Source organism: Mesoplodon bidens (assembly GCF_964165515.1).
Source record: "Mesoplodon bidens genome assembly, contig: HAP1_SCAFFOLD_34, whole genome shotgun sequence".
NCBI lineage: Eukaryota > Metazoa > Chordata > Mammalia > Artiodactyla > Ziphiidae > Mesoplodon > Mesoplodon bidens.
The window spans coordinates 101184-173272 of record NW_027672207.1 but is presented as its reverse complement, the minus strand read 5'-3'; positions in this window follow the sequence as shown (position 1 = coordinate 173272).

Sequence of the window (72089 nt, the reverse complement as noted above, 5' to 3'; positions counted from 1 at the left end):
CACAGTTAGCCAATTTGGCAGAGGATGGTAGGGAAGAGGGAGAACCAATGAGAGAGTAATTGTTAGGCTTCTGGATGGGCACATGTCACTCTACTTTCCTAGCCGGAAGAAGAATTAACCAAAGTCTCAGGCACCCACAGGGAACCCGTATAGGTCCTGAAACAAAATTCTGGACTTGCGTTCAGCTCACAAATAACGAGTTGAAAAATGGAGCTCAGGGACACAGCAATTCACAAACTGTCAGAGTAAAAATGGACAACAATCGTCCAAAAATCTGTTCAGGGAAGGCAACGAGGCAGATTTGAAAGCGAGGCTGAATACCAGGAAACAGATTTCAAGAGGTAATTTGGAATCGCCTTTAAAGCACAGGAAGAAGGGCAGAATTTCGACAATGATTCACTTGGCTAGAAAGGACGTATGTGTTTTCTCCTTAAAATATTCAGGAGAAAATGAATACGCCTTTTTGGCCAAGCAAACAAGCACGCAACGAAATCTTCACTACAAAGAAGTATCACTTCCCACCGGTCAAAAGGGACATCCAAAAATGTGTAAAAACCAGAAAGGTAAGAAAGGCCCTGGAGAACCGGGAGCCTTCTTATGCAGATGGGCGTGATGTAAATAGCCAACTGCCTCACTGGAGGATTGCATTGTGTTCCCTAAAACAAGTAAACAACAGAGCTACAGCGTCAAAGGCATTTCCAGTCTAGGGAATATATCTTGGGAAAATTGAAAATCAATAAGACAGAGACACCCCCAATGTCAGGGCTGCACTGCTTACAAGAACCTCAACTTGGGTACACGTTATATATCCCTGGAAATATAAAAATGGTTCAAAAAATTGTGGTACTTACGTACGATGGAATATCCCTCAGCCATGAAATCAATGTCATAAGACCAGTAGCAGAAAAATGAGTGGATTCAGGTACGATGATTCTAAGTGAAATAAGTCACACAGAAAATGAAACTTATCATAATATATCACTTGTGAAGATCCTGTAAACAAGGCTACATATGAACTTAGTTAGAAAGACAACAGAGTCTCACATTTAGAAAACACTCTTATATTTGCTTAAGGGGGAAGAGAGGTGAGGTGATGCATAAAAGCAGAGTTTGATATAAGCATAGTTACCTTTCGAAAAACCAAATATGGAATAGACAAGACCTACACCTTCCTCAGTGAAAGGAAATCAAAACTCCATATTTCCCACAGTGGAATATATCTGACTAGGAAGAATCTTAAAACCTATGTATTATATGTCTGCGTAAGGGAATCAAGTGTGTCTAGACTGGCATAAACATGGCCGCGAGAATCAGCTCAAGCCCACTCTAAACAGGAATTTCACAAACAAAACAAAAAAAACAGGGAAATTCTTTACAATTCCTTTAGGTTCTCTGATGGAACCTGGAATGACCCTATCTACAATGACAGCTGGATGTGGCATAAGGCTGGACAGTTGGGACTGAGAGGATTGGTGAGATTGGGTGAGCAAATGCAGTCGCTTTAAAGCAATAATGCATGGCCCACATTCCATGGTTCCCAACTCTCCAGGTTGAAGGGAATATTACTACAGCTATAACATGTATGGGAAACCTAGAGAATGAACACACTGTGAATACGAAAGGTTTCTAAAACTCAACGAATAGTCCCACTTGTGGTGCTCCGGTTTGACATTCCAACAGCTTTAGTATCAATCTCCCAACTTGGAGAGACAGTCCCTGGTTCACAAAGGTTGCCAATTTGGCAGAGGATGGAAGGGAAGAGGGAGAACCAATGAGAGAGTAACTGTTAGGCATTTGGACGGGCACATGTCACTCTAATTTCCCGGCAGGAAGAAGAATTAACCAAAGACCCAGCAACCCACCGGGAACCAGTATAGGTCCTGAACCAAATATTTGGACTTGCGTTCAGCTCACAAAAAACGAGTTGAAAAATGGAGCTCAGGGGCAGAGCAATTAACACCCTGGCAGAGTAATACAGGACAACTATCATCCAAAAATCTGTTGAGGGAAGGCAACGAGGCCGAATTGAAAGCGAGGCAGAATAGCAGGAAACACATTTCAAGAGGTGCGTTGGATTCGCCTGTAAAGCACAGGAAGAGGGGCACAACTTCGACAATGATGCACTTGGCCAAAAAGTGTGTATGCATTTTCTACTGAATATATTCAGGGGAAAATGCATACACCCTTATTAGCCAAGCAAGCAAGCGGGCAATGCATATCTGCACTACAAAAAGGTATCACTTCCCACCGGTCAAAAAGGACATCCACAAAATGTGTAAATACCAGAAATGCAAGACAGGCCCTGGAGAACAGGGAGCATTGTTATGCTGATGGGCGGGATGTAAATTGCCAACTCCCTCACTGGAGGTGTGCATTGTGTTCCGAAAAACAAGTAAACATCACAGCTACAGAGCCAAGGGCACTTCCAGTCTAGGGAATATACCTTGGGGAAACTGAAAATCAATAAGACAGAGCCACCCACAAATTTAGGGCTGCACTGCTTATAAGGATCTCAACTTTGGTACAACTTAAATATCCCAGGAAATATAAAAATGGTTCAAAATTGTGGTACTTACGTACGATGGAATATCCCTCAGCCATGATATCAAAGTCAAAAGACCAGTAGCAGCAAAGTTAGTGGATTCAGGTACGATGATTCTAAGTGAAATAAGTCACACAGAAAAAGAAACGTATCATAAGATATCATGTATGAAGATGCTGTAAACATGGCTACACATGAACTGAGTTAGGAAAGAGAACAGAGTCTCACATTTAGAAAACAATCTTATGCCTGCTTAAGGGGCAAGGAGAGGTGGGGTGATGCATAAAACCACAGTTTGAAATAAGCACTGGTACCGTTCCAAAAACCAACTATGGAATAGACAAGACCTACACCTTCCACAGTGAAAGGGACTCAAAACCCCATATTTCCCGCAGAGGAATATATCTGACAAGTAAGAATCTTAAAACCTATGTATTGATATGTCTCCATAAGGGAATCAAGTGTGTCTAGACTGGCATAAACATGGCAGCAAGAATCAGCCTAAACTCACTATAAAAAGGAATTTCAAAAACAAACCAAAAAAACATGGAAATTGTTTACAATTCCTTCAGGGTCCCTGATGAAACCTGGAATGACCCTAACTACAATGACAGCTGGATGTGGCATAAGGCTGGACACTTGGGACTGAGAGGATTGGTGAGATTGGGTGAGCAAATGCAGACCCTTTAAAGCAATAATGCATGGCACGCATTCCATGGGTCCCAACTCTTCAGGTTGAAGGGAATATTACTAGAGCTATATCATGTACGGGAAACCTAGAGAATGGACACACTGTGAATACGAAAGGTTTCTAAATCTCAACGAATAGTCCCTCTCCTGGTGCTCTGGTTTGACTTTCCAACTGCTTTATTATCAATATCCCAACTTGGAGAGACAGCCCCTTTAACCTCCTGGTTCGCACAGGTTGCCAATTTGGCAGAGGATGGAAGGGAAGAGGGAGAACCAATGAGAGAGTAGATGTTAGGCATTTGGAAGGGCACATCTGACTCTAATTTACCGGCAGGAAGAAGAATTAACCAAAGTCTCAGCCACCCACCAGGAACCAGTATAGGTCCTGAACCAACATTTTGGACTTGCGTTCCGCTCAGAAAAACGAGTTGAAAAATGAAGCTCAGGGGCACTGCAATACACAATCTGGCAGAGTAATAAAGACAACTATCGTCCAAAAATCTGTTGAGGGAATGCTTCGAGGCAGATTTGAAAGTGAGGCAGAATAGCAGGAAACAGATTTCAGGAGGTACGCAGGAGTTGCCTGTAAAGCACAGGAAGAGGGGCACAACATCGACAACAATGCACTTGGCCAAAAAGGGCGTATGCATTTCCTCCTGAATATATTCAGGAGCAAACGCATACGCCCTTTTTTTCCAAGCAAGAAAGCGGGCAATGTAAATCTCTACTACAAAGAAGTATCTCTTCCCACAGGTCAAGAGGGACATCCACAAAATGTGTAAAAACCAGAAAGGCAAGATAGGCCCTGGAGAACAGGGAGCCTTGTTATGCTGATGGGCAGGATGTAAATTGCCAACTGCCTCACTGGAGTAGTGCATTGCGTTCCCTAAAACAAGTAAACAACAGAGCTACAGAGCCAAGGGCACTTCCAGTCTAGGAAATATACCTTGGGAAAAGTGAAAATCATTAAGACAGAGCCACCCGAAAATTTACGGTTGAACTGCTTACAAGAAACTCATCTTGGGTACACCTTAAATATCCCAGGAAATATAAAAATGGTTCAAAAAATTGTGGCTCTTACGTATGATGGAATATCCCTCAGCCATGAAATCAATGTCATAAGAGCAGTAGCAGCAATGTGAGTGGATTCAAGTACGATGATTCTAAGTGAAATAAGTCACACAGAAAAAGAAACTTATCATAAAATATCACTTATGAAGATCCTGTAAACATGACTACACATGAACTGAGTTAGGAAAGAGAACAGTCTCACATTTAGAAAACACTCTTATGCCTGCTTAAGGGGGAAGGAGAGGTGGGGTGATGCATAAAACCAGAGTTTGATATAAGCACAGGTACCGTTCCAAAAACCAACTATAGGATAGACAAGACCAACATCTTCCTCAGTGAAAGGGACTCAAAACCCCATATTTCCCGCAGAGGAATATATCTGACAAGAAAGAATCTTAAAACCTATGTATTGATATGTCTCTGTAAAGGAAAAAAGTGTGTCTAGACTGGAATAAACATGGCAGCGAGAATCAGCCCAAACCCACTATAAAAAGGAATTTCAAAAACAAAACAAAAAACAGGGAAATTCTTTAAAATTATTTCAGGGTCCCTGACGAAACCTGGAATGACCTTATCTAAAATGACAGATGGATGTGGCATAAGGCTGGACACTTGGGACTGAGAGGATTGGTGAGATTGGGTGAGCAAATGCAGACCCTTTAAAGCAATAATGCATGACACGCATTTCATGGGTCCCAACTCTCCAGGTTGAAGGGAATATTACTACAGCTATAACATGTATGGGAAACCTAGTGAATGGACACACTGTGAATACAAAAGGTTTCTAAAACTCAACGAATAGTCCCTCTCGTGGTGCTCCAGTTTGACATTCCAACTGTTTTACTATCAATCTCCCACCTTGGACAGACACCCCTTTAACCTCCTGGTTCGCAAATGTTACCAATTTGGCAGCGTATGGAAGGGATGAAGGAGAACCAATGAGAGAGTAGCTGTTAGGCATACGGAAGGGCACATGTCACTCTAATTTTCCGGCAGGAAGAAGAATTAACCAAAGTCTCAGCCACCCTCCCGGATACAGTATAGGTCCTGAACCAAAATTTTGGTCTTGGGTTCAGCTCACTAAAAAGGAGTTGAACTATGGAGCTCAGGGGCACAGCAATTCACAAACTGACAGAGTAATAAAGGACAACTATCGTCAAAAAATCTGTTGACGAAAGGCAGCGAGGAGGACTTCAAAGCCAGGCAGAAAAGCAGGAAACAGATTTCAAGAGGTACGTTGGAATCACCTGTAAAGCACAGGAAGAGGGGCACAACTTCCACAATGATGCACTTGGCCAAAAAGGGCGTATGTGTATTCTCCAGAATATATTCAGGGAAAAACACATACGCCATTTTTGGCCAAGCAAGCAAGCGGGCAATGCAAATCTGCACTATAAAGAAGTATCACTTCTCACCAGTCAAAAGGGACATCCATAAAATGTGTAAAAACCAGAAATGCAAGACAGGCCCTGGAGAACAGGGAGCCTTGTTATGCAGATGGGCGAGATGTAAATTGCCAACTGCCTCACTGGAGGTGTGCATTGTGTTCGCTAAAACAAGTAAACATCAGAGCTACAGAGCCAAGGGCACTTCCAGTCTAGGGAATATACCCTGGGGTAAGTAAAAATCAATAAGACAGAGCCACCCCCAAATATAGGGCTGCACTGCTTACAAGAACCTCAACTTGGGTACACCTTAAATATCCCAGGAAATATATAATATGGTTCAAAAATTGTGGTATTACGTACGATGGAATATCCCTCAGCCACGAAATGAATGACATAAGACCAGTAGCAGCAAAGTGAGTGGATTCAGGTACGATGATTCTAAGTGAAATAAGTCACACAGAAAAAGAAACGTATCATAAGATATCATGTATGAAGATGCTGTAAACATGGCTACACATGAACTGAGTTAGGAAAGAGAACAGAGTCTCACATTTAGAAAACACACTTATGCCTGCTTAAGGGGGAAGGAGAGGTGGGGTGATGCATAAAACCAGAGTTTGATATAAGCACAGGTACCGTTCCAAAAACCAACTATGGAAGAGACAAGACCTACACCTTCCTCAGTGAAAGGGACTCAAACCCCATATTTCCCACAGAGGAATATATCTGACTAGTAAGAATCTTAAAAACTATGTATTGGTATATTTCCATAAGGGAATCAAGTGTGTCTAGACTGGCATAAACATGGCAGGGAGAAACACCTCAAACACACTATAAACAGGAATTTCAAAAACAAAACAAAAAAAACATGGAAATTCTTTACAATTCCTTCAGGGTCTCTGATGGAACCTGGAATGACCCTATCTACAATGACAGCTGGCTGTGGCATAAGGCTGGACACTCGGGACTGAGAGGATTGGTGACATTGGGTGAGCAAATGCAGTCGCTTTAAAGCAATAATGCATGGCCCCCATTCCATGAGTCTCAGCTTTCCAGATGGAGGGGAATATTACTACAGCAATAACATGTATGGGAAACCTAGAGAATGGACACACTGTGCATACGAAAGGTTTCTAATACTCAACGAATAGTCCCTATTGTGGTGCTCCAGTTTGACGTTCCAACTGCTTTACCATCAATCTCCCAACTTGGAGAGACAGCCCCTTTAACCTCCTCGTTCGCACAGGTTGCCAATTTGGCAGAGGATGGAAGGGAAGAGGGAGAACCAATGAGAGAGTAGCTGTTAGGCATTTGGAAGGGCACATGTCTCTCTAATTTCCAGGCAGGAAGAAGAATTAACCAAAGTCTCAGCCACCCACCGGGAAACAATACAGGTTCTGAACCAAATTTTTGGACTTGCGTTCAGCTCACAGAAAAACGAGTTGAAACATGGAGCTCAGGGGCACAGCAATTCACAAACTGCCAGAGTAATAAAGGACAACTATCGTCCAAAAATCTGTTGAGGGAAGTCAACGAGGCCGACTTGAAAGAGAGGCAGAATAGCAGGAAACACATTTCAAGAGCTGCGTTGGATTCGCTTGTAAAGCACAGGAAGAGGGGCACAACTTCCACAAAGATGCACTTGGCCAAAAAGGGTGTATGTGTTTTCTCCTGAATATATTCAGGAAAAAAACGCATATGCCGTTTTTGGCCAAGCAAGCAAGCGGGCAACGCAAATATGCACTACAATGTAGTATCACTTCCCACTGGTCAAAAGGGACATCCACAAAATGTGTAAAAACCAGAAATGAAAGACAGGCCCTGGAGAACAGGGAGCCTTGTTATGCTGATGGGCGAGATGTAAATTGCCAACTGCCTCACTGAAGGTGTGCATTGTGTTCCCTAAAACAAGTAAATATCAGAGCTACAGAGCCAAGGCCACTTCCAGTCTAGGGAATATACTTGGGGTAACTAAAAATCAATAAGACAGAGCCACCAACAAATATAGGGCTGCACTGCTTACAAGAACCTCAACTTGGGTACACCTTAAATATCCCAGGAAATATATAATATGGTTCAAAAATTGTGGTACTTACGTACGATGGAATATCCCTCAGCCACGAAATGAATGTCATAAGACCAGTAGCAGCAAAGTGAGTGGATTCAGGTACGATGATTCTAAGTGAAATAAGTCACACAGAAAAAGAAACTTATCATAAGATATCACTTATGAAGATCCTGTAAACATGGCTACACATGAACTGAGTTAGGAAAGAGAACAGAGTCTCACATTTAGAAAACTCTCTTATGCCTGCTTAACGGGGAAGCAGAGGTGCTGTGATGCATAAAACCAGAGTATGATATAAGCACAGGTACCGTTCCAAAAACAAACTATGGAATAGACAAGATCTACACCTTCCTCACTGAAAGAGACTCAAAAGCCCATATTTCCCGCAGAGGAATATATCTGACTAGTAACAATCTTGAAACCTATGTAATGATATATCTCCGTAAGGGAATCAAGTGTGTCTAGACTGGCAAAAACATGGCAGCGAGAATCAGCTCAAACCCACTATAAAGAGGAATTTAAAAAACAAAACAAAAAAACAGGGAAATTCTTTACAATTCCTTCTGGGTCTCTGATGGAACCTGGAATGACCCTATCTACAATGACAGCTGGAGGTGGCATAAGGCTGGACACTTTGGACTGAGAGGATTGGTGAGATAGGGTGAGCAAATACAGTCGCTGTAAAGCAATAATGCATGACCCCCATTCAATGGGTCCCAAGTCTACAGGTTGAAGGGAATATTACTAAAGCTATAACATGTACGGGAAACCTAGAGAATGGACACACTGTGAATACGAAAGGTTTCTAAAAATCAACGAATAGTCCCTCTCGTGGTGCTCCAGTTTGACATTCCAACTGCTTTACTATCAATCTCCCAACTAGGAGAGACAGCCCCTTTATCCTCCTGGTTCGCACAGGTTGCCAAATTGGCAGAGGATGGAAGGGAAGAGGGAGAACCAGTGAGAGAGTAGCTGTTAGCCATTTGGACGGGCACATGTCTCTCTAATTTCCCAGCAGGAAGAAGAATTAAAAAAAGTCCCCACCTCACACCGGCAACCAGTATAGGTCCTGAACCAAATTTTTTGACTTGCGTTCAGCTCACAAAAAACGAGTTGAAACATGGATCTCAGGGGCACAGCAATTCACAAACTGGCAAAGTAATACAGGACAACTATAGTCCAAAAATCTGTTGAGGGAAGTCAACGAGGCTGACTTGAAAGTGAGGCAGAATAGCAGGAAACACATTTCAACTGGTGTGTTGGATTCGCCTGTAAAGCACAGGAAGAGGGGCACAACTTCGACAATGATGCACTTGGCCAAAAAGGGCGTATGCGTTTGCTCCTGAATATATTCAGGAGCAAACGCATACGCCCTTTTTGGCCAAGCAAGCAAGCGGGCAATGCAAATTTGCACTACAAAGTAGTATCACTTCCCACCGGTCAAAAGGGACATCCACAAAATGTGTAAAAACCAATAAGGCAAAACAGGCCCTGGAGAACAGGGAGCCTTGATATATTGAGGGGCGGGATGTAAATTGCTAACTGCCTCACTGGAGGAGTGCATTGTGTTCCCTAAAAAAAGTAAACAACAGAGTTACAGAGCCAAGGGCACTTCCAGTCTAGGGAATATACCTTGGGAAAACTGAAAATCAATAAGACAGAGCCACCCCCAAATTTAGGGCTGCACTGCTTACCAGAACCTCAACTTTGGTACACGTTAAATATCCCAGGAAATATATAATATGGTTCAAAAATTGTGGTACTTCTGTACGATGGAATATCCCTCAGCCATGAAATCAATGTCATAAGACCAGTAGCAGCAAAGTGAGTGGATTCAGGTACGATAATGCTAAGTGAAATAAGTCACACAGAAAAAGAAACGTATCATAAGATATCACTTATGAAGATCCTGTAAACATGGCTACACATGAACTGAGTTAGGAAAGAGAACAGAGTCTCACATTTAGAAAACTCTCTTATGCCTGCTTAAGGGGTAAGGAGAGGTGGGTGATGCATAAAACCAGAGTTTGATATAAGCACAGGTACCGTTTCAAAATCAAACTATGGAATAGACAAGACCTACACCTCCCTCAGTGAAAGGGAGTGAAAACCCCATATTTCCCGCAGAGGAATATATCTGACTAGTAAGAATCTTAAAACCTATGTAATGATATATCTCCGTAAGGGAAACAAGTGTGTCTAGACTGGCATAAACATGGCAGCGAGAATCAGCTCAAACCCACTATAAACAGGAAATTCAAAAACAAAACAAAAAAACAGGGAAATTCTTTACAATTACTTCAGGGTCTCTGATGGAACCTGGAATGTCCCTATCTAAAATGACAGCTGGATGTGGCATAAGGCTGGACACTTGGGACTCAGAGGATTGGTGAGATAGTTGGAGAAAATAGAGTCGCATTAAAGCAATAATGCATGGCCCCCATACCATGGCTCCCAAGTCTCAGGTTCAAGGGAATATTACTACAGCTATAACATATACGGGAAACCTAGAGAATGGACACACCGTGAATACGAAAGGTTTCTAAAACTCAACGAATAGTCCCTCACAAGGTGCTCCAGTTTGACATTCCAACTGCTTTACTATCAATCTCCCAACTTGGAGAGACAGCCCCTTTAACCTCCTGGTTCGAACAGGTTGCCAACTTGGCAGAGGATGGAAGGGAAGGGGGAGAACCAGTGAGAGAGTATCTGTTAGCCATTTGGACGGGCACATGTCTCTATAATTTCCCAGCAGGAAGAAGAATTAACCAAAGTCTCATCCACGCACCGGGAACCAGTATAGGTCCTGAACCAAATTTTAGACTTGCGTTCAGCTCACAAAAAACGAGTTGAAAAATGGAGCTCAGGGACACAGCAATTCACAAACTGGCAGAGTAATACAGGACAACTATTGTCCAAAAATCTGTTGAGGAAAGGGATCGAGGCCGACTTGAAAGCGAGGCAGAATAGCAGGAAACACATTTCAAGAGGTGCTTTGGATTCGCCTGTAAAGCACAGGAAGAGGGGCACAACTTGGACAATGATTCACTTGGCCAAAAAGGGCGTATGCGTTTTCTCCTGAATATATTCTGGTGAAAACGCATACGCCCTTTTTGGCCAAGCAAGCAAGCAGGCAATGCAAATCTGCACTATAAAGAAGTATCACTTCCCACAGGTCAAAAGGGACATCAACAAAATGTGTAAAAACCAGAAAGGCAAGACAGGCCCTGTAGAACAGGGAGCCTTGTTATGCTGATGGTCGGGATGTAAATTGCCAACTGCCTCACTGGACGAGTGCATTGTGTTCCCTAAAACAAGTAAACAACAGAGCTACAGAGCCAAGGGCACTTCCAGTCTAGGGAATATACCTTGGGAAAACTGAAAATCAATAAGACAGAGCCACCCCCAAATTTAGGGCTGCACTGCTTACAAGAACCTCAACTTGGGTACACCTTAAATATCACAGGAAATATAAAAATGGTTCAAAAATTGTGGTACTTACGTACGATGGAATATCCTTTAGCCAGGAAATGAATGTCATAAGAACAGTAGCAGCAAAGTGAGTGGATTCAGGTACGATGATTCTAAGTGAAATAAGCCAGAAAAAAGAAACTTATCATAAGATATCAATTACGAAGATCCTGTAAACATGGCTATACATGAACTGAGTTAGGAAAGAGAAAAGTGTCTCACATTTACAAAACTCTCTTATGCCTGCTTAATGCGGAAGGAGAGGTGGGGTGATGCATAAAACCAGAGTTTGATATAAGAACAGGTACCGTTCCAAAAACCAACTATGCAATAGACAAGACCTACACCTCCCTCAGTGAAAGGGACTGAAAACCCCATATTTCCCGCAGAGGAATATACCTGACTAGTAAGAATCTTAAAACCTATGTATTGATATATCTCCATAAGGGAATCAAGTGTGTCTAGACTGACATAAACATGGCAGCGAGAATCAGCTCAAACCCACTATAAACAGGAATTTCAAAAACAAAACAAAAAAAACAGGGAAATTCTTTACAATTCCTTCAGGTTCTCTGATGGAACCTGGAATGACCCTATCTACAATGACAGCTGGATGTGGCATAAGGCTGGACACTTGGGACTCAGAGGATTGGTGAGATAGGTGTTGCAATTAGAGTCGCTTTAAATCAATAATGCATGGCCCCCATTCCATGGTTCCCAAGTCTCCAGGTTGAAGGGAATATTACTACAGCTATAACATGTACGGGAAACCTAGAGAATGGACACACTGTGAATACGAAAGGTTTCTAAAACTCAACGAATAGTCCCTCTCAAGGTGCTCCAGTTTGACATTCCAACTGCTTTACTATCAATCTCCCAACTAGGAGAGACAGCCCCTTTAACCTCCTGGTTCGCACAGGTTGCCAAATTGGCAGAGGATGGAAGGGAAGAGGGAGATCCAGTGAGAGAGTAGCTGTTAGCCATTTGGACGGGCACATGTCTCTATAATTTCCCAGCAGGAAGAAGAATTAACCGAAGTCTCAGCCACCCACTGGGAACCAGTATAGGTCCTCAACAAAAATTTTGGACTTCCGTTCTGCTCACTAAAAATGAGTTGAAATATGGAGCTCAGGGGCACAGCAATTCAGAAAATGACAGAGTAAAAAAGGACAACTATCGTCCAAAAATCTGTAGACGGAAGGCAACGAGGAGGACTGGAAAGCGAGGCAGAATAGCAGGAAACAGATTTCAAGATGTATGTTGGAATCCCCTGTAAATCACAGGAAGAGGGGCACAACTTCAACAATGATGCACTTGGCCGAAAAGGGCGTATGCATTTTCTCCGGAATATATTCAGGAGAAAACGCATAGGCCCTTTTTGGCCAAGCAAGCAAGCGGGCAATGCAAATCTGCACTACAAAGAAGTATCACTTCCAACCGGTCAAAAGGGACATCAGCAATATGTGTAAATACCAGAAATGCAAGACAGGCCCTGGAGAACAGGGAGCCTTTTTATGTTGATGGGCGGGATATAAATTGCCATCTGCCTCACTGGAGGTGTGCATTGTGTTCCGTAAAACAAGTAAACATCAGAGCTACAGAGCCAAGGGCACTTCCAGTCTAGGGAAAATACCTTGGGGAAACTGAAAATCAATAAGACAAAGCCACCCTAAATTTAGGGAAGCACTGCTTATAAGAACCTCAAATTTGGTACACCTTAAATATCCCAGGAAATATAAAAATGGTTCAAAAATTGTGGGACTTACATACGATGGAATATCCCTCAGCCATGAAATCAAAGTCATAAGACCAGTAGCAGCAAAGTGAGTGGATTCAGGTACGATGATTCTAAGTGAAATAAGTCACACAGAAAAAGAAACGTATCATAAGATATCACTTATGAAGATGCTGTAAACATGGCTACACATGAACTGAGTTAGGAAAGAGAACAGAGTCTCACATTTAGAAAACACTCTTATGCCTGCTTAAGGGGAAAGGAGAGGTGGGGTGATGCATAAAACCAGAGTTTGATATAAGCACAGTTACCGTTCCAAAAACCAACTATGTAATAGACAAGACCTACACCTTACTCAGTGAAAGGGACTCAAAACCCCATATTTCCCACAGAGGAATATATCAGACTAGTAAGAATCTTAAAACCTATGTATTGATATATCTCCGTAAGGGAATCAAGTGTGTCTAGACTGGCATAAACATGGCAGCGAGAATCAGCTCAAACCCACTATAAACAGGAATTTCAAAAACAAAACAAAAAAACATGGAAATTCTTTACAATTCCTTTAGGGTCTCTGATGGAACCTGGAATGACCCTATCTACAATGACAGCTGGATGTGGCATAAGGCTGAACACTTGGGACTGAGAGGATTGGTGAGATTGGGTGAGCAAATGCAGTCGCTTTAAAGCAATAATGCATGGCCCCCATTTCATGTCTTCCAACTCTCCAGGTTGAAGGGAATATTACTACAGCTATAACATGTACAGGAAACCTAGAGAATGGACACACTGTGAATACGAAAGGTTTCTAAAAATCAACGAATAGTCCCTCTCGTGGTGCTCAAGTTTGACATTCCAACTGCTTTACTATCAATCTCCCAAATTGGAGAGACAGCCCCTTTAACCTCCTGGTTCGCACTTGTTGCCAATTTGGCAGAGGATGGAAGGGAAGAGGGAGAACCAAAGAGAGAGTAGCTGTAAGGCATTTGGACGGGCACATGTCTCTCTAATTTCCCGGCAGGAAGAAGAATTAACCAAAGTCTCAGCCACCCACCAGGGACCAGTAGAGGTCCTTAACCAAAATTTTGGACTTGCGTTCAGCTCACAAAAAAAGAGTTGAAAAATGGAGCTCAAGGGCACAGCAATTCACAAACAGACAGAGTAATAAAGGAAAACTATCGTCCAAAAATCTGTTGAGAGAATGCATCAAGTTGGACTTGAAAGTAGAGGCAGAAGAGAAGGACACAGATTTCAAGAGATACGCAGGAGTTGCCTGTAAAGCACAGGAAGAGGGGCACAACTTCGACAATGATGCACTTGGCCAAAAAGGGCGTAGGCGTTTTCTCCTGAATATATTCAGGAGAAAACGCCTACGCCCTTTTTGGCCCAGCAAGCAAGTGGGCAATGCAAATCTGAACTATAAAGAAGTTTAACTTCCCACTGGTCAAAAGGGACATCCACAAAATGTGTAAAAACCAGAAATGCAAGACAGGACCTGGAGAACAGGGAGCATTGTTATGCTGATGGGCTTGATTTAAATTGCCAACTGCCTCACTGGAGGAGTGCATTGTGTTCCCTAAAACGAGTAAACATCAGATCTACAGAGCCAAGGTCACTTCCTGTCTAGGGAATATACCTTGGGAAAACTGAAAATCAATAAGACAGAGCCACCCCCAAATTTAGGGCTGCAATGCTTACAAGAACCTCAACTTGGATACACCTTAAATATCCCAGGAAATATAAAAATGGTTCAATAATTGTGGTACTTACGTACTATGGAATATCCCTCAGCCATGAAATCAATGTCATAAGACCAGTAGCAGGAAAATGGGTGGATTCAGGTATGATGATTCTAAGTGAAATAAGTCACACAGAAAAAGAAACTTATCATAAGATATCACTTATGAAGATCCTGTAAACATGGCTACACATGAACTGAGTTAGGAAAGAGAACAGAGTCTCACATTTAGAAAACACTCTTATGCCTGCTTAAGGGGGAAGGAGAGGTGATGTGTTGCATAAAACCAGAGTTTGATATAAGCACATGTACCGCTCCAAAAACCAACTATGGAATAGACAAGACCTACACGTTCCTCAGTGAAAGGGACTCAAAACCCCATATTTCCCGCAGAGGAATATATCTGACTAGTAAGGGTCTTAAAACATATGTACTGATATGTCTGGGTAAGGGACTTAAGTGTGTCTAGACTGGGATAACCATGGCAGCAAGAATCAGCCCAAACCCAGTCTAGAAAGGAATTTCAAAAACAAAACAAGAAACAGGGAAATTATTTACAATTCCTTTAGGGTCTCTGAAGAAACCTGGAATGACCATATCTAAAATGACAGTTGGATATGGCATAAGGTTGGACACTTGGGACTGAGAGGATTGGTGAGATTGGGTGAGCAAATGCAGACCCTTTAAAGCAATAATGCATGCCACCCATTCCAAGGGTCCCAACTCTCCAGGTTAGAGGGAATACTACTACAGCTATAACATGTACAGGAAACCTACAGAATGGACACACTGTGAATACGAATGGTTTCTAAACTGAATGATTAGTCCCTCTCCTGGTGCTGTGGTTTGACTTTCCAACTGCTTTACTATCAATCTCCCAACATGGAGACAGAGGCCCTTTAACCTCCTGGTTCCCACAGGTGGCCAATTTGGCAGAGGATGGAAGAGAAGAGGGAGAACCAATGAGAGAGTAGCTGTTAGGCATTTGAATGGGCACATATCACTCTAATTTCCCGGAAGGAAGAATAATTAACCAAAATCTCAGCCACCCACCGGGAACCAGTATAGGTCCTGAATAAAAATTTTGGACTTGCGTTCAGCTCACAAAAAACGAGTTAAAACTTGGAGCTCAGGGGCAAGGAAATTCAAAATCTGGCACAGTAATAAAGGACAAATATAATCCAAAACTCTGTTAAGTTAAGGCAACGAGGCGGGCTTGAAAGCGAGGCAGAATAGCAGGAAATAGATTTCCAGAGGTACACAGGAGTTGCCTGTAAAGCACATGAAGAGTAGCACAACTTCGACAATGATGCAATTGGCCAAAAAGGGCGTATGCATTTTCTCCTGAATATATTCAGGAGAAAACGCATACGCCCTTTTTGCCCAAGCAAACAAGCAGGCAATGCAAATCTGCACTACAAAGAAGTATATCTTCCCACTAGTCAAAAGGGACATCCACAAAATGTGTAAAATCCAGAAAGGCAAGACAGGCCCTGGAGAAGAGGGAGCCTTGTTATGCTGATGGGCGGGATGGAAATTGCCAACTGCCTCACTGGAGGAGTGCACTGTGTTCCCTAAAAGAAGTAAACAACAGAGCTTCAGAGCCAAGGGCACTTCCAGGCTAGGGAATATACATTGGGAAAACGGAAAATCAATAACAAAGAGCCACCAACAAATTTAATGCTGCCCTGCTTACAACAACTCTCCTGGTTGAAGGGAATATTACTACAGCTATAACATGTACGGGAAACCAAGAGAATGGAAACACTGTGAATACGACAGTTTTCTTAAACTCAACGTATAGTCCCTCTCCTGGTGCTCCATTTTGTCTTTCCAACTGCTCTACTATCAATCTCCCAACTTGCAGAGACAGCGCCTTTCAACCTCCTGGTTCGCACAGGTTGCCAATATGGCAGAGGATGGAAGGGAAGAGGGAGAACCAATGAGAGAGTAGCTGTTAGGCATTTGGACGGGCACATGTCACTCTAATTTTCCGGCAGGAAGAAAAATTAACCAAAGTCTGAGCCACCCACTGGGAACCAGTTTAGGTCCTGAACCAAAATTTTGGACTTGCGTTCAGCTCACAGAAAAACGAGTTGAAAAATGGAGCTCAGGGGCACAGCCATTCACAAACCGGCAGAGTAATAAAGGACAACTATCGTCCAAAAATCTGTTGAGAGAAGGCAGCGAAGCAGACTCTAATGCGAGGCAGAATAGCAGGAAAGAGATTTCTAGAGGTACCTTGGAATCGTATTTAAAGCACAGGAAGAGGGGAAGAACTTCGACAATGATGCAAGTGGCCAAAAAGGGCGTATGTGTTTTCGCCTGAATACATTCAGGAGAAAACGCATACGCCCTTTTTGGCCAAGCAAGCATGCGGGCAACACAAATCTACACAACAAAGATGTATGACTTCCCACCGGTCAAAAGGGACATCCACAAAATGTGTAAAAATCAGAAAGGCAAGACAGGCCCTGGAGAACAGGAAGCCTTGTTATGCTGATGGGCGGGATGTAAATTGCCAACCGCCTCACTGGAGGCGTACATTGTGTTCCCTAAAACAAGTAAACAACAGAGCTAGAGAGGCAAAGACACTTCCAGTCTAGGGAATATACTTTGGGAAAACTGAAAATCAACAAGACAGAGCCACCACCAAAGTCAGGGCTACACTGCTTACAAGAACCTCAACTTGGGTACAGGTTAAATATCCCAGGAAATATAAAAATTGTTCAAAAAATAGTGGTACTTACGTACGATGGAATATCCCTCAGCCATGAAATGAATGTCATAAGACCTGTAGCATCAAAATGAGTGGATTCAGGTACGATGATTCTAAGTGAAATATGTCACAGAGAAAAAGAAACTTATCATAAGATATCACTTATGAAGATCCTGTAAACATGGCTACCCTTGAACTGAGTTAGGAAAGAGAACAGAGTCTCACATTTAGAAAACACTCTTATCCCTGCTTAAGGGGGAAGGAGAAGTGGGGTGATGCATAAAACCAGAGTTTGATATAAGCACAGGTACCATTCCAAAAACCAACTATGGAATAGACAAGACCTACACCTTCCTCAGGGAAAGGGACTCAAAACCCCATATTTCACACAGAGGAATATATTGGAGTAGTAAGAATCTTAAATCCTATGTATAGATATGTCTGTGTAAGGGAATCACGTGTGTCTAGACTGGCAAAAACATGGCAGCAAGGATCAGCTCAAACCCACTATAAAAAGGAATTTCAAAAACAAAACAAAAAACTGAGAAATTATTTACAATTCCTTCAGGGTCTCTGATGAAACCTGGAATGACCCTATCTACAATGACAGCTGGATGTGGCATAAGGCTGGACACTTGGGACTGATAGGATTGGTGAGATTGGGTCAGCAAATGCAGACTCTTTAAAGCAATAATGCATGGCACCCATTCCATGGGTCCCAACTCTCCAGGTTGAAGGGAATATTAGTACAGCTTTAAAATGTATGGGAAACATAAAGGATGGACACACTGTGAATACGAAAGGTTTCTAAAACTCAACGAATAGTCCCTTTCCTGGTGCTCCAGTTTGACATTCCAACTGCCTTACTATCAATCTCCCAACTTCGAGAGAGAGCCCCTTTACCCTCCTTGTTCGCACAGGTTGCCAATATGGCAGAGGATGAAAGGGAAGAGGGAGATCCAATTAGAGAGTAGCTGTTAGGCATTTGGGCGGGCACACGCCACTCTAATTTCCTGGCATGAAGAAGAATTAACCAAAGTCTCAGCCACCCACCGAGAAACAGTATAGTTTCTGAACCAAAATTTTGGACTTGCGTGGAGCTCACAAAAAACGAGTTGAAAAATGGAGCTCAGGGGCACAGCAATTCAAAAATTGTCAGAGTAATAAAGGACAACTATTGTACAAAAATCTGTTGAGGTATGGCAACGAGGCGGACTTTAAAGCGATTCAGAATAGCAGGAAACAGATTTCAAGAGGTAATTTGGAATCACCTGTAAAGCCCTGGAAGTGGGGCACAACATCGACAATGGTGCCCTTGGCCAAAAAGAGCATATGCGTTTTTTCCTAAATATATTCAGGTTAAAATCCATACGCCCTTTTTGACCAACCAAGCAAGAGGGCAATGCCAATCTGCACTAAAAAGAAGTATCACTTCCCACAGGTCAAAAGGGAGATCCACAAAATGTGTAAAAACCAGAAAGGCAAGAGAGGCCCTGGAGAACAGGGAGCCCTGTTATGCTGATGGGCGGGATATAAATTGCCAACTGCCTCTCTGGAGGAGTGCATTGTGTTCCCTAAAACAAGTAAACAACAGGGCTACAGAGGAAAGGGCGCTTCCAGTCTAAGAAATATACATTGGGAAAACTGAAAATCAATTAGACAGAGCCACGCCCAAATTTAGGCCTGCACTGCTTACAAGAACCTCAACTTGGGTACACCTTAAATATCCCAGGAAAAATAAAAATGGTTCAAAAATTTGTGATACTTACTTACGATGGCATATCCCTCAGGCATGAAATCAATGTCATAAGACCAGTAGCAACAAAATGGGTGGATTCATGTACGATGATTCTAAGTGAAATAAGTCACACAGAAAAAGAAACTTATCATAAGATATCACTTATGAAGATCCTGTAAACATGGCTACACTTTAACTCAGATAGGAAAGAGAACAGCGTCTCACATTTAGAAAACACACTTATGCCTGCTTAAGTGGGAAGGAGAGGTGGGGTGATGCATAAAACCAGCGTTTGATATAAGCACAAGTACCGTTCCAAAAACCAACTATGGAATAGACAAGACCTACACCTTCCTCAGTGAAAGGGACTCAAAACCCCATATTTCCCGCAGAGGAATAAATCTGACTAGTAAGAATCTTAAAACCTATGTATTGATATGTCTGAATAAAGGAATCAAGTGTGTCTAGACTGGCATAAACATGGCAGTGAGAATCAGCTAAAACCCACTATAAAAAGGAATTTCAAAAACAAAACAAAAAAACAGGGAAATTCTTTACAATTCCTTCAGGGTCTCTGATGAAACCTGGAATGACCCTATCTACAATGACAGCTGGATGTGGCATAAGGCTGGACACTTGGGAATGAGAGGATTGGTGAGATTGGGTGAGCAAATGCAGACTCTTTAAAACAATAATGCATGGCACCCATTCCATGGGTCCCTACTCTCCAGGTTGAAGGGAATATTACTACAGCTATAACATGTATGGGAAACTTAAAGGATGGACACACTGTGAATATGAAAGGTTTCCAAAATTCAACGAATTGTCCCTCTCCTGGTGCTCCGGTTTGACATTCCAACTGCCTTACTATCAATCTCCCAACTTGGAGAGAGAGACCCTTTACCCTCCTGGTTCGCACAGGTTGCCAATTTGGCAGAGGATGAAAGGGAAGACGGAGAATCAATGAGAGAGTAGCGGTTAGGCATTTGGACGGGCACATGTCACTCTAATTTCCTGGCAGGAAGAAGAATTATCCAAAGTCTAAGCCACCCACTGGGAACCAGTATAGGTCCTGAACCAAAATTTTGGACTTGCGTTCTGCTCACAAAAAACGAGTTGAAAAATGGAGCTCAGGGGCACAGCAATTCACATACTTGCAGTGTAATAAAGGACAACTACCTTCCAAAAATCTGTTGAGGGAAGGCAACGAGGAGGACTTGAAAGCGAGGCAGAATAGCAGGAAACTGATTTCAAGAGGTACGTTGGAATCTCCTGTAAAGCACAGGATGAGGGGCACAACTTCGACAATGATGAGCTTGGCCAAAAAGTGTGTATGCATTTTCTCCTGAATATATTCAGGAGAAAATGCATACGCTCTTTTTGGCCAAGTAAGTAAGTGGGCAAAGCAAATCTGCACTACACATAAGTATCACTTCCCCCCAGTTAAAAGGGACATCCACAAAATGTGTAAAAACCAGAAAGGCAAGACAGGCCCTGGAGAACAGGGTGCATTGTTATGCTGATTGGCGGAATGTAAATTGCAAACTGCCTCCCTGAAGGATTGCACTGTATTCCCTAAAACAAGTAAACAAGAGAGCTACAGAGCCAAGTGCACTTCCAATCTAGGGAATATACTTTGGGAAAACTGAAAATCAATAAGACAGAGCCACCTCCAAATTTAGAGCTGCACTGCTTACAAGAACCTCAACTTGGGTACATCTTAAATATCCCAGGAAATATAAAAATGGTTCAAAAAACTGTGGTACTTACGTATGATGGAATATCCCTCAGCCATGAAATCAATGTCATAAGACAAGTAGCAGCAAAATGTGTGGATTCAGGTACGATGATTCTAAGTGAAATAAGTCACACAGAAAAAGAAACTTATCGTAAGATATCACATATGAAGATCCTGTAAACATGGCTACACTTGAACTGAGTTAGGAAAGAGAACAGAGTCTCACATTTAGAAAACCCTCTTATGCCTGCTTAAGGGGGAAGGAGAGATGGGGTGATGCATAAAACCAGAATTTGATATAAGCAGAGGTACCTTTCCAAAAACCAACTATGGAATAGGAAAGACCTACACCTTCCTCATTGAAAGGGACTCAAAACCCCATATTTCCCACAGAGGAATATATCTGACTAGTAAGGATCTTAAAACTTATGTACTGATATGTCTGCATAAGGGATTAAAGTTTGTCTAGACGGGCATAAACATGGCAGCGAGAATCAGTTCAATCCCACTATAAAAAGGAATTTCAAAAGCAAAACAAAAAAACAGGGAAATTCTTTACAATTCCTTCAGGGTCTCTGATGAAACGTGGAATGACCCTATCTACAATGACAGCTGGATGTGGCATAAGACTGGACACTTCTGACTGAGAGGATTGGTGACATTCGGTGAGCAAATGCAGACCCTTTAAAGCAATAATGCATGGCACCCATTCCATGGGTCCCAACTCTCCAGGTTGAAGGGAATATAACTACAGCTATAACATGTATGGGAAACCTAGAGGATGGACACACTGTGAATACGAAAGGTTTCTAAAACTCAAAGAATAATCCCTCTCCAGGTGCTCCGCTTTGACTTTCCAACTGCTTTACTATCAATCTCCCAACTTCGAGAGACAGCCCCTTTAACCTCCTGGTTAGCACATGTTGCCAATTTGGCAGAGGATGGAACGGAAGAGGGAGGACCAATGAGAGAGTAGCTGTTAGGCAGTTGGACGGGCACATGTCACTCTAATTTCCCGGCAGGAAGAAGAATTAACCAATGTCTCAGCCACCCACCGGGAACCAGTATAGGTCCCGAACCAAAATTCTGGACTTGAGTTCAGCTCACAAAAAACGAGTTGACACATGGAGCTCAGGGGCACAGTAATTCACAAACTAGCAGAGAAATAAAGGACAACTATCGTCCAAAAATCTGTTGAGGGAAGGCAATGAGGCGGAGTTGTAAGCGAGGCAGAATAGCAGGGAACAGCTTTCATGAGGTACGTAGTTGTCGCATGTAAAGCACAGGAAGAGGGGCATAACTTCCACAATGATGCACTTGGCCAAAAAGAGCGTATGCATTTTCTCCTGAATATATTCGGGAGAAAATGCATACACAATTTTGGCCAAGTAAGCAAGTGGGCAATGCAAATCTGCACTACAAAGAAGTATCACTTCCCACTGGTCAAAGAGACATCCACAAAATGTGTAAAAACCAGAAAGGCAAGACAGGCCCTGGAGAACAGGGAGCATTGTTATGCTCATGGGCGGGATATAAATTGCCAACTGCCTCACAGGATGAGTGCACTGTATTCCCTAAAACCAGTAAACAACAGAGCAACAGAGACAAGGGCACTTCCAGTCTAGGGAATATACCTTGGGAAATTTGAAATTCAAAAAGACAGAGCCACCCCCAAATTTAGGGCTGCAATGCTTACAAGAAACACAACTTGTGTACACCTTAAACATCCCAGGAAATATAAAAATGGTTCCAAAAATTGTGGTACTTACGTACGAAGGAATATCCCTCAGCAATGAAATCAATGTCATAAGACCAGTAGCAGCAAAATGAGTGGATTCAGGTACGATGATTCTAAGTGAAATAAGACACGCAGAAAAAGAAACTTATCCTAAGATATCACTTATGAATATCCTGTAAACATGGCTACACTTGAACTGATTGAGGAAAGAGAAAAGAGCCTCACATTTAGAAAACACTCTTATGCCTGCTTCAGGGGAAGGAGAGGTGGTGTGTTGCATAAAACCAGAGTTTGATATAAGCACAGGTACAGTTGCAAAAACAAACTATAGAATAGACAAGACGTACACCTTCCTTAGTGAATGGGACTGAAAAACCATTTTTCCTGCAGAGGAATATATCTTTCTAGCAAGGATCTTAAAACTTATGTACTGATATGTCTGGGTAGGGGAATCAGGTGTGTCTAGAGTGGCATAAACATGGCAGAGAGAATCAGCTCATACTCACTATAAAAAGGAATTTCAAAAACAAAACAAGAAACAGGAAATTCTTTACAATTCCTTCATGGTCTCTGAAGAAACCTGGAATTACGCTATCTACAATGACAGCTGGATGTGGCGTAAGGCTGGACACTTGGGACTGAGAGGAGTGGTGAGACTGGGTGAGCAAATGCAGACCCTTTAAAGCAATAATGCATGGCCCCCTTTCCATGGGTCCCAACTCTCCAGGTTGAAGGGAATATTACTACAGCTATAACATGTATGGGAAACCTAGAGAATGGACACACTGTGAATACGAAAGTTTTCTAAAACTCAACGAATAGTCCCTCTCCTGGTGCTCCGATTTGACTTTCCAACTGCTTTACTATCAATCTCCCTACTAGGAGAGACGGCCCCTTTATCCTCCTGGTTTGCACAGGTTGCCAATTTGGCAGAGGATGGAAGGGAACACGGAGAACCAAAGAGAGAGTAGCTGTTAGGCATTTGGACGGGCACATGTCACTCTAATTTCCCGGCCGGAAGAAGAAGTAACCAAAGTCCCAGCCACCCACCGGGAACCAGTATAGGTCCTGAACCAAAATTTTGGACTTGCGTTCAGCTCACAAAAAAAGTGTTGAAACATTGGGCTCAGGGGCACAGCAATTCACAAACTGGAACAGTAATAAAAGACAACTATCGTCCAAAAATCTGTTGAGGGAAGGCAACAAGGCCGACTTTAATGTGAGACAGAATAGCTGGAAACAGATTTCAAGAGGTACGTTGGAATCACCTGTAAAGCACAGGAAGAGGGGCACAACTTCGACAAAGATGCACTTGGCCAAAAAGGGCATATGCGTTTTTGCCTGAATATATTCAGGGGAAAACGCATACGCCCTTTTTGGCCAAGCAAGCAAGCGGGCAATGCAAATCAGCACTACAAAGAAGTATCACTTCCCACCGGTAAAAAGGGACATCCACAAAGTATGTAAAAACCAGAAAGGCAAGATAGGCCCTGGAGAACTGGGATCGTTGTTATGCTGATGGACGGGATATACAGTGCCAACTGCCTCACAGGAGGAGTGCACTGTGTTCCCTAAAACAACTAAAAAACAGAGCTACAGAGCCAAGAGCACTTCCAGTCTAGGGAATATACCTTGGTAAAACTGAAAATCAAAAAGACAGAGCCACCCCCAAATTTAGGGCTGCACTGCTTACAAGAACCTCAAATTGGGTACACCTTAAATATCCCAGGAAATATAAAAATGGTTTAAAAAATTGTGATACTTACGTATGATGGAATATCCCTCAGCCATGAAATCCATGTCATAAGATCAGTAGCAGCAAAATGAGTGGATTCACGTACGATGATTCTAAGTGAAATAAGTCACACAGAAAAAGAAACGTACCATAAGGTATCACTTAGGAAGATCCTGTAAACATGGCTACATTTAAACAGAGTTAGGAAAGAGAACAGAGTCTCACATTTAGAAAACACTCTTATGCCTGCTTAAGCGGGAAGGAGAGGTGCGGTGATGCATAAAACCAGCGTTTGATATAAGCACATGTAGCCTTCCAAAAACCAAATATGGAATAGACAAGACCTACACTTTCCTCAGTGGAAGGGGCTCAAAACCCCATATTTCCCGCAGAGGATTATATCTGACTAGTAATAATCTTAAAACTATGTATTGATATGTCTCCCTAAGGGAATCAAGTGTGCCCAGACTGGCATAAACATGGCAGCAAGAATCAGCTTAAACCACTATAAAAAAGGAATTTCAAAAACAAAACAAAAAATAGGGAAATTCTTTACAATTCCTTCAGGGTCTCTGATGAAACCTGGAATGACCCTATCTAAAATGACACCGGGATGTGTCATAATGCTGGACACATGAGACTGAGAGGATTGGTGAGAACGGGTGAGCAAATTCACACTCTTTAAAGAAATAACGCATGGCATCCATTCCATGGGTCCCAACTCTCCAGGTTGAAGTGAATATTACTACAGCTATAATATGTACGGGAAACTTAGAGAATGGACACACTGTGAATACGAAAGTTTTCTAAAACTCAACGAAGAGTCCCTCTCCTGGTGCTCCGGTTTGCCTTTCCAACTGGTTTACTATCAATCTCCCATCCTGGAGAGACAGCACCTTTAAACTCCTGATTCGCACAGGTTTCCAATATGGCAGAGGATGAAACGGACGAGGGAGAACCAATGAGAGAGTAGCTGTTAGGCATTTGGAAGGGCACATGTCACTCTAATATCCCCACAGGAAGAAGAATTAACGAAAGTCTCAGCCACCCACAGGGAATCAGTATAGGTCCTGAACCAAAATTTTGGACTTGCGGTTAGCTCCCAAAAACGAGTTGATAAATGGAGCTCAGGGGCACAGCAATACACACACTGGCAGATTAATAAAGGACAACTATCGTCCAAAAATCTGTTGAGAGAAGGCAGCGAGGCAGACTTGAAAGCGAGGCAGAATAGCAGGAAACAGATTTAAAGAGGTACGCTGGAATAGTCTTTAAAGCACAGAAAGCGGGGCACAACTTCGACAATGATGTGCTTGGCCAAAAAGGGTGGAAGGGTTTTATACTGAATATATTCAGGAGAAAACGCATATACCCTTTTTGGCCAAGCAAGAAAGCCTGCAATGCAAATCTGCACTACAAAGAAGTATCACTTCCCACCAGTCAAAAGGGACATCCACAAAATGTGTAAAAACCAGAAAGGCAAGACAGGCCCTGGAGTACACGAGCCTTTTTATGCTGATGGGAGGGATGTAAATTGCCAACTGCCTCAATGGACGAGTGCATTGTGTTCCCTAAAATAAGTAATCAACAGAGCTAAAGAGCCAAGGGCACTTCCAGTCTAGGGAACATACCTTGGGAAAACTGAATATCAGTAAGACAGAGCCACCCCAAAATTTAGGGCTACACTGCTTACAAGAACTTCAACTTCGGTACACCTGAATTATCCCAGGAAATATAAAAATGGTTCAAAAAATTGTGGTACTTATGTACGATGGAATATCCCTCAGCCATGAAATCAATGTCATAAGACGAGTAGCAGCAAAATGAGTGGATTCAGGTACGATAATTCTAAGTGAAATAAGTCACACAAAAAAAAGAAACTTATCATAACATAACACAAATGAAGATGATGTAAACATGGCTACACTTAAACTGATTTAGGAAAGAGAACAGAGTCTCACATTTAGAAAACACTCTTATGCCTGCTTAAGGGGGAAGGAGAGGTGGGGTGACGCATAAAACCAGAGTTTGATATAAGCACAGGTACCGTTCCGACAACCAACTATGAAATAGACAAGACCTACCCCTTCCTCAGTGGAAGGGACTCAAAACCCCATATTTCCCGCAGAGGAATATATCTGACTAGTAAGGATCTTAAAACCTATGTACTGATATGTCTGCGTAAGGGAATCAAGTATGTATAGACTGGCATAAACATGGCAGTGAGAATCAGCTGAAACCCACTATAAAAAGGAATTTCTAAAACAAAACAAAAAAGCAGGGAAATTCTTTAAAATTCCTTCAGCGTCTCTGATAAAACCTGGAATGACCCTGTCTGCAATGACAGTTGGATGTGGCATAAGGCTGGACACTTGGGACTGAGAGGATTGGTGAGATTGTGTGAGCAAATGCAGACGCTTTAAAGCAATAATGCATGGCACCCATTCCATGGGTCCCAACTCTCCATGTTGAAGGGAATATTACTACATCTATAACATGTACGCGAAACCTAGAGAATGGACAAACTGTGAATACGAAAGGTTTCTAAAACTCAGCGAATACTCCCTGCCCTGGTTGCTCCGGTTTAACTTTCCAACTGCTCTACTATCAATCTCCCAACTTGGAGAGACAGCCCCTTTAACATCCTGGTTCGCACAAGTTGCCAATTTGGCAAAGGATGAAAGGGAAGCGGGAGAACCAATGAGAGAGTAGCATTTGGACGGGCACATGTCACTCTAATTTCCCGGCAGGAAGAAGAATTAACCACAGTCTCAGCCACCCACGAGGAATCAGTATAGGTCCTGAACCAAAATTTTGGACTTGCGTTCATCTCACAAAATAACGAGTTGAAAAATGGAGCTCAGGGACTCAGCAATTCAGAGACTGGCAGAGTAATAAAGGACAACTATCGTCCAAAATTATGTTGAGGGAAGGCAACGAGGCGGACTTGAAAGCGAGGCTGAATAGCAGGAAACAGTTATCAAGAGGTACGTTGGAATCGCCTTTAAAGCACAGATAGAGGGGCACAACTTCAACATTGATGCACTTTTTCAAAAAGTGTGTATGTCTTTTCTCCTGAATATATTCAAGAGAAAACGCATATGCCCATTTTGGCCAAGCAAGCAACAGGGCAATGCAAATCTGCACTACAAAGAAGTATCACTTCTCACCGTTCAAAAGGGAAATCCACAAAATGTGTAAAAAGGAGAATGGCAAGAGAGGCCTTGGATAACTGGGAGCCTTGTTATGCTGATGGGCGGGATATATATTGCCAACTGCCTCTCTGGAGGACTGCACTGTGTTCCCTAAAAGAAGGAAACAACTGAGCTACAGAGCCAAAGGCACTTCCAGTCTAGAGAATATACCTTGGGAAAACTGAAAATTAATAAGACTGAGTCACCCCCAAATTTAGGACTGCACTGCTTACAAGAACCTCAACTTGGGTACACCTTAAATATCCCAGGAAATATAAAAATGGTTCAAAAAATTGTGTTACTTACATACGATGGAATATCCCTCAGCCATGAAATCAATGTCATAAGACCAGTAGCAGCAAAAGGAGTGTATTCATGTACGATGAACCTAAGTGAAATAAGACACACTGAAAAAGAAACTTATCATAAGATATCACTTATGAATATCCTGTAAACATGGCTACACATGAATTGAGTTAGGAAAGAGAACAGAGACTCTCATTTAGAAAACACTCTTATGCCTGCTTAAGTGGGAAGGAGAGCTGTGGTGATGCATAAAACCAGAGTTTGATATAAGCACAGGTACCGTTCCGAAAACCAAATATGGAATAGACAAGACCTACACATTCCTCTGTGAAAGGAACTCCAAACCCCATATTTCCCGCAGAGGAATATATCTGACTAGTAAGAAACTTAAAACTTATGTATTGACATGTCACTGTAAGGGAATCAAGTGTTTCTACACTGGCATAAACATGGCAGCGAGAATCAGTTCAAACCCACTATAAAAAGGAATTTCAAAAAGAAAACAAAAAAGCAGGGAAATCCTTTACAATTCATTCAGGGTCTCTGATGAAACCTGGAATGACCCTATCTAAAATGAAAGCTGGATGTGGCATAAGGCTGGATTCTTGGGACAGAGATCATTGGTGAGATAGAGTGAGCAAATTCATACCCTTTAAAGCAATAATGCATGGCCCCCATTCCATGGGTCCCAACTCTCCAGGTTGAAGGGAATATTACTACAGCTAAAACATGTACGGGAAACCTAGAGAATGGACACACTGTGAATACGAAAGGTTTCTAAAACTCAACGAATACTCTGTCTCCTGGTTGCTCCAGTTTGACTTTCCAACTGCTTTACTATCAATCTCCCAACTTGGAGAGACAGCCCCTTTAACCTCCTGGTTCCCACTATTGCCAATTTGGCAGAGGATGAAAGGGAAGAGGGAGAACCAATGAGAGAGTAGCTGTTAGGCATTTGGACGGGCACATGTCACTCTAATTTCCAGGCAGGAAAAAGAATTAACCACAGTCTCAGCCACCCACCGGGAACCAGTAAAGGTCCTGAACCAAAAGTTTGGACTTGGGTTCATCTCACAAAAAATCTAGTTGAAAAATGGAGCTCAGGGACTCAGCAATTCACAGACTGGAAGAGTAATAAAGGACAACTATCATCCAAAAATCTGTTGAGGGAAGGCAACGTGTCAGACATGTAAGCGAGTCAGAATAGCAGGAAACAGATTTCAAGAGGTATGTTGGAATCACCTTTAAAGCACAGGAAGAGGGGCCCAACTTCGACAATGATGCACTTGGCCAAAAAGGGCATATGCATTTTCTCCTGAATATACTCAGGAGAAAACGAATATGCCCTTTTTGAACAAGCAAGCAAGCTGGCAATGTAAATCTGCACTATAAAGAAGTATCACTACCCACCGTTCAAAAGGGACATGCACAAAATGTGTAAAAAGCAGAATGGCAAGACAGGCCCTGGAGAACAGGGAGATTTTTTATGGTGATGGGCAGGATGTAAATTGCCAACCACCTCTCTGGAGGAGTGAATTTTGTTCCCTAAAATATGTAAACAACAGAGCTACAGAGCCAAGGCCACATCCAGTCTAGGGAATATACATTTGGAAAACTGAAAATCAATAAGACAGAGCCACCACAAAATTTATGGCTGCACTGCTTACAAGAACCTCAACTTGGGTACACCTTAAATATCCCAGGAAATATAAAAAAGGTGAAAAAATTGTGGTACTTACATACGATGGATTATCCCTCAGCCATGAACTCAATGACATAAGACAAAGAGCAGCAAAATAATTGGATTCAGGTACGATGATTCTAAGTGAAATAAGTCACACAGAAAAAGAAACTTATCATAAGATATAACTTATGAACGTCCTGTAATCATGGCTTCACATGAACTGAGTTAGGAAAGAGAAGAGAGTCTCACATTTAGAAAACACTCTTATGCCTGCTTAAGGGGGAAGGAGAGGTGGGGAGATGCATAAAACCAGAGTTTCATATAAGCACAGGTACCGTTCCGAAAACCAACTATGGAATAGACAAGACATAAACTTTCCTCAGTGAAAGGGACTCAAAACGCCATATTTCCAACACAGGAATATATCTGACTAGTAAGGATCTTAAAACCTATGTATTGATATGTCTCCATAAGGGTATGAAGTGTGTCTAGACTGGCATAAAAATTGCAGCGAGAATCAGCTCAAACCCACTATAAAAAGGAATTTCAAAAAGAAAACAAAAAACGTGGAAATTCTTTCCAATTCCTTCAGGGTTTCTGATGAAACCTGGAATGACCCTATCTACAACGACAGCTGGATATGGCATATGGCTGGACTCTTGTGACTGAGAGGATTGGTGAGATAGGGTGAGCAAATGCATACCCTATAAAGCAATAATGCATGGCACGCATTCCATGGGACTCAACTCTCCAGGTTGAAGGGAATATTACTACAGCTATAACATGTAAGAGAAACCTAGAGAATGGACACACTATGAATATGAAAGGTTTCTAAAACTCAACGAATACTCCCTCTCCTGGTTGCTCCAGTTTGACTTTCCAACTGCTTTACTATCAATCTCCCAACTTGGAGAGAGAGACCCTTTAACTTCCTGGTTAGTACAAGTAGCCAATTTCGCAGAGGATGAAAGGGAAGAGGGAGAACCAAGAGAGAATAGTTGTTAGGCATTTAGGCGGGCACATGTCACTCTAATTTCCCAGCAGGAAGAAGAATTAACCAAAGTCTCAGCCTCCCACCAGAAACAGTAACGGTCCTGAACCAAAATTTTGGACTTGCGTTCAGGTCACAAAAAACGAGTTGAAAAATGAAGCTCAGGGGCACAGCAATTCACAAACTGTCAGAGTAATAATGGAAAACTATCGTCCAAAAATCTATTGAGGGAAGGCAACGAGGCAGACCTGAAAGAGAGGCAGAATAGCAGGAAACAGAGTTCAAGAGGTACGCTGGAATCACATTTGAAGCACAGGAAGAGGGGCCAACATCGACAATGATGCACTTGGCAAAAAGGGCATATGTGTTTTCTCCTGAATATATTCAGGAGAAAACACATACGCCCTTTTTGGCCAAGCAAGCAAGCAGGCAATGGAAATCTGCACTACAAAGAATTTCACTTCCCACTGTTCAAAAGGGACATCCATAAAATGTTTAAAAAGCAGAATGGGAAGACAGGTCATGGAGAACAGGGAGCCTTGTTATGCTGATGGGTGGGATGTATATTGCCAACTGCCTCTCTGGAGGAGTGCATTGTGTTCCCTAAAAGAAGTAAACAACAGAGCTGCAGAGCAAAGGGCACTTGCTGTCTGGGGAATATACCTTGGGAAAACTGAAAATCAATAAGTCTGAGCCACCCCAAAATTTAGAGCTGCACTGCTTCCAAAAACCTCAACTTGGGTACACCTTAAATATCCCAGAAAATATAAAAATTGTTCAAAAAATTGTGGTACTTATGAACGATGGATTATCCCTCTGCCATGAACTCAATGTCCTAAGACCAGTAGCAGCAAAATGAGTGGATCCAGGTACGATGATTCTAAGTGAAATAAGTCACACAAAAAAAGAAACTTATCATAAGATAGCAATTATGGAGATCCTGTAAACATGGCTACACATGAACTGAGTTAGGAAAGAGAACAGAGACTCACATTTAGAAAACACTCTTATGCCTGCTTAAGGGGGAAGGAGAGGTGGGGTGACGCATAAAAACAGAGTTTAATATAAGGACAGGTACCATTCCAAAAACCAATATGGAATAGACAAGAACTACACCTTCCTCAGTGAAAGGGACTCAAAACCCCATATTTCCCGCAGAGGAATATATCTGACTAGTAAGAATCTTAAAACCTATGTATTGATATGTCCGTGTAAGGGTATCAGGTGTTTCTAGACTGGCATAAACATGGCAGCGAGAATCAGCTTAAACCCACTATAAAAAGGAATTTCAAAAACAAAACAAAAGGGCCTCCCTGGTGGCGCAGTGGTTGAGAGTCCGCCTGCCGATGCAGGGGATACGGGTTTGTGCCCCGGTCTGGGAGGATCCCATATGCCGCGGAGCGGCTGGGCCCGTCATCCATGGCTGCTGGGCCTGTGCATCCGGAGCCTGTGCTCCGCAACGGGAGAGGCCACAACAGTGAGAGGCACGCATACCGCAAAAAAAAAAAAAAAAAAAAAAAACGGGAAATTCTTTACAATTCCTTCAGAGTCTCTGATGAAACCTGGAATGACCCTATCTACAACGACCTCTGGATGTGGCATAAGGCTGGACTCTTGGGACTGAGAGTATTGGTGAGATAAGTTGAGCAAATACATACCCTATAAATTAATAATGCATGGCAACCATTCCATGGGTCCCAACTCTCCAGGTTGAAGGGAATATTAATACAGATATAAAATGTACGGGAAACCTAGAGAATGGACACACTGTGAATACGAAAGGTTTCTAAAACTCAACGAATACTCCCTCTCCTGGTTGCTCCGGTTTGACTTTCCAACTGCTTTACTATCCATCTCCCAACTGGATAGACAGCCCCTTTAACCTCCTGGTTCGCACAAGTTGCAAATTTGGCAGAGGATGAAATGAAAGATGGAGAACCAATGAGAGAGTAGCTGTTAGGCATTTGGACGGGCATATGTCACTCTAATTTCCCGGCGGGAAGAAGTATTAACCAAAGTCTCAGCTACACGAGGGGAACCAGTATAGGTCCTGAACCAAAATTTTGAACTTGTGATCAGCTTGCAAAAGACGAGTGAAATTATGGAGCACAGGGGCACAGAAATTCACAAACTGGCAGAGTAATAAAGGACAACTATCATCCAAAAATCTGTTGAGAGAAGGCAACGAGGTGACTTTCGAAGCGAGGCAGAATATCAGGAAACAGACTTCAAGAGGTACGTTGGAATCATCTGTAAAACACAGGTAAAGGGGCCCAACTTCGACAATGGTGCAATTGGCCAAAAAGGGCGTATGCGTTTTCTCCTGAATATATTCAGGAGAAAATGCATATGCCCTTTTTGGCAAAGCAAGCAATTGGGAAATGTAAATCTGCACTACAAAGAAGTATCACTTCCTACCGGTCAAAAGGGACAGCCACAAAATGTGTGAAAACCAGAACGGCAAGACAGGCCCTGAAGAACTGGGAGCCTTGTTATGCTGATGGGCGGGATGTAAATTGCCAAAGGCCTCTCTGGAGGAGTGCACTGTTTTCCCTAAAGCAAGTGAACAACAGAGCTACAGAGCCAGGGTCCCTTCCAGTCTAGGGAATATACCTTGGAAAAACTGAAAATCAATAAGACAGAGCCACCCCGTTATATAGGGCTGCACTGCTTCCAAGAACCTCAACTTGGGTACACCTTAAATATCCGAGGAAAGACAAAAATGATTCAAGAAATTGTGGTACTTTCATACGACGGAATATCCCTCAGCCATGAAATCAATGTCATAAGTCCAGTAGAAGCAAAATCAGTGGATTCAGGTTCGATGATCCTAAGTGAAATAAGGCACACAGAAAAATAAACTTATCATAAGATATCACTTATGAAGGTAATGTAAACATGGCTACAAATGATCTGCGTCAGGAAAGAGAACAGAGTCTCACATTTAGAAAACACTCTTATGCCTGCTTAAGGGGGAAGGAGAGGTGGGGTGATGCATAAAACCAGAGTTTGATATTAGTACAGGAACCTTTCCTAAAACCAAAGACGGTATAGACAAGACCTACACCTTCCTCAGTGAAAGTGACTCAACACCCCATATTCCCCACAGAGGAATATATCTTACTATTAAGAATCTTAAAACCTATGTATTGATATATTTCCATAAGGGAATCAAGTGTGTCTAGACTGGCATAAACATGGCAGTGAGAATGACCTCATACCCACTATAAAAAGGAATTTCACAACAAAACAAAAGAACGTGGAAATTCTCTACAGTTCCTTCCGGGTCTCTGATGAAACATAAAATGACCCTATCAACAATGACAGCTGGATGTGGCATAAGGCTGGAAACTTGGGACTGTGAGGATTGGTGAGATTGGGTGAGCAAATGCAGACCCTTTAAAGCAATAATGTGTGGCACCCATTCCATGGGTCCAAACTCTCCAGGTTGAAGGGAATATTACTACAGCCATAACATGTACAGAAACCCTAGAAAATGGACACACTGTGAATACAAAAGGTTTCTAAAACTCAACGAATAGTCCCTCTCCTGGTGCTCTGGTTTGACTTTCCAACTGCTTTGCTACCAATCTACCAACTTGGAGAGAGAGGCCCCTTAACCTCCTGGTTCGCACATGTTGCCAATTTGGCAGAGGATGAAAGGGAAGAGGGAGAACCAATGAGAGAGTAGCTGTTAGGCATTTGGATGGGCACAGGTCACTCTAATTGCCCGGCAGGAATAAGAATTTATCAAAATCTCAGCCACCCACCAGGAAACAGTAGAGGTCCTGAAGCAAAATTTTGGGGTTGAATTCAGCTCACAAAAAACGAGTTGAAAAACGGAGCTCAGGGGCACAGCAATTCACAAACTGGCAGAGTAGTAAAGGACAACTGTCGTCCAAAAATCTGTTGAGGGAAGGCAATGAGCCAGAGTTGAAAGCGAGGCAGAATAGCAGGAAACTGATTTCAACAGGTACGTTCGAATTGCCTTTAAAGCACAGGAAGAGGGGCACAACTTCGACAATGATGCACTTGGCCAAGATGGGTGTATAAGTTTTCTCCTGAATTTATTCATGAAAACACTCATACACCCTTTTTGGCCAAGCAAGCAAGTGGGCAATGCAAATGTGCACTACAAAGTAGTAACACTTCCCACTGGTCAAAGCCATATCCGCAAAATGTGTGAAAACCAGAAAGGCAAGACAGGCCCTGGAGAACAGGGAGCCCTGTTAGGCTGATGGGCGGGATGTAAATTGCCAACTGCCTCTATGGAGGAGTGCACTGTGTTCCATAAAAGAAGTAAACAACAGAGCTACAGAGCCAAGGGCACTTGCAGTCTAGGGAAAATACCTTGGGAAATGTGAAAATCAATAAGAAAGAACCACCCCAAAATTTAGGGCTGCACTGCTTACAAGAACCTCAGCTTGGGTACACCATAAATATCCCAGGAAAGACAAAAATGTTTCAAGAAATTGTGGTACTTACGTACAATGGAATATCCCTCAGCCATGAAATCAATGTCATATGGCCAGTAGCAGCTAAATTAGTGGATTCAGGTACGATGATTTTAAGTCAAGTAAGTCACACAGAAAAAGAAACTTATCATAAGATATCACTTATGAAGATCCTGTAAACATGGCTACACATGAACTGAGTTAGGAAAGAGAAGAGAGTCTCACATTTAGAAAACACTCTTTGGCCTGCCTAAGGGGGAAGGAGAGGTGGGGTGATGCATAAAACCATTGTGTGATATAAGCACAGGTACCGTTCCAAAAACCAATTATGGAACAGAGAAGACCTACACCATCCTCAGTGAAAGGGACGCAATACCCCGTATTTCCCGCAGAGGAATAAAACTGACTAGTAAGAATCTTAAAACCTATGTCTTGATATGTCTCCATAAGGGAATCAAGTGTGTCTAGACTACAATAAATATGGCAGTGAGAATCAGCTCAAACGAACTATAAAAATGAATTTCAAAGAACAAACCAAAAAAAACGGGGAAATTCTTTACAATTCCTTCAGTGTTTCTGATGAAAGCTGGAATGACCCTATCTACAACGATAGCTGGATGTGGCATAAGGCTGTACACTTGTGAATGAGAGGATTGGTGAGATTGGGTGAGCAAATGCAGACCCTTGAAAGCAATAATGCGTGGCACCCATTCCATGGGTCCAAACTCTCCAGGTTGAAGGGAATATTACTACACCTATAACATGTATGGGAAACCTAGAGCACGGACACACTGTGAATACGAAAGATTTCTAAAACTCAAGTAATAGTCCCTCTCCTGGTGCTCCGTTTTGACTTTCCAACTGCTTTACTATCAATCTGCCAACTTGGAGAGACAGCCCCTTTAACTTCCTGGTTAGTACAAGTTGCCAATTTTCGCAGAGGATGAAAGGGAAGAGGGAGAACCAAGAGAGAATAGATTTGGCATTTGGGCGGGCACATGTCACTCTAATTTCCCGGCAGGAAGAAGTATTAACCAAAGTCTCAGCCACCCACCGGGAACAGTATCGGTCCTGAACCAAAATTTTGGACTTGCATTCAGCTCACAAAAAACGAGTTGAAAAATGGAGCTCAGGGGCACAGCAATTCACAAACTGTCAGAGTAATAATGGACAACTATCGTCCAAAAATCTATAGAGGGAAGGCAACGAGGCAGACCTGAAAGCGAGGCAGTATAGCAGAAAACAGATTTCAGGAGGTACGCTGGAATCACATTTGAAGCACAGGAAGAGGGGCCAACATCGCCAATGATGCACTTGGCAAAAAGGGCGTATGTGTTTTCTCCTGAATATATTCAGGAGAAAACACAAACGCCCTTTTTGGCCAAGCAAGCAAGCAGGCAATGGAAATCTGCACTACAAAGAAGTATCACTTCGCACCGGTCAAAAGGGACATGCACAAAATGTGTAAAAAGCAGAATGGCAAAACAGGCCCTGGAGAACAGGGAGATTTTTTATGAGATGGGCGGGATGTAAATTGCCAACTGTCTCATTGGAGGAGTGCATTGTGTTCCCTAAAACAAGTAAACAACAGAGCTACAGAGCTAAGGGTACATACTGTCTACGGAATATACCTCGGAAAACCTGAAAATCAATTAGACTGAGACACCCCAAAATTTAGGGCTGCACTGCTTCCAAGAAGGTCAACTTGGGAACACCTTAAATATCCCAGGAAATATAAAAATGGTTTAAAAAATAGTGGTACTTACGTACGATGGAATATCCCTCTGCCATGAACTCAATGTCATAAGACCAGTAGCAGCAAAATCAGTGGATTCAGGTACGATGATTCTAAGTGAAATAAGTCACACAGAAAAAGAAACTCATCATAAGAAAGCACTTATAGAGATGCTGTAAACATGGCTACACTTGAACTGAGTTAGGAAAGAGAACAGAGTCTCACATTTAGAAAACACACTTATGCCTGTTTAAAGGGGAAGGAGAAGTGGGGTGATGCATAAAACCAGAGTCTGATATAAGCACAGGTACCGTTCCAAAAACCAACTATGGAATAGCCAAGACCTACACCTTCCTCAGTGAAACGGACTCAAAACCCCATATTTCCCACAGAGGAATATATCTTACTAGTAAGGATCTTAAAACCTATGTATTGATATGTCTCCGTAAGGGAATCAAGTGTGTCCAGACTGGCATAAACATGGCAGCGAGAATCAGCTGAAACCCACTATAGAAAGGAATTTCAAAAACAAAACCAAAAAACAGGGAAATTCTTTACAATTCCTTCAGGGTCTCTGATGAAACCTGGAATGACCCTGTCTACAATGACAGCTGGATGTGGCAAAATGCTGGACACTTGGGACTGAGAGGATTGGTGAGATTGGGTGAGCAAATGCAGACGCTTTAATGCAATAGTGCATGGAACCCATTCCATGGGTCTCAACTCTCCTTGTTGAAGCGAATATTAATACAGCTATAACATGTACGGGAAACCTAGAGAATGGACACACTGTGAATAGAAAATGTTTCTAAAACTCAATGAATAGGCCCTCTCCTGGTGCTCCGGTTTGGTATTGCAACTGCTTTACTGTCAATCTGCCAAATTGGAGAGACAGCCCCTTTAACATCCTGGTTCGCACAGGTTGCCAATTTGGCAGAGGATGAAAGGGAAGAGGGAGAACAATGAGAGAATAGCTGTTAGGCATTTGGGCGGGCACATGTCACTCTAATTTCCCAGCAGGAAGAATAATTAACCAAAGTCTCAGCCACCCACCGGGAACAGTATCGGTCCTGAACCAAAATTTTGGACTTGCGTTCATGTCACAAAAAACGAGTTGAAAAATGGAGCTCAGGGGCACAGCAATTCACAAACTGTCAGAGTAATAATGGAAAACTATCGTCCAAAAACCTATTGAGGGAAGGCAACGAGGCAGACCTGAAAGCGAGGCAGAATAGCAGGAAACAGAGTTCAAGAGGTACGCTGGAATCACATTTGAAGCACAGGAAGAGGGGCCAACATCGCCAATGATGCACTTGGCAAAAAGGGCGTATGTGTTTTCTCCTGAATATATTCAGGAGAAAACACATACGCCCTTTTTGGCCAAGCAAGCAAGCAGGCAATGGAAATCGGCACTACAAAGAATTATCACTTCCCACTGTTCAAAAGGGACATCCTAAAAATGTTTAAAAAGCAGAATGGGAAGACAGGCCATGGAGAACAGGGAGCCTTGTTATGCTGATGGGTGGGATGTATATTGCCAACTGCCTCTCTGGAGGAGTGCATTGTGTTCCCTAAAAGAAGTAAACAACAGAGCTACAGAGCCAAAAGCACTTCCAGTCTAGGGAATATATCTTGGGAAAACTGAAAATCAATATGACAGAACTACCCACAAAGTCAGGGCTGCACTGCTTACAAGAACCTCAACTTGGGTACATGTTAAATATCCCAGGAAATATAAAAATGGTTCAAAAAATTGTGGTACTTACATACGATTGAATATCCCTCAGCCATGAAATCAATGTCATAAGACCAGTAGCAGGAAAATGAGTGGATTCAGGTACGATGATTCTAAGTGAAATAATTCACACAGAAAATAAACTTATCATTAGATATCACTTGTTAAGATCTTGTAAACATGGCTAGACATGAACTTACTTACAAAGAGAACAGAGTGTCACATTTAGAAAACACTCTTTTGCTTGCTTAACGGGGAAGGAGAGGTGAGGTGATGCATAAAAGCAGAGTTTGATATAAGCATAGTTACCATTGCAAAACCAACTATGAAATAGACAAGACCTACACCTTCCTCAGTGAAAGAGACTCAAAACTCCATATTTCCCGCAGAGGAATATATCTGGCTAGTAAGAATCTAAAAACCTATGTATTTATATGTCTCCATAAGGGAATCAAGTGTGTCTAGACTCGCATACACATGGCAGCAAGAATCAGCTCAAACCCACTATAAAAAGGAATTTCAAAAACAAAACAAAAGAACAGGGAAAATCTTTACAATTCCTTAAGGTCTCTGATGAAACCTGGAATGACGCTATCTACAATGACAGCTGGATGTGGCATAAGGCTGGACACAAGTGATTGAGAGGATTGGTGTGATTGTGTGAGCAAATGCAGACCCTTTAAAGCAATAATGCATGGCACACATTCCATGGTTCCCAACTCTCCAGGTAGAAAGGAATATCACTACAGTTATAACATGTATGGGCACGTAGAGAATGGAAACACACTGATGGTGAAAGGTTTCTAAAACTCTACTACATTTTTCTCTCCTTGTGCTCCAGGTTGACATTCCAACTGCTTTACTATCAATCTCCCAACTTGGAGAGTCAGCCCCTATAACCTCGTGATTCGCACAGTGGGCAAATTTTGCAGAGGATATAAGGGAAGAGAGAGGACCAATGAGAGAGTAGCTGTAGGCATTTGGACAGCCACATGCCACTCTAATTTCCCGTCACGAAGAGGAATTAACCAAAGTCTCATCCTGCCCCCACAGAACAAGTATAGATCCTGAAGCAAAATTGTGGATTTGCGGTCAGCTCACAAAAACGCGCGTTGAAAAATGGAGCTCAGGGCCACAGCAATTCACTAACCTGCAGAGTTAAAAAGGACTACTCTCTTCCAAAAAATCTGTTGAGGGAAAGCCAGGAGGCGGAATTGAAAATGAGGCTGAATGGCATGAAACAGATTTCAAGAGGTACACTGGAATCACCTTAAAACACAGGAAAAGCATCACAACTTCGAAAATTATTGAAATGGCCATAAAGAGTGTATGGGTTTTCACGTGAATATATTCAGGAGAAGATGCATATACGCTTTTTGGCCAAGCAAGCAAGTGGGCAATGCAAATCTGAACTACAAAGATGTATCACTTCCCGCCATTCAAAAGGGACATCCACAAATTGTGTAAAAAACAGAAAGGCAAGACAGGCCCTGGAGAACAGGGAGCCTTTTTATGCTGATGGGAGGGATGTAAATTGCCAACTGCCTCTCTGGAGGAGTGCATTGTGTTCCCTAAAACAAGTAAACAACAGAGCTACAGAGCCAAGGGCGCTTCCAGTCTAGGGAATATATCTTGGGAAAACTGAAAATCAATAAGACAGAGCCACCCCCAAATTTAGGGCTGCACTGCTTACAAGAACCTCAACTTGTATACACCTTAAATTTCCCAGGAAAGATAAAAATCGTTCAAAAATTTGTGGTACTTATGTCAGATGGATTATCCCTGAACCATGAAATCAATGTCTTAAGACGAGTAGCAGCAAAATGAGTGGATTCAGGTACGATGATTCTAAGTGAAATAAGTCACACAGAAAATGAAACTTATCATAATATATCACTTATGAAGATCCTGTAAACATGGCTACACATGAACTGAGTTAGGAAAGAGAACAGAGTCTCATATTTAGAAAACACTCTTATGCCTGCTTAAGGGGGAAGGAGAGGTGGGGTGATGCATAAAACCAGAGTTTGATATTAGTACAGGTACCGTTCCAAAAACCAACTACGGAATACACAAGACCTACACCTTCCTCAGTGAAAGAGACTCAAAACACCATATTTCCCGCAGAGGAATATATCTGACTAGTAAGAATCTTAAAACCTATGCATTGATATGTCTCCATAAGGGAATCAAGTGTGTCTAGACTGGCATAAACATGGCAGCGAGAATCAGCTCAAACCCACTATAAAAAGGAATTTCAAAAACAAAATAAAAAAAAAGGGAAATTATTTACAATTCCTTCAGGGTCTCTGATGAAACCTGAATGACACTATCTACAAGGACAGCTGGATGTGGCATAAGGCTGGACACTTGGGAGTGAGAGGAATGGTGAGCTTGGGTGAGCAAATGCAGAACCTTTAAAGCAATAATGCATGGCACCCATTCCATGGGTCCCAACTCTCCAGGTTGAAGGGAATATCACTACAGCTATAACATGTACGGGAAACCTAGAGAATGGCACACTGTGAATACGAAAGGTTTCTAAAACTCAACGAATAGTCCCTCTCCTTGTGCTCAGGTTTGACTTTCCAACTGCTTTACTATCAATCTCCCAACTTGGAGAGACAGCCCCTTTAAACTCCTGCTTCACACAGGTTGCCAATTTGACAGAGGATGAAAGGGAAGAGGGAGAACCAATGAGAGAGTAGCTGTTAGGCATTTGGACAGGCACATGTGACTCTAATTTCCCCTCAGGAAGAAGAATTAACCAAAGACTCAGCCACACACAGGGAACCAGTATAGGGGCTGAACATAAACTTTGGACTTGCGTTCAGCTCACAAGAAACAAGTTGAAAAATGGAGCTCAGGGGCACAGCAATTCACAAACTGGCAGAGTAATAAAGGACAACAATCGTCCTAAAATCTATTGAGGGAAGGCAACGAGGCAGTTTTGAAAGCGAGGCAGAATACCAGGAAACAGATTTCAAGAGGTAATTTGGAATCGCCTTTAAAGCACAGGAAGAAGGGCAGAATTTCGACAATTATGCACTTAGCCAAAAAGTGTGTATGTGTTTTCTCCTTAATATATTCAGGAGAAAACGCATACGCCCTTTTTGGCCAAGCAAGCAATTGGGCAACGCAAATCTTCACTACAAAGAAGTGTCCCTTTCCACCGGTCAAAAGGGACATCCACCAAATGTGTAAAAACCAGAAAGGCAAGACAGGCCCTGGAGAACAGGGAGCCTTGTTATGCTGATGGGCGCGATGTAAATTGCCAACTGCCTCACTGGAGGAGTGCATTGTGTTCCCTAAAACAAGTAAACAACAGAGCTACAGAGACAAAACACTTCCAGTCTAGGGAATATATCTTGGGAAAACTGAAAATCAGTATGACAGAACTACCCACAAAGTCAGGGCTGCACTGCTTACAAGAACCTCAACTTGGGTACACGTTAAATATCCCAGGAAATATAAAAATGGTTCAAAAATTTGTGGTATTTACATACGATTGAATATCCCTCAGCCATGAAATCAATGTCATAAGACCAGGAGCAGCAAAGTGAGTGGATTCAGGTACGATGATTCTAAGTGAAATAAGTCACAAAGCAAAAGAAACTTATCATAAATATCACTTATGAAGATCCTGTAAACATGGCTACACATGAACTGAGTTAGGAAAGAGAACAGAGTATCACATTTAGAAAACTCTCTTATGTCTGCTTAAGGGGGAAGGAGAAGTGGGGTGATGCATACAACCAGAGTTTGATATAAGCACAGGTACCGTTCCAAAAATCAACTATGGAATAGACAAGACCTACACCTTGCCCCGTGAAAGGAACTCAGAACCCCATATTTCCTGCAGAGGAATATATCTGACTAGGAAGAAACTTAAAACGTATGTACTGATATGTCTCTGTAAGGGAATCAAGTGTGTCTAGACTGACATTAACATGGCAGCGAGAACCAGCTCAAACCCACTATAAAATAATTTTAAAAACAAAACAAAACAACAGGGAAATTCTTTACAATTCCTAAAGGGTCTCTGATGAAAACTGGAATGTCACTGTCTATAATGACAGCTGGATGTGGCATAAGGCTGGACACTTGGGACTGAGAGGATAGGTAGGATTGGGTGAGCAAATGCAGACGCTTTAAAGCAATAAAGCATGGCACCCATTCCATGGGTCTCAACTCTCCAGGTTGTAGGGAATATTACTACACCTATAACATGTACGGAAACCCTAGAGAATGGACACACTGAGAATACAAAGGGTTTCTAAAACTCAAAGAATAGTCCCTATCCTGGAGGTCCGGTTTGATATTCCAACTGCTTTACTGTCAATCTGCCAAGGTGGAGAGACAGCCCCTTTAACCTCCTGGTTCGCACAGGTTGCCAATTTGGCCGAGGATCAAAGGAAAGAGGGAGAACCAATGAGAGAATAGCTGTTAGGCATTTGCATGGGCACAGGTCACTCTAATTTCCCGGCAGTATCGGTCCTGAACCAAAATTTTGGACTTGCGTTCAGCTCACAAAAAACGAGTTGAAAAATGGAGCTCAGGGGCACAGCAATTGACAAACAGTCACAGTACTAATGGACAACTATCGTCCAAAAATCTATTGAGTTAAGGCAACGATGCAGACCTGAATGCGAGGCAGAATAGCAGGAAACAGATTTCAAGAAGTACGTTGGAATCACCTTTAAAGCACAGGTAGAGGTGCCCAACTTCGACAATGATGCACTTGGTCAAAAAGGGCGTATGCATTTTCTCTTGAATATATTCAGGAGAAAACTCATACGCCCTATTTGGCCAAGCAAGCAAGCAGGAAATGGAAATCTGCACTACAAAGGAGTATCACTTCAAACCGGTCAAAAGGGACATGCAAAAAATGTGTAAAAAGCAGAATGGCAAGAGAGGCCCTGGAGAACAGGGAGGTTTGTTATGCTGATGGGCGGGATGTAAATTGCCAACTGCCTCTCTGGAGGAGTGCATTTTGTTCACTAAAGCAAGTAAACAACAGAGCTACAGAGCCAAGGGCACTTCCAGTCTATGGAAAATACCTTGGGAAAACTGAAAATCAATAAGACACAACCACCGCAAAATTTCGGGCTTCACTGCTTATAAGAACCTCAACTTGGGTACACCTTAAATATCCCAGGAAAGACAAAAGTGCTTCAAGAAATTGTGGTACTTACGTACGATGGAATATCCCTCAGCCATGAAATCAATGTGATAAGGGCAGTAGCTTCAAAATGAGTGGATTCAGGTACGATGATTCTAAGTGAAATAAGTCAAACAGAAAAAGAAACTTAGCATAAGATATCACTTATGAAGATCCTGTAAACATGGCTACCCATGAAATGAGTTAGGAAAGAGAACAGAGTCTCACATTTAGGAAACACTCTTTTGCCTGCTTAAGGGGGAAGGAGAGGTGGGGTGATGCATAAAACCACAGTTTGATATAAGGACAGGTACCGTTCAAAAAACCATCTATGGATCAGAAAAGACCTACACCTTCCTCAGTGAAAGGGACTCAAAACCCCATATTTCCCACAGAGGAATATATCTGACTAGTAAGAATCTTAAAACCTATGTCTTGAAATGTCTCCGTAAGGGAATCAAGTGTGTCTAGACTGGCATAAACATGGCAGAGAGAATCAGCTCAAACCCACTATAAACAGTAATTTCAAAACAAAACAAAAAAACAGGGAAATCCCTTACAATTCCTTCCGGGTTTCGATGAAACCTGGAATGACCATATCTAGAACGACAGCTGGATGTGGCATAAGGCTGTACACTTGGGACTGAGAGGATTGGTGAGATTGGTTTAGCAAATGCAGACCCTTTAAAGCAATAATGTGTGGCACCCATTCCATGGGTCCCAACTCTCCAGGTTGAAGGGAATATTACTACAGCTATAACATGTACGGGAAACCTAGAGCACGGACACACTGTGAATACGAAAGGTTTCTAAAACTCAAGTAATAGTCCCTCTCCTGGTGCTCCGTTTTGACTCTCCAACTGCTTTACTATTAATCTGCCAACTTGGAGAGACAGGCCCTTTAAACTCCTGGTTCTCACAGGTTGCCAATTTGGCAGACTCTGAAAGGGAATAGGGAGAACCAATGAGATAGTAGCTGTTAGGCATTTGGACGGGACCATGTCACTCTAATCGCCTGGCAGGAAGAAGAATTAACCAAAGTCTCAGCCACCTGCTGGGAACCAGTATAGGTCCCGAACCAAAATTTTAGACTTGCGTTCAGCTCACAAATACGAGTTGAAAAATGGAGCTCAGGGGCACTGCAATTCACAAACTGGCAGAGTAATAAAGGACAACTATCATCGAAAAATCTGTTGAGGGAAGGCATCTAGGCTGACTTGAAAGAGAGGCGGAATAGCAGGAAACAGATTTCAAGAGGTACGTAAGAATCACCTTTAAAGCACATGAAGAGGGGCACAACGTCGACAATGATGCACTTGGCCAAAAAGTGCCTATGCACTTTCTCCTGAATATATTCAGGAGAAAACACATACACCCTTTTTTTGCCAAGCAAGCAAGCGGGCATTGCAAATCTGCACTACACAGAAGTATCAATTCCCACCGATCAAAAGGGATATCCGCAAAATGTGTAAAAACCAGAAATTCAGGAGAGGTCAGGGAGAACAGGGAGCCTAGTCACACTGATGGGTGGGGTATAAATATCCAAGAGCCACTCTGAACAAGTGTATGCTGTTTCCTAAAACATCTAAAATGCAAAGCCCCCGCAAAAAGGGGACTTCAACTCATGGGCATATAACTTGGGAAGACTAAATATCGACAAGACACAGGCACCCCAAAGTTTAGGGCAGCTCTGCATACAAGAACCTCAACTTCGGTACACCTAAATTATCCCAGGAAAAAGAGAAATGCATAAAGACCTTGTCATAATTTTGTACAACGGAATTTCACTCAGACGTGAAATCAATGTCATAAGGCCAGTAGGAGCATAATGAGTGGATTTAGGTATGATGATTCTAATGGAAATTAGTCACACAGAAAAAAAGAATCTTATCATAAGATATCACTTACAGAGGGAATGTCAACATCACAACACATGTACTGAAATAAGAAAGAGAACAGAGTCTCACATTTAGAAAACACTCTTATGCCTGCTTAAAGGGAAAGGAGATGTGGGGTGATGCATAAAACCAGAGTTTGATATTAGCACAGGTAACATTCCATAAACCAAATACAGAAGAGACAAGACCTACACCTTCCTCAGTGAACGGGACTCAAAACCCATATTCCCCGCATAGGAATATATCTGACTTGTAAGTATCTTAAAACCCATGTATTGATATGTCTCCGTAAGGGAATCAAGTTTGTCTACACCGGCATAAACACGTCAGTGAAAATCAGCTCAACCCCATTATAAAAACGAATTTCAAAAACCAAACAAAAGAACAGAGAAATTCTTACACAATTCCTTCAGGGGTTCTGATGAAACCTGGAATGACCCTATCTGCAAAGACAACTGAATGAGACATAAGGCTGGACACTTGGGACTGAGAGGACTGGTGAGATTGGGATAGAAAATGCAGAACCTTTAAAGTAGTAATGCATGACACCATTCCATGATTCCCAAATCTCCATGTAGAAGGGAATATCACTACAGTTATAACATGTATGGGAAACCTAGAGAATGGACACACTGTGATGGTGAAAGGTTTCTAAAAGTTTTCTAATTTTTCCTCTGCTTGTGCTCCAGGTTGGCATTCCAACTGCCTTACTATCAATTTCCCAACTTAGGAGAGTTAGCCCCTATAACCTCCTGGTTCACACAGTTTGCTAATTGTGCAGAGGATGAAAGGGAAGAGGGAAAACCAATTAGAGAGTAGATGTAGGCATTTGGACGGGCACATGTCACTCTAAATTCCCGTCAGGAAGAAGAATTAACCAAAGCCTCAGCCACTCGTAGGGAACAGTATAGCCACCCCTGGAACCAGTATAGGTCCTGAATCAAAATTGTGGATTTGCAGTCAGCTCCCAAAAATGGGATTTGAAAATTGGAGCTCAGGGACACAGCAATTCACAAACCTGCAGAGTTATAAAGGACTACTCTCTTCCAAAAATCTGTTGAGAGAAGGCAATGAAGCGGACTTTAAAATGAGGCAGAATTGCACAAAACATATTGCATGAGGTAAATTGGAATCGCTTTTAAAGCACAGGGAAAGCATCACAACTTCGACAGTGATGCACTTGGCAAAAACGGTGTATGGCTTTTCACCTGAATATATTCAGTAAAAAATGCATACACCCTTTATTGCCAATCAAGCAAGCATGCAATGCAAATCCACACTACAAAGAATTGTCACGACCCAGCAGTCAAAAGGGACATCCGAAAATCTTTAAAAAGCAGAAAGGCAAGAGAGACATGACAAGGACATGAAGCAATGTGATCCCAAGGGTCATGGAGGACTGTGATGACAAGCTCATGGAGCATTGTGATGACAAGATTATGTAGCATTTTGCTGAGAAAGGCATGGAACATTGTGATGACAATGTTCATGGGACACTGTGATGATAAGCGTCATGGAGCATTGTGATTAAAGGTGTCATGGAGCAGTGGGATGACAAGGGAATGGAACATTTTGATGACAAGAGTCCCGGATCATTGTGTTGTCAGGGTTCATGGAGCGTTGTGATTACAGTGGTCATGGAGCATTGTGATGAGAAGGTCATGGAGCATTGGGCTGAAAATGTTCATGGAGTATTGTGATGACAGTTGTCATGGAGCATTGTGATGACAAGGTACTAGAGCAGTGTGATGAGAAGACCATGGAGCCTTGTGATGACAAGTCTCATGGAGCATTCTGATGAAAAGGGGCATAGAGCATTGTGATTACAGGGGTCGTGGAGCACTGTGATGACAAGGGCATGGAGCATGGCATGAGAAGACCAGGGAGCATTCTGATGACATGCATCACGGAGATTTGTGATGACAAGGGCATGGAGCATTGTGATTACAGGGAGCTTGGAGCCCTGTGAGGAAAAGGGCATGGAACATTGTGATGAAAAAGGCATGGAGCCTTGTCATGACAGGGTTCATGGAGGATACTGACAACAAGTGTCAGGGAGCATTGTCATGACAAGGGTATTGAGCACTCTGATGACATTGTTCAAGGAGCATTGTGATGAGAAGACCATGCATAATTGTGATGACTAGCGTCATGGGGCGTTGTGATGATAAGTGTTATGGAACATTTTTATCACAAGGATTTGGAGCATTGTGATGACAGAGGTCATGGAGAATTTGATTTCATTGTGATGACAATAGCATGAAGCATTATGATGATGGGCTTGGTGCATTGTGATGACAGGGTTCATGGTGCATTGAGATGAAAAGGGGCATGGAACATTGTGATTACAAGGGTCTTCGAGCATTGTGATGACAAGGGCATGGAGCATCGTGAATGAGAAGGCCATGGAGCATTCTGATGACATGTGTCATGAAGCTTTGTGATGACAAGTGCATGGAACATTGTGATTACAGGGGTCTTGGAGCATTGTGAATACAAGGCTCATGGAGCCTTGTGATGACAAGGCTGTGGAATATTGTGATGGCAGGTGTCATGGAGCATTGTTATGACAGGGGTAAAGGAGCACTGTGATGACAAGGTCATGGAGCATTGGTCTGAAATATTTCATGGATTATTGTGATGAGAGGGGGCAAGGAGCATTGTGATGACAAGGGCAAAGAACACAGTGATACACGGGTCGTGGAGGATTGTAATGACAAGCGCATGGAGCATTGTGAGAAGAATGGCATAGAGCATAGTGATGAAAAGCATCATGGATCCTGTAATGACAAGGGCATGTAACAATGTGATGAGAGGGTTCATGGAGCATTATGATGACAAGGGCATGGAGCATTGTGATGCCAAGGGTCATGGAGCTTTGTGATGACAATGGTCAGGGAGCATTTTGATGACAAGGCTGTGGTGCATTCTGTTGTGAAGGGCAGGGAGCATTGTGATGACAGGGTCATGGAGCAATTTGATGAAAAATGTCATGGAAATTTTGATGACAGGGGTTATAGAACATTGTGATATCAGGGGTCATGGAACATTTCCATGACAGGGGTTATGGACCACTGGGATGACAGGGGAGTGGGTGTATTGTGATGACTAGTGAGGGAATATTTTGATATCAGTGGTGAGAGAGCATATTGATAAGAAGTGCATGGAGCATTGTGATGATAAGGTTTATGGAGCATTGTGATGATAATATTGTGGAGCATTGTGATGTCAAGCGCATGGCGCATTGTGATGACATGGGTCAGGGAGCACGGCGCTGACAATCACATGGAACATTGTGATGACAAGGGTCATGGCACATTGAGTTGACAAAGGGACGGAGCATTGTGATATCAAGTGTCACGGAGCATTGTGATGAAAAGTTCATGGAGCATTGTGGTGACAAAGTTCACAGAGCCTTGTGATGATGAGGGCATTGATCATTGTGATGACACAGGTCATGAAGCCTTGTGATGACTGGAGTCATGTAGCATTTTAATGACAGGGTTCATAGAGCATTGTGATGAAAGGGCATGGAGTATTGTTCTAATAAGTTTCATGGATTATTGCGATGACAGTTGGAATGGCACATTGTGATGGCAATGGCATGGAGCATTGTGATGACCAGGTCATGCAGTATTGTGAAGACAGGTGTCAGGGAGCATTGTGATGACATATGTAATGGCCCATTGTGATGACAATGGCATGGAGCATTGTGATGCCAAGTGTCATGGAGGATTCTGATGACAAATGTAATGGAGCATTGTGATGACACGGCATGGAGCATTGTGATGACAAGGGTCAGGGAGCATTGTGCTGACAAGTGCATGGAGAATTGTGATGACAAGGGACATGGAGCATTCTGATGACAAGCTTGTGGTGTATTTTGATGACAATGGCATGGAGCATTGTGATGAAAATGGCATGGAGCATTGTGATGAAAAAGGCATGGAGCCATTTCGTGACAGGGTTCAAGGAGCATTCTGACGACAAGTGTCAGGGAGCATTGTGATGACAAGTGTATTAAGAATTGTGATGACAAAGGTCATGGGGCATTGTGATGAAAAGGGCATGGAGTATTGTGATGACAGGCATCATGGAGCGTTGTGATGACAAGTGTTATGGAACATTGTGATCACAAGTGTTTGGAGCATTGTGATGACAGAGGTCATGGATCATTTTGATTTCAAGGAGCATGGAGCATTGTGATGACAGGGCATGAAACAATGTGATTCCAAGGTTCATGGAGGATTGTGATGACAATGGTAATGGAGTATTGTGATGACAAGTTCATAGAGCATTGTAATGACAATGTCATATAGCATTTTTCTGACAAAGGCATGGAGCATTGTGATGACAGGTGTCATGGAGAACTGAGATGACAAGCGTCATGGAGCATTGTGAATACAGGGGTCATGGAGCATTGTGATGACAAGGGTCATGAAGCATTGGGATGAAAGAGTTCATGGAGTATTGTGATGACAAGGGACATGGAGCGTTGTGATGACAGGGGTCATGGAGCATTGTAATGATATGGGTCATGGAGCATTGTGATGAGAAGGTCATGGAGCATTGGGCTGAAAATGTTCATGGAGTATTGTGATGACAGGTGTCATGGAGCATTGTGATGACAACGTACTGGAGCATTGTGATGAGAAGACCATGGAGCCTTGTGATGATATGTCTCATGGAATATTCTGATGAAAAGGGGCATGGAGCATTGTGATTACAGGGGTTGTGGAGCACTGTGATGACAAGGGCATGGAGCATTGGGATGAGAAGGCCATGAAACCTTGTCATCACCGGGTTCAAGGAGCATACTGACGAAAAGAGTCAGGGAGCATTGTGATGACAAGGGTATTGAGCAATGTGGTGACAAATGTCATGGAGCATTGCGATGAGAAGACCATGGATAATTGTGATGACGAGCGTCATGGGGCGTTGTGATGATAAGTGTTATGGAACATTTTGATCACAAGGATTTGGAGAATTGTGATGAGAGAGGTCATGGAGCATTATGATTTCATTGTGATGACAATAGCATGAAGCATTATGATGGTGGGCATGGTGCACTGTGATGACAGTGTTCATGGAGCATTGAGATGAAAAGTGGCATGGAGCATTGTGATTACAGTGGTCTTGGAGCATTGTGATGACAGGTGTAATGGAGCATTGTGATGGTAAGTGCATGGAGCACTGTGATGAGAATGCAATGGGGCATTCTGATGACATGGGTCATGGAGCTTTGTGACGACAAGGGAATGGAACAATGTGATGAGAGCGATCATGGAGCATTGTGATGACAATGACATGGAGCACTGTAATGCCAGGGGCCATGGATCTTTGTGATGAGAATGTCATGGAGCATTTTGATTACAAGGGTGTTGTGCATTGTGATGCGAAGGGCAGGGAGCATTTTGATGACAGGATCATGGAGAAATTTGATGAAAAGGGTCATGGAACGTTTTGATGACAGGGTTTATGGAACATTGTGATGTCAGGGGTCATGGAACATTTTCATGACAGGTGTTATGGACCACTGTGATGACAGGGGAGTGGGTGTATTGTGATGACTAGTGAGGGAACATTTTGATATCAGTGGTGAGAGAGCACTTTGATAAGACGTGCAAGGAGGACTTCCGTGTAAGATGGCGCAAGAGTAAGACGCGGAGATCACCTTCCTCCCCACGGATACACCAGAAATACAGCTACACGTGGAACAACTCCTACAGAACACCTACTGAACGCTGGCAGAAGACCCCAGACCTCCCAAAAGGCAGGTAACCCCCCACATACCTGGGTAGGGCTAAGCGGAGAGATCCCCACACAGAGGATCGGTGCCGAGCGGCACTCACCAGCCCGAGAGGCTTGTCTGCTCGCCTTCCGGGGCGCACAGCGCTGGAAGCTGAGGCTCGGGCTTCGGTCAGAGTGCAGGGAGAGGACTGGGGCAGGCGGCGAGAACTCAGCCTGAAGGGGGCTAATGTGCCACAGCTCGCCGGGAGGGAGTCCGGGAAAACTCTGGAGCTGCCGAAGAGGCAAGAGTCTTTTTCTTCCCTCTTGGTTTCCTGGTGAGCGAGGAGAGGGGATTAAGAGCGCTGCTTAAAGGGGCTCCACAGACGGGCGCGAGTCGCGACTGAAAGCGCGGAGCCCAGTGACGGGCGTGGGACGCTGGGGCTTCTGCTGCCACCGCCAAGAAGCCTGAGTGCGAGCGCAGGTCACTGCCCACACCGCCCTTCCGGGAGCCTGTGCAGCCCGCCACTGCCGGGGTCCCGGGATCCAGGGGCGGCTTCCCTGGGAGAACACACAGCGCGCCTCAGGCTGGTGCAACGTCACGCCGACCTCTGCCGCTGCAGGCTCGCCCCGCACTCCGTGCCCCTTCCTCCCGCCCAGACTGAGTGAGCCACTGTCCTAGAAGAGGCTGCTCCTTTAACCCTGTCCTGTCTGAGCGAAGAAAAGACACCCTCCGGCAACCTACACACAGAGGTGGGGCCAAATCCAAAGCTGAGACCCAGGAGCTGTGAGAACAAAGAAGAGAAAGGGAAACCTCTCCCAGCAGCCTCAGAAGCAGCAGATTAAAGCTCCACAATCAACTTGATGTACCCTGCAACTGTGGAATACATGAATAGACAACACATCATCCCAAATTGAGGAGCCCCGTGTCAGTGCTGTGCCTCTGAGGTGGGAGAGCCAACTTCAGGACACTGGTCCACAAGAGACCTCCCTGCTCCACATAATATCAAACGGCAAAAATCTTCCAGAGATCTCCATCTCAACACCAGCACCCAGCTTCACTCAACGACCAGCAAGCTACAGTGCTGGACACCCTAAGCCAAACAACTAGCAAGACAGGAACACAACGCCACCCATTAGCAGAGAGGTGGCCTAAAATCATAAAAAGTCTGCAGACACCCCAAAACACACGACCAGACGTGGACCTGCCCACCAGAAAGACAAGATCCAGCCTCATCCACCAGAACACAGGCACTAGTCCCCTCCACCAGGAAGCTTACACAACCCACTAAACCAACCTTAGCCACTGGGGACAGACACCAAAAACAACGGGAACTATGAACCTGCAGCCTGCAAAAAGGAGACCCCAAACACAGTAACATAAGCAAAATGAGAAGACAGAAAAACACACAGCAGGAGAAGGAGCAAGATAAAAACCCACCAGAAATAACAAATGAAGAGGTAATAGGCAGTCTACCTGAAAAGGAATTCAGAATAATGATGGTAAAGATGATCAGAGATTCTATTTCCCAGATCCAAAATCTTGGAAATAGAATAGACAAAATGCAAGAAACAGTTAACAAGGACCTAGAAGAACTAAAGATGAATCAAGCATCAATTAAAAACACAATACATGAAATAAAAAATACTCTAGATGGGATCAATAGCAGAATAACTGAGGCAGAAGAACGGATAAGTGAGGTGGAAGATAAAATAGTGGAGATAACTGCTGCAGAGCAAAATAAAGAAAAAAGAATGAAAAGAACAGAGGACAGTATCAGAGACCTCTGGGGCAACATTAAACGCACCAACATTCGAATTATAGGGGTTGCAGAAGAAGAAGAGAAAAAGAAAGGGACTGAGAAAATATTTGACGAGATTATAGGTGAAAACTTCCCTAATAAGGGAAAGGAAATAGTTAATCAAGTCCAGGAGGCACAGAGAGTCCCATACAGAATAAATCCAAGGAGAAATACGCCAAGACACATATTAATCAAACTGTCAAAAATTAAACACAAAGAAATCATATTAAAAGCAGCAAGGGAAAAACAACAAATAACACACAAGGGAATCCCCATCAGGATAACAGCTGATCTCTCCGCAGAAACTCTACAAGCCAGAAGGGAGTGGCAGGACATAATTAAAGTGATGAAGGAGAAAAACCTGCAACCAAGATTACTCTACCCAGCAAGGATCTCATTCAGATTTGATGGAGAAATTAAAACGTTTACAGACAAGCAAAAGCTGAGAGAGTTCAGCACCACCAAACCAGCTTTACAACAAATGCTAAAGGAACTTCTCTAGGCAAGAAACACAACAGAAGTAAAAGACCTACAATAACGAACCCAAAACAATTAAGAAAATGGGAACAGGAACATACATATAGATAATTACCTTAAATGTAAATGGACTAAATGCTCCCACCAAACGATACAGATTGGCTGAATGGATACAAAAACAAGACCCATATATATGCTGTCTACAAGAGACCCACTTCAGACCTAGAGACACATACAGACTGAAAGTAAGGGGATGGAAAAAGATATTCCATTTAAATGGAAACCAAAAGAAAGCTCTAGTAGCAATTCTCATATCAGACAAAATACACTTTAAAATAAAGACTACTAGAAGAGACAAAGAAGGACACTACCTAATGATCAAGGGATCGATCCAAGAAGAAGATATAACAATTATAAATATTTATGCACCAAACATAGGAGCACCTCAATACATAAGGCAAATACTAACAGCCATAAAAGGAGAAATCGACAGTAACACACTCATAGTAGGGGACTTTAACACCCCACTTTCACCAATGGACAGATCATCCAAAATGAAAATAAATAAGGAAACACAAGCTTTAAATGATACATTAAACAAGATGGACTTAATTGATATTTATAGGACATTCCATCCAAAAACAACAGAATACACATTTTTCTCAAGTGCTCATGGAACATTCTCCAGGATAGATCATACCTTGGGTCACAAATCAAGCCTTGGTAAATTTAAGAAAATTGAAATTGTATCAAGTATCTTTTCCGACCACAATGCTATGAGACTAGATATCAATTACAGGAAAAGAGCTGTAAAAAATACAAACACATGGAGGCTAAACAATACACTACTGAATAACGAAGTGATCACTGAAGAAATCAAAGAGGAAATTAAAAAATACCTAGAAACAAATGACAATGGAGACACGACGACCCAAAACCTATGGGATGCAGCAAAAGCAGTACTAAGAGGGAAGTTTATAGCAATACAATCCCACCTTAAGAAACAGGAAACATCTCGAATAAACAACCTAACCTTGCACCTAAAGCAATTAGAGAAAGAAGAACAAAAACATCCCAAATTTAGCAGAAGGAAAGAAATCATAAAAATCAGATCAGGAATAAATGAAAAAGAAATGAAGGAAACGATAGCAAAGATCAATAAAACTAAAAGCTGGTTCTTTGAGAAGCTAAACAAAATTGATAAACCATTAGCCAGACTCATCAAGAAAAAAAGGGAGAAGACTCAAATCAATAGAATTAGAAATAGAAAAGGAGAAGTAACAACTGACACTGCAGAAATACAAAAGATCATGAGAGATTACTATAAGCAACTCTATGCCAATAAAATGGACAACCTGGAAGAAATGGACCAATTCTTAGAAATGCACAACCTGCCAAGACTGAATCAGGAAGAAACAGAAAATATGAACAGACAAGTCACAAGCACTGAAATTGAAACTGTGATAAAAAACCTTCCAACAAACAAAAGCCCAGGACCAGATGGCTTCACAGGCGAATTCTATCAAGCATTTAGAGAAGAGCTAACACCTCTCCTTCTGAAACTCTTCCAAAATATATCAGAGGGAGGAACACTCCCAAACTCATTCTATGAGGCCACCATCACCTTGATACAAAAACCAGGCAAGGATGTCACAAAGAAAGAAAACTACAGGCCAATATCACTGATGAACATAGATGCAAAAATCCTCAACAAAATACTAGCAAACAGAATCCAACAGCACATTAAAAGGATCATACACCATGATCAAGTGGGGTTTATTCCAGGAATGCAAGGATTCTTCAATATAAGCAAATCAATCAACGTGATACACCATATTAACAAATTGTAGGAGAAAAACCATATGATCATCTCAATAGATGCAGAGAAAGCTTTCGACAAAATTCAACACCCATTTATGATAAAAACCCTGCAGAAAGTAGGCCTAGAGGAATCTTTCCTCAACATAATAAAGGCCATATATGACAAACCCACAGCCAGCATCGTCCTCAATGGTGAAAAAATGAAACGATTTCCACTAAGATCAGGAAGAAGACAAGGTTGCCCACTCTCACCACTCTTATTCAACCTAGTTTTGGAAATTTTAGACACAGCAATCAGAGAAGAAAAGGAAATAAAAGGAATCCAAATCGGAAAAGAAGAAGTAAAGCTGTCACTGTTTGCAGATGACATGATACTATACATAGAGAATCCTAAAGATGCTACCAGAAAACTACTAGAGCTAATCAATGAATTTGGTAAAGTTGCAGAATACAAAATTAATGCACAGAAATCTCTGGCATTCCTATATACTAATGATGAAAAATCTGAAAGTGAAATCAAGAAACACTCCCATTTACCATTGCAACAAAAAGAATAAAATATCTAGGAATAAACCTCCCTAAGGAGACAAAAGAACTGTATGCAGAAAATTATAAGACCCTGATGAAAGAAATTAAAGATGATACAAATAGATGGAGTGATGTACCATGTTCTTGGAATGGAAGAATCAACATTGTGAAAATGACTCTACTACCCAAAGCAATCTACAGATTCAATGCAATCCCTATCAAACTACCACTGGCATTTTTCACAGAACTAGAACAAAAAAATTCACAATTTGTATGGAAACACAAAAGACCCCGAATAGCCAAAGCAATCTTGAGAACGAAAAATGGAGCTGGAGGAATCAGGCTCCCTGACTTCAGATTATACTACAAAGCTACAGTAATCAAGACAGTATGGTACTGGCACAAAAACAGAAAGATAGATCAATGGAACAGGATAGAAAGCCCAGAGTTAAACCCACGGACATATGGTCACCTTATCTTTGATAAAGGAGGCAGGAATGTACAGTGGAGAAAGGACAGTCTCTTCAATAAGTGGTGCTGGGAAAACTGCATAGGGACATGTAAAAGTATGAGATTAGATCACTCCCTAACACCATACACAAAAATAAGCTCAAAATGGATTAAAGACCTAAATGTAAGGCCAGACACTATCAAACTCTTAGAGGAAAACATAGGCAGAACACTCTAAGACATAAATCACAGCAAGATCCTTTTTGACCCACCTCCTAGAGAAATGGAAATAAAGACAAAAATAAACACATGGGACGTAATGAGACTTAAAAGCTTTTGCACTGCAAAGGAAACAATAAACAAGAGCAAAAGACAACCCTCAGAATTGGAGAAAATATTTGCAAATGAAGCAACTGACCAAGGGTTAATCTCCAAAATTTATAAGCAGCTCATGCAGCTCAATAACAAAAAACAAACAACCCAATCCAAAAATGGGCAGAAGACCTAAATAGACATTTCTCCACAGAAGATATACAGACTGCCAACAAACACATGAAAGGATGCTCAACATCTTTACTCATAAGAGAAATGAAAATCAAAACTACAATGAGATATCATCTCACACCAGTCAGAATGGCCATCATCAAAAAATCTAGAAACAATAAATGCTGGAGAGGGTGTGGAAAAAAGGGAACACTGTTGCACTGCTGGTGGGAATGTGAATTGGTACAGCCACTATGGAGAACGGTATGGAGGTTCCTTAAAAAACTACAAATAGAACTACCATATGACCCAGCAATCCCACTACTGGGCATATACCCTGAGAAAACCATAATTCAAAAAGAGACATGTAGCAAAATGTTCATAGCAGCCCTATTTACAATAGCCCGGAGATGGAAACAACCTAAGTGTCCATCAACGGATGAATGGATAAAGAAGATGTGGCAGATATATACAATGTAATATTACTCAGCCATATAAAGAAATGAAATTGAGCTATTTGTAATGAGGTGGATAGACCTAGAGTCTGTCATACAGAGTGAAGTAAGTAAGAAAGAGAAAGAGAAGTACTGTATGCTAACACATATATATGGAATTTAAGAAAAAAAAATGTCATGAAGAACATAGTGGTAAGACAGGAATAAAGACACAGACCTACTAGAGAATGGACTTGAGGATATGGGGAGGGGGAAGGGTAAGCTGTGACAAAGAGAAAGAGCGGCATGGACATATATACACTACCAAACGTAAGGTAGATAGCTAGTGGGAAGCAGCCGCATAGCACAGGGAGATCAGCTCGGTGCTTTGTGACCGCCTGGAGGGGTGGGATAGGGAGGGTGGGAGGGAGACGCAAAAGGGAGGGGATATGGAAACATATGTATATGTATAACTGTTTAAATTTGTTATAAAGCAAAAAATTTAAAAATAAATAAATAAATAAATAAAAACTTTAATCAAAATAACAAAAAAAAAGAAAAAAAAGAGATGTGCAAGGAGCATTGTGATGACAAGGTTTATGGAGCATTGTGATGACATGGGTCATGGAGAACTGCGCTGATAAGCGCATGGAACATTGTGAAGACAAGGGTCATGGAGCATTGAGTTGACAAAGGGACGGAGCATTGTGATAACAAGTGTTACGGAGCATTGTGATGAAAAGTTCATGGAGCATTGTGGTGACAAATTCACAGAGCCTTGTGATGATGAGGGCATGGATCATTGTGATGACACAGGTCATGAAGCCTTGTGATGACTGGAGTCACGGAGCATTTCGAGAACTGGGGTCATGGAGAATTGTGATGACAAGGGCATGGAGCATTGTGATGAGAGGGGCATGGAGCATTGGTCTGAAAAGTTTCATGGATAATTGTGTTGACAGTGGGCATGGCACATTGTGATGACAAGGTCAGTCAGTATTGTGAAGAAAGGTGTCAGGGAGCATTGTGATGGCATATTACATGTTCCATTGTGATGACAATGGCATGGAACATTGTGATGTCAAGTGTTTTGGAGGATTGTGATGACAAAGGTAATGGAGCATTGTGATGACAAGGGATGGAGCATTGTGATGACAAGGATCATGGAGCATTGTGATGACAACGGCCATTGAGAATTTTGATGAAAATGTCGTGAAGCATTGTGATGACAAAGCATGCAGCTTGCTATGACAGGGGTCATGGGGCATTGCGATGACATGTGCATGGAGAACTGTGATGACAAAAACATGTAACATTGTGATGAGAACTGTCATGGAGCATTGTGATGACAAGGACGTGGAGAATTGTGATGACAAGGGACATCGAGCATTGTGATGACCAGGGCATGGAGCATTGTGATGGCAAGATCGTGGAGCATTGTGATGAGAAGACCATGGATAATTGTGATGACGAGCGTCATGGAGCACTGTAATGACAAGGGCTATGGAGCATTGTGATGTCAGGGGACATGGAGCATTTTGATGAAAAAGGTAATGGAGCATTTTGATGACAGGGGTTATGGAATATTGTGATGTCATAGGTCATCGAATATTGTGATGATAAGTGCATGTAGCATTGTGATGACAGGAGTCATGGAACATTGTGATGACAGGGGTGAGGGAGTATTGTGATGAATAGTGATGCAACATTGTGATATCAGTGGTGAGAGAGCATATTGAAGAGAAGTGCATGGAGCATTGTGATGACAAGGTTAATGGAGCATTGTGATGACAAGAGTTTGGAGCACTGTGATGACAAGCGCATGGTGCATTGTGATGATGTGTCATGGAGCACTGTGCTGACAAGCTCATGGAGCATTGTGATGACAACGGTCATGGAGCATTGTGCTGTTAAAGGCATAGAGTATGGTGATGACAAGGGTCAAAGAGCATTGTGATGAAAATTTCAAGGAGCATTGAGGTTAAAAAGGTCACAGAGACTGTTGATGACGAGGGCATGGACTATTGTGATGACAAAGGTTATGAAGCATTGTGATGACTGGAGTCATGGAGCATTGTGATAACAAGGGCATGGAACATTGGTCTAATATATTTCATGCATTATTGCAATGACAGTTAGAATTGCACATTGTGATGACAAGGGCATGGAGCATTGTCAAGACCAGGTCATGCAGTATTGTGAAGACTGGTGTCAGGGAGCATTGTGATGACATATGTAATGGCCCATTGTGATGACAATGGCATGGAGCATTGTGATGCCAAGTGTCATGGAGGATTCTGATGACAAAGGTAATGGAGCATTGTGATGACAATGGCTTGGAGCATTGTGATGACAAGGGTCAGGGAGCAGTGTGCTGGCAAGTGCATGGAGAATTGTGAGGACACGGGTCATGGAGCATTTGGATGACAAGCTTGTGGAGTGTTTTGATGACAATGGCATGGATTATTGTGATGAAAATGGCATGGGGCATTGTGATGAAAACGGCTGGAGCCTTTTCGTGACAGGGTTCAAGGAGCGTTCTGACGACAAGAGTCAGGGAGCATTGTGATGACAAGTGTATTGAGAATTGTGATGAAAAAAGTCATGGAGCATTGTGCTGACAAGTGCAAGGAGCATTGTGATGACAACGGTCATGGAGCATTGTGCTGAGAAACGCATAGAGTATTGTGATGACAAGGGTCAAAGAGCTTTGTGATGAAAATTTCATGGAGCATTGAGGTTAAAAAGGTCACAGAGACTGTTGATGACGAGGGCATGGACCACTGTGATGACAAAGGTCATGAATCATTGAGTTGACAGGCGTCACAGAGCATTGTGATGACATGGGTCATGGAGCACTGTGATAACAAGGGCATGGAGCATTGTGATGACAAGTGCACGGAGCATTGGTCTAAAAAGTTTCATGGATTGTTGCAATGACAGTTGGAATGGTGCATTTTGATGACAAGGGCATGGAGCATTGTGAAGACAAGGTCACGCAATATTGTGAAGACTGGTGTCAGGGAGCATTGTGATGACATATGTAATGGCCCATTGTGATGACAATGGCATGGAGTTTTGTGATGCCAAGTGTCGGAGGATTCTGATGACAAAGGTAATTGAGCATAGTGATGACAATGGCTTGGAGCATTGTGCTGACAAGTGCATGGATAATTGTGATGACAAAGGTCATGGAGCATTCTGATGACAAGCTTCTGGAGTATTTTGCTGACAATGGCATGGAGCAATTTGATGATAACGGCGTGGGGCATTGTGATGAAAAAGGCATGGAGCCATTTCGTGACAGGTTTCAAAGAGCATTCTGACGACAAGTGTCAGGGAGCATTGTGATGACAAGTGTATTGAGAATTGTGATGACAAAGGTCATGGAGCATTGTGATGAAAAGGGCATGGAGTATTGTGATGACAGGCATCATGGAGCGTTGTGATGACAAGTGTTACGGAACATTGTGATCACAAGGGTTTGGAGCATTGTGATGACAGAGGTCATGGATCATTTTGATTTCAAGGAGCATAGAACATTGTGATGACAAGGGCATGAAACAATGTGATCCCAAAGTTCATGGAGGATTGTGATGACAATGATAATGGAGTATTGTGATGACAAGTGCATAGAGCATTGTAATGACAAGGTCATGTAGCATTTTGCTGACAAAGGCATGGAGCATTGTGATGACAGGTGTCATGGAGCACTGTGATGACAAGGGTCAGGGAGCATTGTGAATACAGGGGTCATGGAGAATTGTGATGCCAATGGCATGGAGCATTGTGATGCCAAGTGTTTTGGAGGATTGTGATGACAAAGGTAATGGAGCGTTTTGATGACAAGGGCTTGGATCATTGTGATGACAAGGGTCATGGAGCATTTTGATGACAAGTGCATGGAGCATTGTGATGACAACGGCCAATGAGAATTTTGGATGAAAATGTTGTGAAGCATTGTGATGACAAAGGCATTGAGCTTGCTATGACAGGGTTCATGGGGCATTGCGATGACATGTGCATGGAGAATTGTGATGACAAAAGCATGTAACATTATGATGAGAACTGTCATGGAGTATTGTGATGAAAAGCACGTGGAGAATTGTGATAACTAGGGGCATGGAGCATTGTGATGACAGGTGTCATGGAGCACTGTGATGACAGGTGTAATGGATAATTGTGATGACAAGGGTCATTTAGCATTCTGATGACAAGCTTGTGCTGACAAAGCATGTAAGAGTGTGATGAGAAGTGTCATGGAACATAGTGATGACAAGGACGTGGAGAATTGTGATGAGAGGGAACATGGAGCATTGTGATGACCAAGGCAAGGAACATTGTGATGGCAAGACCGTGGAGCATTGTGATGAGAAGACCATGGATAATTGTGATGACGAGCATCATTGATTACTGTAATGACAAGGGGTATGGAGCATTGTGATGTCAGGGGACATGGAGCCTTTTGATGAAATGTGTCATGGAGAATTTTGATGACAGGTGTTATAGAACATTGTGATGTCATAGGTCATCGAACATTTTGATGGTAAGTACATGTAGCATTGTGATGACAGGAGTCATGGAATATTGTTATGACAGGGATGAAGGAGTATTGTGATGAATAGCGATGTAACATTGTGATGTTAGTGGTGAGAGAGCATCTTGATGAGAAGTGCATGGAGCATTGTGATGACAAAGATAATGGAGCATTGCGGTGACAAGTTTGTGGAGCACTGTGCTGAGAAGTGCATGGTGCATTGTGATGAAATGTGTCATGGTGCATTGTGCTGAGAAAGGCATAGAGTATTGTGATGACAAGCGTCAGAGAGCATTGTGATGAAAATTTCATGGAACTCTTAGGTTAAAAAGGTCAGAGAGACTGTTGATGACGAGGGCATGGACCATTGTGTTGACAAAGGTCATGAAGCATTGTGATTACTGGAGTCAATGAGCATTGTAATGACATGGGTCGTGGAGCATTGTGATAACAGGGGCATGGAGCATTGTGATGACAAGGGCATGAAGCATTGGTCTAATAAGTTTCATGGATTATTTCAGTGACAGTTGGAATGGCACATTGTGATGACAAGGGCATGGAGCATTGTGAAGACCAGGTCATGCAGTATTGGGAAGACAGGTGTCAGGGAGCATTGTGATGACATATGTAATGGACCATTGTGATGACAATGGCATGGAGCACTGTGATGAAAATGGCATGGGGCATTGTGATGAAAAAGTCATGGAGCCTTTTTGTGACAGGTTTAAAGGAGCATTCTGACGACAAGTGTCAGGGAGCATTGAGATGACAAGTGTACTGAGAATTGTGATGACAAAAATCATGGAGCATTGTGATGCAAAGGGCATGGAGTATTGTGATGACAGGCATCATGGAACGTTGTTATGACAAGTTTATGGAACTTTGTGATCAGAAGGGTTAGGAGCATGGTGATGACAGAGGTCATGGATCATTTTGATTTCAAGGAGCATGGAGCATTTTGATGACAAGGGGATGAAGCAATGTGATCACAACGTTCATGGAGGATTGTGATGACAATGGTAATGGAGTATTGTGATGACAAGCTCATAGAGCATTGTAATGACAAGGTCAAGTAGCATTTTGCTGAGAAAGGCATGGAGCATTGTGATCACTAGTGTCATGGAGCACTGTGATGAGAAGCGTCACGGAGCATTGTGAATAGAGGGGTCATGGAGCATTGTGATGACAATTGCATGGAGCATTGTGATGACAGGGGCACGGATCATTTGTCTGACACGTGTCGTAGATTATTGTGATGACAGTGGACATGCTGCATTGTGATGACAAGGGCATGGAGGATTGTGATGAGAAGGTCATGGAATATTGAGAAGACAGGTGTCAGGGAGCATTGTGATGCCATAAGTCATGGTCCATTGCGATGACAAAGGCAGGGAGCATTGTGATGCCAAATGTAATGGAGGATTGTGATGCCAAATATAATGGAGCATTGTGATGACTAGGGCTTGGAGCATTATTATGACAAGGGCCATTGAGAATTTTCATGACAAGGTCATGAAGCATTGTGATGACAAGGTGCTGGAACATTGTGATGAGAAAACCATGGAGCCTTGTGATGACAAATCTCATTGAGCATACTGATGAAAAGGGGCATGGAGCATTGTGATTCCAGGGGTCTTGGAGCTCTGTGATGACAAGGGCATGGAACATTTTAATGAAAAATCCATGGAACATTCTGATTACCTGACTCATGGAGCTTTCTGATGACAAGTGTATGGAGCATTGTGATTACAGGGGTCTTGGAACATTGTGATGACAAGCGTCATGGAGCCTTGTGATGACAAGGCCGTGGAACATTGTGATGGCAAGGGTCATGGAGCAATATTACGACAGGTGTAATGGAGCATTGTGATGAGAAGGGCATGGAGCATTGTGATTAAAAGATTTATGGAGCATTGCCCTGACAAATTTGTGGACCATTGTGATGAAAAGCGCGTGGCACATTGTGATGAAAAGGGTCATGGAGCATTTTTCTGACAAAGGCATGGAGCATTGTGATGACAAGAATCAAGGAGCATTGTGAAGAAAAGTTCATGGAACATTGTGGTTACAAAGGTCACAGAGACTGTTGATGATGAGGGCATGGACCTTTGTGATGACAAATGTTATGAAGCATTGTGATGCCTGGAGTCACGGAGCATTGTGATGACAGGGATCATGGAGCATTGTGATTACAAGAGCATGGAGCATTGTGATGTCAGCGGCATGGAGCATTGGTCTGACAAGTTTCATAGATTATTGTGATGACAGTGGACATGGTGCATTGTGATGACAAGAGCATGGATCATTGTGATGAGACGGTCATGCAGTATTGTGAAGACAGGTGTCAGGGAGCATTGTGATGACATATGTCATGGTCCATTGCGATGACAATGGAAGGGAGCACGGTGATACCAAATGTAATGGAGGATTGTGATGACAAATATAATGGAGCATTGTGATGACTGGGGCTTGGAGCATTATGATGACAAGGGCCATTGAGAATTTTCATGACAAGGTCGTGAAGCATTGTGATGAATAAATTATGGAGCATTGTGATGAGAAAACCATGGAGCCTTGTGATGACAAATCTCATGGAGCATACTGATGAAAAGGGGCATGGAGCATTGTCATTACAGGGGTGTTGCAGCACGGTCATGACAAGGGCATGGAGCATTTTGATCAGAAGGCCCTGGAACATTCTGATGACATGTGTCATGGAGCTTTGTGATGACAAGGGCAAGGAGCATTCTGATGACATGCGTCATGGAGCTTTGTGATGACAAGGGCATGGAGCATTGTGATTACAGGGGTCTTGGAGCATTGTGATGAAAAGGGCATGGATCATTGTGATGAAAAAGGCATGGAGCCTTGTCATGACAGGGTTCAAGGAGCATACTGAGGACAAGTGTCAGCGAGGATTGTTTTGACAAGTTTATTGAGCATTGTGATGACAAAGATCATGGAGCATTGTGATGAGAAGGCCATGGATAATTGTGATGATGACCGTCATGGGGTGTTGTGATGATAAGAGTTATGGAATATTGTGATCACAAGGGTTTGGAGCATTATGATGACAGAGGTCATGGAGAATTTTGATTTCATTTTAATGACAATAGCGTGAAGAATTATGATGTTGTGCATGGTGCATTGTGATGACAGGGTTCATGGAGCATTGAGATGAAAAAGGGCAAGGACCATTGTGATTACAAGGGTCTTGGAGAATTTTGATGACAAGGGCATGGAGCATTGTGATGAGAAGTCCATGGAACCTTCTGATGGCATGTGTCATGGAGCTTTGTTATGACAAAATCAATGAGCTTTTTGATGACAGGTGTCTTGGAGCATTGTTCTGACAAGGGACATTGATCATTGTGATGACAAGGCCGTGGAACATTGTGATGGCAGGGGCATGGAGCTTTGTTATGACAGAGGTAATGGAGCATTGTGATGAGAAGGTCATTGAGCATTGGTCTGAAATATTTCATGGAATATTGTGATGAGAGTGGGCATGGAGCATTGTGATGACAAGGGCACGGAACACTGTGATACATGCGTAATGGAGGATTGTAATGACAAGGGCATGGAGCAATGTGATGAGAGGTTTCATTGAGCATTGTGATGACAATGACATGGAGCATTGTGAGGAGAAGGCCATGGAGCATTCTGATGACATGCATCATGGAGCTTTGTGATGACAAGGGCATGGAGCATTGTGGTTACAGGGGTCTTGGAGCATTGTGATGAAAAGGGCATGGATCATTGTGATGAAAAAGGCATGGAGCCTTGTCATGACAGTGCTCAAGGAGCATACTGACGACAAGAGTCAGGGAGCATTGTGATGACAAGTGTATTGAGCATTGTGATGACAAAGATCATGGAGCATGGTGATGAGAAGACCATGGATAATTGTGATGATGATCGCCATGGGGTGTTGTGATGATAAGTGTTATGGAACATTGTGATCACAAGGTTTTGGTGGATTATGAAGACAGATGTCATGGAGAATTTTGATTTCACTGTAATGACGATAGCCTGAAGCATTATGATGATGGGCATGGTGCATTGTGATGACTGGGTTCATGGAGCATTGAGATGGAAAAGGGCATGGAGCATTGTGATTACAGGGGTCTTGGAGTATTGTGATGACAAGCACATAGAGCATTGTAATGAGAAGGTCATGTAGAATTTTGCTGACAAAGGCCAGGAGAATTGTGAAGACAGGTGTCATGGAGCACTGTGATGACAAGTGTCATGGAGCATTGTGAATACAGGTGTCATGAAGCATTGGGATGACAAGGGCATGAATCATTGTGATGACAATGGTCATGGAGTATAGGACTGAAAATGTTCATGGAGTATTGTGATGACAAGTGCATGGACCATTGTGATTACAAGGTTTATGGAGCATTGCAATGACAAGGTTGTGTACCATTGTGATGAAATGCGCGTGGCATATTGTGATGACAATGGTCATGGAGCATTGTTCTGACAAAGACATGGATCATTGTGATGACAAGGCTCACAGAGAATTGTGATGAAAATTTCATGGAGCATTGTGGTTACAAAGGTCACAGAGCCTTGTGATGACGCGGGCATGGACCATTGTGATGACAAACGTTATGAAGCATTGTGATGACTGGAGTCATGGAGCATTGTGATGACAGGGGTCATGGAGCATTGTGATGACAAGGGCATGGAGCATTGTGATGACAGGGGCATGGAGCATTGGTCTGACAAGTTTCATAGATTATTGTGATGTGAGTGGGCATGGTGCATTGTGATGACAAGGGCATGGAGCATTGTGATGAGAAGGTCATGGAGTATTGTGAAGACAGGTGTCAGGGAGCATTGTGATGAAATATTTCATGGTCCATGCGATGACAATGGCATGGAGCATTGTAATGCCAAATGTAATGGAGGATTGTGATGACAAATAAATGGAGCATTGTGATGATTAGGGCTTGGAGCATTATGATGACAAGGGCCACTGACAAGTTTGTGGACCGTTGTGATGAAAAGCGTGATGCACATTGTGATGACAATTGTCATGGAGCATTGTTCTGACAAAGACATGGAGCAGTGTGATGACAAGGGCATGGAGCATTGTGATTACAGGTGTCTTGGAGCATTGTGATGACAAGAGTCATGGAGCCTTGTGATGACAAGGCCGTGGAACATTGTGATGGCAGAGGTCATGGAGCTTTGTTATGACAGGGCTAATGGAGCATTGTGATGAGAAGAGAATGGAGCATTGTGATTACAAGGTTTATGGACCATTGTGAAGACAAATTTATGGACCGTTGTGATGAATTGCGCATAGCACATTGTGACGACAAGGGTCATGGAGCATTTTTGTGACAAAGGCATGGATCATTATGATGACAAGGGTCAAAGAACATTGTGATGAAAATTTCATGGAGCATTGTGGTTACAAGGGTCTCAGTGCCTTGTGATGACGCGGGCATGGACCAGTGTGATGACAAACCTTATGAAGCATTGTGAAGACTGGAGTCACGGAGCATTGTGATGACAGGGGTCATGGAGCCTTGTGATGACAATGGCATGTAGAATTGTGATGACATGGGCATGGAGCATTGGTCTCACAAGTTTCATAGAGTATTGTGATGACAGTGGACATGGTGCATTGTGAAGACAAGGGCATGGACCATTGTGAAGAGAAGGTCATGCAGTATTGTGAAGACAGGTGTCAGGGAGCATTGTAATGACATAAGTCATTGTCCATTGCGATGACAATGGCAGGGAGCACTGTGATGCCAAAAGTAATGGAGGATTGTGATGACAAATATGATGGAGCATTGTGATGACTAGGGCTTGGACCATTATTATGACAAGGGTCATTGAGAATGTTCATGACAAGGTAGTGAAGCATTGTGATGACAATGTCTTCGAGCATTGTGATGAGAAAACCATGGAGCCTTGTGATGACAAGTCTCATGGAGCATTATGATGAAAAGGGGCATGGAGCATTGTGATAACAGTATTCTTGGTACATTGTGATATCAAGGGCATGGAGCATTGTGAGGATAAGGCTAGGGAGCATTCTGATGACATGCGTCATTGAGCTTTGTGATGACAAGGGCATGGAGCATTGTGATTACAATGGTCTTGGAGCATTGTGATGAAAAGGGCATGGATCATTGTGATGAAAAAGGCATGGAGCCTTGTCATGACAGGTTTCAAGGAGCATACAGACTACAAGTGTCAGGGAACATTTTGATGACAAGTGTATTGAACTTTGTGATGACAAAGGTCATGGAGCATTGTGATGAGAAGACCATGGATAACTGTGATGAGGAGCGTCATGGGGCATTATGATGACAAGTGTTATGGAATATTGTGATCACAAGGTTTTGGAACATTGTTATGACAGAGGTCATCGCGCATTTTGATTTCATTGTGATGACAATAGCATGAAGCATTATGATGATGGGCATGGTGCATTGTGATGACACGGTTCATTGATCACTGAGATGAAAAGGGGCCTGGACTATTGTGATCAGAGTGGTCTAGGAGCATTGTGATGAGAAGGGTAATGGAGCCTTGTGATGACAAGGCCATGGAACATCATGATCGCAGGTGTCATGGAGCATTGTTATGAAAGGGGTAATGGAGCATTGTGATGGCAAGGAAATGGAGCACTGTGATGAGAAGGCCATGGAGCATTCTGTTGACATGTGTCATGGAGCTTTGTGATGACAAGAGCATGGAGCAATGTGATGAGAGCGTTCAAGGAGCAGTGTGATGACAATGATATGGAGCATTGTGATGCCAAGGGTCATGGACCTTTGTGATGACAAATGTCATGGAGCATTTTGATGAGAAGGTTGTGGTGCATTGTGATGAGAAGGGCAGGGAGCACTGTCATGACAGCGTCATGGAGCAATTTGATGTAAAATGTCATGGAAAATTTTGATGACAGGTGTTATGGAATATTGTGATGTCATGGGTCATGGAGCATTTTGATGAAAAGGGTCATGGAGCATTTTGATGACAGGGGTTATGGAACATTGTAATGTCAGGGGTCATCGAACATTGTGATGATAAGTGCATGTACCATTGTGATGACAGGAGTCATGGAACATTGTGATGACAGGGGTGAGGGAGTATTGTGATGAATAGTGATGTAACATTGTGATATCAGTGGTGAGAGAGCATTTTGATGAGAAGTGCACGGAGCATTGTGATGACAAGTTTTATGGAGCATTGTGATGACAAGATTGTGGAGCACTGTGATGACAAGCGCATGGAGCATTGTGATGACAAGTGTTATGGAGCATTGTGCTGAGAAAGCCATAGAGCATTGTGATGACAAGGGTCAAAGAGCATTGTGATGAAAATTTCATGGAGCATTGTGGTTAAATAGGTAACAGAGGCTGTTGATGATGAGGGAATGGACCATTGTGATGACAAAGGTCATGAAGCATTTTAATGACTGGAGTCACTGAGCATTGTGATGACAGGGTTCATGGAGCATTGTGATAACAAGGGCATAGAACATTGTTATGACAAGGGCATGGAGCATTTGTGTAATAAGTTTCATGGATTTTTGTGATGACAGTTGGAATGGTGCAATGTGATGACAAGGGCATGGAGCATTGTGATGACAGGGTTTTTGGAGCATTGTGATGAAAAGGGCATGGATCATTGTGATGAAAAAGGCATGGAGCCTTGTCATGACAGGGTTCAAGGAGCATACAGACAACAAGTGTCAGGGAGCATTTTGATGACAAGTGTAGTGAGCACTGTAATGACAAAGGTCATGGAGCATTGTGATGAGAAATCCATGGATAACTGTGATGACGAGTGTCATGGGGCATTGTGATGACAAGTGTTATGGAATATTCTGATCACAAGGGTTTGGAGCATTGTTATGACAGAGGTCATGGAGCATTTTTATTTCATTGTGATGACAATGGCATGAAGCATTATGATGATGGGCATGGTGCATTGTGATGACAGTGTTCATGGATCATTGAGATGAAAAGGGGCATGGAGCATTGTGATTACAGGGATCTTGGAGAATTGTCATGAGAAGGGTCATGGAGCCTTGTGATGACAAGTCCATGGAACATCGTGATGGCAGGGATCATGGAGCATTGTTATGACATGTGTAATGGATCATTTTGATGGCAAGGGCATGGAACATTGTAAGGAGAAGGCCATGGAGCACTCTGATGACATGTGTCATGTTGCTTTGTGATGACAAGGGCATGGAGCAATGTGATGAGAGTGTTCATGGAGCATTGCGATGACAATGACATGGAGCATTGTGATGCCAAGGGTCATGTATCTTTGTGATGACAAAGGTCATGGAGCATTTTTATGTCAAGGGCGTTGTGCATTGTGATCATAAGTGCAGGGAGTATTATGATGACAGGGTCATGCAGCAATCAGATGAAAACCGTCATGGAACATTTTGATGACAGGGGTTATGGAATATTGTGATGTCCGGTGTCATGGAGCATTTTCATGAAAAGGGTCCTGGAGCATTTTGATGACAGGTGTTATGGAACATTGTGATGTCAGGGGTCATCGAACATTGTGATGATAAGTGCATGTACCATTGTGAGGACAGGAATCATGGAACATTATGATGACACGGGTGAGGGAGTATTGTGACGAACAGTGATGTAACACTGTGATATCAGTTGTGAGAGAGCATTTTGATGAGAAGTGCATGGAGCATTGTGATGACAAGTTTTATGGAGCATTGTGATGACAAGATTGTGGAGCACTGTGATGACAAGCGAATGGTGCATTGTGATGACATGTGTCATGGAGCATTGTGCTGACTAGCTCATGGAGCATCGTGATGACAAGGGTCATTCAGCATTGTGCTGAGAAAGGCATAGAGCATTGTGATGACAAGGGTCAAATTGCATTGTGATGAAAAGTTCATGGAGCATTGTGGTTAAAAAGGTCACAGAGTCTGTTGATGACGGGGCCTGGAGAACTGTGATGACATAGGTCATGAAGCATTGTGATGACTGGAGTCACAGAGCATTGTGATTACATGGGTCTTGGAGCATTCTGATGACAAGGTCATGGAGCCTTGTGAGGAGTAGGCCAATGAACCTGGTAATCACATGTGTCATGGAGCTTTGTGATGACAAGTGTATAGAGCATTGTGATGACAAGGGTCATGGAGCATTGGGCTGAAAATATTCATGGAGTATTGTGATGACAGGGTCATGGAACATTGTGATTACAGGGTTGAAGGAGTATTGGGATGACTAGTGATGGAACATTGTGATATCTCTAGTGATAGAGCATTTTGATGAGAAGTGCATGGACCATTGTGATTACGAAGTTTATGGAGCATTTCAATGACAAGGATGTGGACCGTTGTGATAAAATGTGCGTGGCACATTTGATGACAATGGTCATGGAGCATTGTTACGACAAAGACATGGAGCATTGTGACAACAAGTGCATGGAGCATTTTGATGACAAGGACATGGAGCAATGGTCTAATAAGTTTCATGGATTATAGTGATGACATTTGGGAAGGCGCACTGTGATGACCAGGGCATGGAGCATTGTGATGACCAGGTCATGCACTATTGTGAAGGTAGCTGTCAGGGAGCATTGCGATGACATATGTAATGGCCCATTGTGATGACAATGGCATGGAGCATTGTGATGTCAAGTGTCATGGAGGATTCTGATGACAAAGGTAATGGAGCATTGCGATGAAAATGGCTTGGAGCATTGTGATGACAAGGGTCCGGGAGCATTCTGCTGACAAGTGCATGGAGAATTGTGATGACAAGGGTCATGGAGCATTCTGATGACAAGCTTGTGGTGTGTTTTGATGACAATGGCATGGAGCATTGTGATGAAAATGACATGGGGCATTGTGATGAAAATGGCATGGGGCATTGTGATGAAAAAGGCATGGAGCCTATTCGTGACAGGGTTCAAGGAGCATTCTGACGACAAGTGTCAGGGAGCATTGTGATGACAAGTGTATTGAGAATTGTGATGACAAATGTCATGGAGCATTGTGATGAAAAGGGCATGGAGTATTGTGATGACAGGCAGCATGGAGCATTGTGTTGACAAGTGTTATGGAACATTGTGATCACAAGGGTTTGGAGAATTGTGATGACAGAGGTCATGGATCATTTTGATTTCAAGGAGCATGGAGCATTGTGATGACAAGGGCATGAAGCAATGTGATCCCAAGGTTCATGGAGGATTGTGATGAAAATAGTATTGGAGTATTGTGATGACAAGTGCATAGAGCATTGTAATGACAAGGTCATGTAGCATTTTGC